Genomic DNA, 72,089 nt, shown 5'->3' on the forward strand with positions numbered 1-72,089 from the left:
TGAGGAATAATGTGTTCATTAGCAACAGTGAGCAAAGCAATAGCGTGCTTTTGGTTAAGTTCCTCTTAGAGGAGGAGGCAGTGGGCTGAAGCAGCTTAAGTGAAAATATCCCATAAATACAGTTAAAAATAGAAACTAATTAGACCATAAACCCACCCAAAATGACACGTTTCTAAACAAAAGGATGGGGCCAAGTTATTTTTGGAAAAATTATTTTAGTATTTATAAACTAACACATAAAAGAATAAAATACAGGGAGGTGTTAGTTCCTCTTGAAAGTTTCTTCATTAACTTACTAAACTCTTCTGCTGAACTAAATGTACCCACAGACAAGAAAAGGCAAAGTTTCTGGAATCTGCTAGTGAGTTTTCCATTTGAATTTAAACATATACATCTTCTCCAGTTTTGCTCAATTGAAAAACAAGAAAAAATCAATCAGCCGTGAAGTGGTTTCTGCTGGGCAGGGATTCAGCAGGAAGCAGTCAGCAGTATTGTATGCACCCACAATCACTATAATGCATGGCTTTTTTAGCATGCAGTAGCATTAAGCTGTTCTGATGGCTTTGACATGCTTTTGCTCAGCAAAAAAATGCTGAAGAGAGCAACAGCTGCCCTTCTTGGTGCTCTCCTGCAGGCAGACTCTAATCCTCTGGGTTTATACAGTTGTTCAAGAACCATTAAAAGGAAAAGCCTTCTGAAACACCAGAGGCACCAAATGGGAAACTGTTTGCACCGAGTTTTACCTATATTAAGAAAAAGTGTAATTTATGCTCGTCATTTTTTTTTTACAGTAGAACCTTCCAAAAACTCAATATTTAAACATGCATTTCACAGAATAGTGTTTCATATTTATTATCACAGAAGGAGGGGTGTGTCTACTGCAGTATAGCCATAAACTGGAAATGAATATTTTCCAGTCAAGACAGCACATGAAAATTATTTGTCTAGCAGCTTCCAAAGTTGTAAACCCAGTTCAACTGGCTACCAGGCTCTGACTGTGCTTGGTAGAAAACAAGTGGTACGTACCAGTGAATCAGACAAAAGATCAAACTAAAAATAGTTTCAAAGTTTATATTTATATACCTTCAGAGTATTAAGAACAGTCTTACTGGATTTCTTCGTGTTGTTTTTTAATTCTTTTTGCCACTGGGAATGCCCTGACAAATTATACTGAGCTTGTTATAAAATTGATGGTAAAAGTTTAAAATTAAGCTTTAAAATGACTTAGAGTAGAGAACAATTGCAAGCCAAGAAACATTACTGTTAGAGTAAAACTTGAAAGAAATCCAAGCTTGTTAAGGCATAGAACCTCATACAGTATACGCAGGCAAAGTTAACTCTTTAGCAATCCTTCAGTTGGAGAATAAATTTCGTGAATATTTTAATAGGAATTTAATCTGGGCTTACAAGATATATGACAATAAATCATGTCAACATTTAGAATTAACAGAGTGTTCCTGGTGTCAGTAACGTTGTGAGATACGTCCTTCTGTCAATAAAGCATAGCATCAATTCACTGAGGCTTCATGGTAGGAAACAGTAGCTATATGTGGTTAATACTGCTAAAAGAATCACAAATAAGAAAGATCCTAAAAGGAAAGGAATGACTGCCAGTAAATGGTACAAGACCAAAGGTTAAGTAACTCTCAGAACATGAGGTTATGGGTCGAAGTAGTTAAAGGGAATATATCCCAGAAATACATTTGAGAAAATGAACTAATTAACCCCTAACATCACCAGAATGGCCAGTCTTTAAATGGAAGGGTGGGAAGAATTTATTTTTGGGAAATCTATTTCAATATAACTGGTCAAAATATGACTCAAAAGTTAAAGTAAAATCACGCAGGATTTAAATTTATTTGTACTGAACATCTTTGCAGTTCTCAGTAGTGGCCCAAACACTATTTTTAGAGAAAAGATTTTCTACTTCTCCCGCTTGAGCTTAGGATGTATTCCTACACCTTCAGCCAACCTAATGCACAATTGCCACAGTCTGACTATCCATCCTCCCTGTAGCTGCTCAGAGATTTGTGCTGATGTGAGCACTGTGCAGGAAATCAGCTCAGGGATCTGAGCCAGTTAAAAGCAGCTCTCCAAAGAAAGCAACTTTTTGTGTCGGTTCTCTGAACTGGCTCATTATTTGGTAGCGTGAATGGCACAGGGGACGAACCTCAGTGAGCTCAGTTTCACACAAGTTTGATGCAAGGGGCTACACACCCCCGGGACCACCAGCTGTCCAACAGCACTGGTAACCATCTTATATGAGCACCACAGTTCGCAGTCTAAATAGTGACTTCAACTATAATTAGCTTTAGAGACCACTAACATGGCAGCTAGTAAATTAAACGGATAAAACTTCACTGAATCTGATACCTCTGAGAAGGGAACAGTAACATCTTTCAGCTGTAAGTCACAAATCACCCAGCATAACCTGTTAGAAGCTGTTGGTAAAAACAGACTAAGTAAAGGAGCAGTAAGTTTGCTGCAGTGGCCCTACACTTCTCTGCCACAGGACGGATGATTTCTGCTCACTTTCCCCACAGTGGCCATCGGACAACTGACTTCACTCACTGAACCAGATGAAAAGGTCTCACTCACTTTTGCTATGTTAATTTTCTGTTTGAGGCAGTACAGGGTGGGAATGCTTTCCCTTGGAAGCAGCAGGTTTTTTCAGCTCAGCTCGGCCTGCCGCCTTCGCCTCTGGGGCTCTGGGTACGTGTCCCACTGGCTGGGTGAGCAGGGTGCCTCTCACAGCCACCTACACAGCTTGCAACACTGCCTTTGCAGCTAAAATCTGCCATGATAGCCCAGACAGCTTAATCAGCAGATCTTTGTTAGCTACCTCTGAACTCATATCTACACTGAAAATCAGGATGGAACCTGTATCGTGGTTATAACTTGTCACTTCAGTTGTCCTCATCAACGACTCACTTGCCTATGCCCCAGAGCCAGCTCTCGGTGGTGGCTTTTGGGTGTGTGCTGGAGCTTTCCTCCTATTTTTCAATGATGCCACAAGAGCTGTGTGGAAGACTTTGCACATAGCTCCTTTCTGTTCCTCTACCTTTCTGTGCCTTCTGCACACCTCCGTTAAAAGAGTAATTTGTTCCAAATTAACATACCTTCTTAAAAAAAAAAAAAAAAAAAAGTGCTAATGAGGAGGAATATGCTGTTTCAATACTGTTTTCTATTGCTTGCCTTGCTCCTCAGCATAAACAGAGGGAAAAGAAAAAGGTTTTAAAACACTGGGGCATCAGCAAGATGGATCAAAGAACAAACCAGGGAGAACGAATGCAAGACAGCAAACACACAATCACAGGTTTCTGATCCACAAGTCTTAGAAGAAAAGCCAGCACAAGTCATACTCAGTGCACAAATCACTGGAATCTGTTCAATTTGACAATGCCAGAGCATACTCTAATCTACAGAACAGAGCCAGACCTGACCCAATGTGCAGGACCTTTGTTGCTGTTTTAAGCATGTATCTTTACTGCACCTGATCAGAAACCAAAAATGATATTAACTTAGCAATTAAATGATAATTAGCAAAAGAGGCAATGCTTTGATCCACGCCAGTTAATCAGGCTGCCAAACTAGTGCCAACTGAGTATATTTGGTATAGATTTTCTAGCAACATTTCAATCAATTTGAATGAATAAATGAATTTAGGCTACACGATAAAGTACAGCATCTAAGTCTCAAAACCTCCTCTAATCACTTAAAATCATCAACCTAGCCATTAGGGTCAACTGCAATTACAAGTACCAGGAAATAATTTTAATAATTATACCTGTTTGTACTTTGAGACTAATCAGAATATGGTGATATGGTGTTAGGCAATTGCAGTTTAATGGTTTCTTCTCCCATGGGATCATGCTATCTGCTCAGCTGTTTTGGCGCAGCCATTTGCGAGACCACCTGTGAGCCAGATTGAGGAACAGGCCCAGCTTCATTCTTTATTTTGGTAGAGAGAGGTTGTTAAGGTTGGATGAGTTCCATGATCTGATCCAAAGTGCGGCCCCACAATGAGCTGTGTCAGCACAGCTGTCCAGGGGTGGTGCAGCGGCTGCAATAAGAAAGGCAGACCAAGGACATCTCCAGTTACTACTGCTGCCAAACACCTCGTGCAATGAAACAGGACCAGGAGCTGCGCCATGCCCTCAAGGGGCAATAGCTCAAGAGAAATGCTCCAATCCACTGCTGATGCATCCACGCTCTTCACCAGTGCCAGTAAAAGACTCTATGAACAAGCTTACAAATGAATTGGTGCTATCTCAAGGTAAATGCTGTGAATACACTCCTACAGAGTGAATTCAGAAAAAAAGGTGATGAGGTTGATCGAACTAGGAGAAAGTAAGTCTGAAAAGCAAGTACTGAGGCTTATTGCAAGTGACAAAGCCAGGGCAATTGAATTACTTGGTACTGGATTTTCTCATGTTAGCCTTAGTTACAGAGGTTTGCATTCAGCAAAGAGAGAGATAATCACTTCAAAGGATCACCATTAGAAATAAGAGATAAGCAATTGTGAATCATGAGGAAAAACAGATTGAAACTTAAGGTTTGTATTCCCTTTTGGAGAGTCTTTAAACCACTTGGACAAAAATTCAGAAATGAACCCCCTCCCCACAATTCATACCAGTAACTGAAAACAAACAATGTGTCCTCTAGGGATAATTGTTGTTTTAAGCCAGGGCTCTGATAGATGTATTTTTTGGTCTCAGATAGAAGTAAATGCTACAGAAGGTTAAAAAATGTGGGTATAGTTCAGATAAACATCTAGGAGTTTGAATATTCATCTGAACGCTCTCAGTTTAAAAAAAAAAAAAAAGTGCTGTAAGTCTCGTGAGAAAGAAGCTTATTTGTGATGCTGCTGGCACTTTTATTTCTGTTCTCAGCTGGAATACAATCAGAGTAGTCAACTTCTTACATAGTGTTTTGTCTTCAGAAGTTGTAAGGGAAAAAATCTGGTCTAAAAATAGAAGATTACAGTGAGACTTATCCTATGTAAACTGACTTTGTCTCCTGTTACTGAAAAAGACAATGGTACAGTAAAGTAAAATTTTGGTGAAAGCTGAAAAGCTGCATGCAGTTCAGAACCTTTACCAGGAATTGTTACTGTTATTAGTTAACAAAGCAGAAGGAATTTATTTTAAAACAGTACGACTTAAATTACAGCTGAGTCACTAATTCTATAATGTTTCCTTTTTGGATATGGCAAAATTGGCAGGAAGCAGCTAAAGAAATCACTGTTTCCATTTTATAGTCAACATGCAATTCAACTTCTGATTTTTAGGTACAAAGTACTAACCCAAATTGCTCCATTTAAATAACCTGAAAAATAACTCAGGTTCCACAAACAACCACGTTCATATAACGTTGTCTTCAAATGAAGCTTCGTGGAAACGTATGAAGCAAAGGTGAGGAATTGAATACTCCAAGCCTAAAGATTGCTATTCCCCATTGACATTCATTGATGCATGCTGAACTTTAATGGAGACCAAACAGTGGATGTGGGCACAGTAAAAGTAGGACTGTGTGGTCAACATTTTCCTAGCAACAACACCATCATTGCAGCTGTGAAACAGTGGTCACCTCTGCTGGTACAGATTTCTTACGAGCTCAGCATGCAGGCTCTTCTTCATCGCTGGCAGAAACACATAGCTAGTGGCAGTGACAGTGTTGAGGAAGTGTTTTATAGCTGAGAATGTGCTCCACCATACATACAGGTATGGTTAATACTTCCTTGGACTAGCAGTCCTCAAGAGAAGCCCAATGTCAGACATCCAAGTCAACTGGCTGCTAAATATCTACAGGACATTATTGGACAAATACCTCTTGTCAGCAGTGTTGACAGATATCTCAGCGCTCAACATTCCCAGTGAAATCTGCTGTTTTTCTGTGCACGAACTACATAATGTTGCCCTTCCAAAAAAACCACAACCCCATCTACCTATAATTCAGACTCCTGTTATGAGTACCAAAGAGATACCCACTTGAAAAGACTCACACACAGCTGAACTCACAATGTAGTAAGTTCTTTCTTTAAGGGGGTCTCCCCTTCTCCCTCCCACCTAGATGGTACTGCAGTTGCGTACAGCAGTTTTATGAACAAGCTTATTGTTACTGACTCTCGCAGTTTATTGGAAAATTAGATATTAAAATATGCAGACTATTTTATAACCGCACATAAATTTCCAGACTTGCAAGACCCAGTATGTTTGCCTATCCCCAAACCAGATTACACAATAGAGGCATTTGTAGGGAAAAAATCATAGGCAGATTTTTAAAGGCTCAGAAAAGGACTGTTAAGCAGCTGCTTATTCCCAGCTTTTATGAATGCTGGGCTGGGTTATTACTCCATATAATACAGTACTTGTTTTGGAATAAGGGAGGAGGTAATCCCCAACTCTTGATCAGTTTACAGGTCATATTCGCTTCCCCAGTGATACTGCCAGACCCTGGTAAATTTTGTGAAGGGCAGTGGGACTAGACTGAGTACCTTTCACATAATGATCAACTTACAAGCTGTCAAAGAGACTCCAAAGAATATGCTTTTGTTTTAGGAAACAGAGGGGCACTTTTGTTTTGCTCCTCCCCACCCAAATCTTTCCCTTTTTAAATGATTCTTGGCAATTCTGCATGCTTATTTTTTTGTGGGTTTTTTCTTTTTTTAAAATTTATTTATTTATTTTTTTAAATTTATTCTCCAGACAAAAATATGGAGCCAGGAGAGAAATGAAAACTAAAACACATAAACCCTTTTAAAGGAACATCTATCTTATCTATGCTTATTTTGATGTGGTAGGAACATGGAAACTGGAGCCAACAGTAGAGTTTGTTTGGTTTTTTTTTTTTTTTTTTTTTTTTTTTTTTTTTTTGCCAATCTGCCCTAGAGCTTTAGACTAAATAATGTCATAAAGCTTATATGCTTTCTCAGATATATGTTAAATGACCCACAAATAACATTAAGTTTATCTATCACCTATCTCATCAGCTCTAAAAAGTACCTGGATTCATTGAGAAGGTACTGTGGAAGATGTCACCGCTTTAGTTCAGAAAATAATAGATCCTCATGTGGAACATCAGAAACGGTTGAAAAGTGGTTACTGTGGATCCTGGCACAAGTTTTCTTTCAATCCTTCTCACTGAACCTTTGCCTTCTCCTTACATTTTTCCATCCTTTGTACTCTTTGGGACCAATTCAGCGTGGAGCCAAATAAAGCAAAGGATCCAGCTTGTTTGCCTGTCTAAAGCAATCAGAACTTCATGTTCATCACTCAGAAATCATATGGACCATAAACAGAATATTTATTTGGCCTCCTTTTTTGAAAGAAGAACTGATATCACAAGTTATCTTGAGATCAGATCTCAAGATTTGAGAGGGAACAGATAAGGAGCGTTGCTGAACTCAGTGTCATGGTCAGACTTGTATGGCTGATCTGTATTAGGATGAAAAGTCCTTCACACACCCAGTAATTGCCAGTCCTCTCAGATCTGCTAGTCTGACTACACATGCAGCCACTCCCTAACCTGGTTCTGTCAAAATAATCTGCTTTTCATGGCAAATGATCAGAGAACCATTGGAAAGGAATGAAAGAGAAGTATTCCTTTTCGTTGGCTCCTGTTACTCCAGAGACTGGACAGAGTGCTCACTGACAGTTACCATGGCTAGTAATTCCCCAAAACAGAGTGAATGAATGCCACGGTTTAGCTAAAGGAGAAAGGATTAGAATCTCACTTAGGAAACCCAAGGAATACCATAGGTGTAAGCAACTGTATAGCAGTCTCTTTAAAGAGAAAAATTGATGACCATTTGGAAAAAAAGACTTCATATTTTAATGATCTGTAAAGTTCTGCCTCCGGCAATTCTGTTTTTAAAATAATCTTTTACAATTAAAACCAGTTAACTCAGAAACTGCTGCAAGAAGAAACAAACCTCATCTCCTATCCAAATTTTGAATTGCTACAGATTTTGTTTGTTACAGGCTAACCCTGCAACAATATTATATGCTGCTACCTCGTGTGTATGTAGAATAGCACAGCATCTGTTACAGTCAAGAAGCAACTCTGACTGCCTTACTACCGGGAAAGAAAACTCACTTTATGCAAGAATGCTATTTGTCTCTTAGCCATGCAAGTATCCACTTAGCTCCCATTACAGCTCATTTATAGTTGCCAATATCTACCCTTTAAATACTTACAGCTGCCACTTCTGTGTTGAAAAAGTATCTATTTTCATCTTTTCATTTGGGAGTGAGACACTGTCCAAAGTATCTGGTAATGTGAACTGTGGGGCCCTGGATAGCCCTGGAACTAGACAGCCTGACTCAAAGTCACCCTGGATGAGAATAAGAGCACTTCTGGCAGCAGTGGCCCTTGGTTATCACAAAAATCTACCCAACAAGAACACTCTATGTTGCTGGTTTGTTTTCAGCCTGCAGCAGCCCCCCAGTCTAGGCAGTCGAACAGCTGTGCACAGATGCACTTGAAGAACTGAGAGGGTAATGTGGAGGCAGGAAGAGGTGCCCAGGCTTACCTATCTAGAACTGACTCTGCAAGACAACAGTAACTGACTGTGCTGTATCTCAGTCACAGACAGAGGACTTCAGCCTGTAGAAGCACTGATGCAAACCTTTCCCAAAGCACTTAATCCCTAAATAAATTCATAGAATGTGTCGTGGATTCAATAACAATTTCAAAATATTCTTCTCAGGAAATGATGGGGAAAGGAAAAGAATCCAACAAATAATTTGTTTTTACATTCTACATTTGTCTAGATAGATAGTTTTTCAGCTGCTGCAATTCCTATTGTGGGCTAACAAGAAGTAATAAAATGCTTTAAATGACACAGTCTTCCCCAAAATCACAATCTATCCTCAGAAATGGAGTTTTCCATCAAACTTAGACTGACATCCATCAAAGCAAATGGATACTCTGTCAGAATTACAGCTATTTTGCTATTAGGTAATGCAGATACTGACCCATCAGTTTCTTCCACTACGACAACATACACACACTGCTGGCATTTTCAAGAGCTGTAGTTCGTGCAGGCATAGCCATGCTGGCTACAAGGCAGCTGTATTAGCTGCTGCTGGCAAAATCCCTGTAGTACATATTTCACCACACTGGCGCACGATGTTCTACAAAACTGAAGAAAGAACTTGAGAAGTTAGTTTGGCTCCGAAGTCTCTTTTGGCCTAGCTCATCTGACAGTAGCCAATCATTCTGGCTGTTATTTTAACAATGCAACTTCAATTACATGGAAATAACATTCATCATAACTGTTCTCAGGAATTTGCAGAGCAAACTGTTTCCCAATGGACAGCGTTCTTGTTTGGGAGGGCTTTTTTTGACACGATTCTCACTATTTGTAGCAATAATTCAATGCAAAAAATTATAACTCTGGTTTGAATAATCACAACACTGCACATAGCTAGGATGCACAAATGCAAAGGTTAGGCCAATGATAGACACTTCTCTGGGCCTGGAAGTAATGAGGCTGTGGTTGTCCTGTCCTTTCCTAGGTGATGACTATTGATTCCAGCAGTCCCTCTTTCCCCTCATAAGGGACTGTCTGCCACTGCACAGCCTTTCTTGCCTAAGTGTCACCCTTGCTGTTGCACCACTTGTGTGGTCCCAAAGTGAATCAGACCACAGGACTGACAGGTTCACCTGAAAAATAAAAGCAACTATTAGCAAGCATCTGTGCTGGCACAGTGGAGGTGGTGAAGACCATAAGAAGTTGCACTAAGAAATTAGAGGCAAGGATAAGATATCTTGGCTTGAACCATAACCTAGCACGTGAGCATTGAAAACATACTGTATCTGGCACCAAGGAATGGAACTGTAAAAGGATGAAACAGTTGGTGAGTCTGAATAACTCAATGAAAGAGCTCAAAACAGATGTCAAGTCAGCTTTTGCAATCCCTTGACTTAGTTATAGCTCCACATTTTTCCTCTTCCTAAAAAAGTGTTTTCTAATTAAATGCTACAGTCACCTGTAGCTTTAAGCTTCTTTGAAAAGTGTGTGTTATTTTTTTCTGGAATAATTAGTCCTAGGAATATACTGGCAATGTAGTTCAGACACAGTGTCATTCTAGAACGCGTGAGATTGGAGGACAGAAGGCAACTTCCTTAAACGATGGTCATTCAATATCCCTTTTTGGCATCCCTCAATCCATCCCTAATCTCAGTAAAGTATGTTTCATAAACAGTCCTATGCAGCCTCCATGAAGTACTGGAAACCAGTTCCTTTCTTTTAAGCACAAAATTCTAGAACTTCTAGCAGAATAAATGCTTAAGGCAAAATTCCAAGCTAAGTAGCTCTTAAGTTTGTAAGAGCTTAGATCCAAAATTACAGAACTGTAGGGGATTGAAGGGACCTCCAGAGATCATTGAGTCCAACCCTCAAAATATCTTACTTTAATCCAACTAATTATACAGCCTTTCAGACTTTGTAAATAATTCAGTCTAAAGCTTTACAGCTAGCAAAAGCCTGAAACAATGCTGACCTCCATTTTAAATCATCTACTGTCAGGAATCACATAAAAGCAATGATGTTGCTATCATCATAGTGGGTAGAACTGAATTCAGAACATTACCAACATCTCAGAACTACGTTTAAATCACCAGTACAAGCATTCAGAGCAACAGTAAATCATTACTCCATTACGCTGATACTGTTTCACGTATCCCCATTTCCAGGTCCCTGACTATTTTAACTTTCTTCTAACTGCTTTATCCAACAATACATTCTTTAAGCAGCCTTATGCATGCTTTTCTTTTTTCCAACATGATATGAACCCACTCTTGAGTGTCACAGCTTTCTCGCTCAGTACCCCATCCAATCTCTGTTTTCACAGGGAAGGCAAAAACACAAACAGATGAACTCCATCTTCTCTTCTACCCTTTTGAAAAACAGATCAGGCACCTTTCTGCTCCTCCCCACTTTCTACCCTCTCTTTATGGTATATCCTGCCTGCTCTGCCTTTCATATTCATTCTCTTAGACAGTGAATTCTTCACAGTGAACGTTCTGTACACTCTTAGCGCTTGGCCTATTTTGGATGTTGCTATTATATAGAAAATAAAACTGTCTTTCACACAGACCTAAACTTTATCTCGCAACAGCAAAAAAACAAACCCTGTGCATAATTGCTAAAGTTTTTAAGCCATAAAGAAAAGCTATTTTTAGATACTGGTATTAAGTTTCACTCACTTTTGATAATCTGCATTTTCCTCCTGTGGAACTATGTTTTGTTTATAGTTTAGAAACTGTGTTAGATCTCACTTGATGACCTTTAAAATAAACCGAGCTTAGTATCTCAATATCCACAATGGTGTGGGAGTTAAAAGATGTGGTTCAAGATAGTTGTTTCTCGTTAGGAGGAAGCTAATGACAGATCATGCAACTTCCTCACTTATCAAGGAAGATCCTCTCGGTGCTAGCTTTGTGTAAAACTACAGCAGTTCAGTATGAACTGTGCATGTGTTTATAACACAAAAGTTGCTGACAGAGCTCAATGTTATGTATTGCTGTTTAATGGAGAAATCTACAGAAATTAACAGAATGAATTTGATAGCTTTTCTCAGCTGTGCTAAAGTTAGGAACTTGACTACAAAACACTGAGCAGTAAATAGAGCGTACTGGGCAGAAATATAAGCTATCTCCCAGTTCCATTTCAAGAATCATACAGAACCTTACCAAACAACTGCACATCCAGTTGGTCTGTACCTTCTCATCTCACTAGTGTCTGCGCTAAGTCACATAAAATTGTCAAAGTATGAACATTATTGAATTCTTTTAGGAGATCAGCTACAGCACAAACTACACAGGGGCCCACATCACCCAATCCTGACTGCTGACCTGGAGATATTGTACCTAAAAGGACTAAAAATTATTTTAATTGCTTTTTTTGTTTTCTGCCACTGATCTTTGTGCAGAGGTTGTCAACAGGATGTTTCATGCTAAGAACTGGACTGTAACCAGCAGCTTATTCCACTTTAATCAAAGCCTCCTTACTGTCTGCATATGTATAAATGGAGGTGTTATAGTAACAGCATCGTGACAACTAGTACCAACATCAATTGAGTGCAGTAGGTGGTACAAGACAAAAATCAAAGATACTTGTACTGTTCCATGATACATAGTACCGAAACAATCACTGCCAAGCAAAGATAGGAAGAAAACAGATTAATTGGTTCATCCCAGCTACAAACCTTCTTGAACAGAAGTCAACACCTGCACAGTACTGCACTGGTAACTCGAGCACGTTATTCATTTTCATTCACCCAGGGATGTAAGAAAGGCTTGCAATGGAAATTTGGGGATTAACATGGTAACTATTTATGTTCAGATAAAAGCATTGCTGAGCTTGACATGCCTTCTCTAAATACTGAAATGGAAAAAAGAATGGTATTTACAAAAGCTAACTTCACCTCAGTGAAGCTAAGAAAACAACTGAGACCAGAAACTATTCTGAATTACCCTTCCAGGACACCCTTTCCCAGTCCCACACCAACTGGAGTGAAGAATAACTTCAGTAAGCCAAGAGCAGCTTTTGTCAGTATCCCAAAATCTGTTAAAAATGTATGAAAGGCTTTTTGTCTAAAGGCTGAGCTGTATTTAGACAGAATCATTTTAAGTCATAGTTACAGAAAAGCCAACCAAATTTACCAATGGAATATGAAATATAGCGAGCTGCTTTCCTGAGCTGGGGTCCAAGACCTGGATGAGGTACTCCAGACGGAGCTTCACAAGGGCAGAGCAGAGGGGGACAAAAACTTCCCTCTCCCTGCTGGCCACCCCTCCTTAGAGGCAGCCCCGAATCTTGTTGTCCTGGGCTGACAATGCACACTGCTGGCTCATGTTAAGTTTTTCATCTATCAGGATCCTCCAGTCCTTCTAAACAGCGCTGCTCAAAAGCGCAGAACCACCTCATACTATGCTGAAGGATATCCCTCCTATTTGATCACAGGTACACTTCGTCATGAACTTGCCCTGGGGAAAACTATTGCAGAGAGAAGAAAAAGAGTAGGCCACATAAACATTAAAGAAGAACATCTCAACCAAGGGTAATAAATTACAGACCTCTGGCTTCAGAAAAGAAGCATTTTCCACTGTCCCCAAGTATCTGCTCTGCAAGGAAGCAAAGGATTGGCACACCCTAGAACAGGACAGCTACTATGTTACCTCTCTAGAGATTTCACAGTTTGAAGATCAGGTTTGACTCCACCCAAAAAAGTGAAATTTGTATAGGAGAGAGTTTGCTTTTTGTACATGCATTCACACAGAAACATCTGTTCTCTGGGCCATATAGGATATCACTACAACAACGGCTTGCGTGTAGTGTTCTAAAACACAGGGGAAGTGAGAACAGTGTGAACTGTGTGGGCGAAATGTTTTCTCTGACCAGGTGATCTGGTGAGTACACAGGCTGGGCTGAGAAAGAAATGGTAAGCATAATGGCAATCTAGCAGCGATAGGTGAAAATGCAAGATTTTTTTTAACAGGATGAGGTTAGCTCTTCCTTTCATGGAAATACATCAACCCTTTGTGGAAAATCTCCTCTTCATCTAAATTACTTTTTTTTTTCCCCCTTAAATTAAGATGTATGAAAAAAAGAACCAAGTAGGGGTGCAGCAAATCCATTGGCCTTCAGTGTGGCTCTCCACAAGAAGAAAAAAGATGCAAAAGATGCAAGCTGTCCTCCATCTTACTTGGAGCTGCATTTGCTTCCACAGAACAGTGACAATCTGAAATGTCAGTCATTGTTTCTAACAAAGAATGGAGAGAATCTTAGTATACTCTGGCTCCATTCCACTGAATATGAGCACAGGAAAATGGTTTTGAAGACAGAATCTACAGGTAAATGCATTCAGCTGTGCGAACTGTGCAGTGAGATGCTTATGACTAGTTCTCTTTTTACTTGCTCTACTCATCTCTTAACTTCTGGTAGCATCACTGCTGTTATAGGATGTGAACACATCTCAGATCACACTGCAATTTTCATATATCACCTATACTGGTGAACAAACCACAACAGATTTTACAGTCTGTATTGTAACATTTGGCCTACTCATAAAAATTAACAAGAGAAAAGATAGTTTATTAAATCTGTATTGATTTAGTATTCACAATGCAGTATTTATATAGCCTAAGAAGTATAAACACTAAGTACTACTACAATTGTTTTCCACGCTCAGGCAGTGCAAAATAAGCAAGCTGGTGTTAGCTGTAATAAGATAATGTCACAGGGCACACTAAACAAGTCACTGATATGACAGGTAGGCATCGCAGTCTAACAGTGATTTACTTGCTTACTCCTGAATTTTCTGAAATCTTACAATTCTTATGGCAGTACAAAAGACTTGATCTGCATTTCCCTCCCACCTAATGATTGTAATGCTTAGTGTTTGATTAACCCCTGAAAAATTACAAAAAAAAGCATTGTGTGCCATGCAGGGGAGAGAAATGTATGCTACTGCTGAAGTGAAACTGTCCCACATTGTTTTTAACACCCTTAAGATCTCATGGGTTTTGTGGTTCGTATAGGTACATCTACCCAGACATGTTTACTTGTGTTCTGTCTGGCGTCCAGGATTTGCTCTATTTCAGCACAGCAAGAAGAAAACGATTATGGTTTCAACTTCTGTTTGCTGCCTGGGACTCATACGCATATGTAACTAGAGCAGATACACAGATGCCAAGATATTTGCTTTAAATTTTATAATTATTCAGAGAGCTACTGAGACAGTAAAGTACGAAGTGGTATTCCAATCTTTGCTACATGAGAAATTTGAAAACCACAACAGTTAATTTCTTAAGAGATAACCACACACTGAATCAAGTAATGCGAGTCACTGAGAAACTTCTTAATGAACCTTGATCAGAGTCCTTTTGTTCCCTAACTCCAAAAAAGACTATTTTCCAACACTGAAAAAGATGAAGAAGTATTAACTTTCAGTTTAATATCTTTGTAACTCTGGCTTTTCTCCAGTGTCAAAGAGGGAAGACATTGTATCAGTTTAAGAAGTTTCACTTACAGACCTATGACAATATGCCAACAGCTCTAACAGCTGTGCACAGCATACACTGGTGAGTACACAGACGTGCGGCACATGCAGCATCCCAGCATCACAGAGATAACTTTACAAACCAACAAAAAACTTCATAGGAAAGGTAAAGTGTTTAAATAATATTAAAACAGTTTAACAGGATAGATTGAAGACCTGCACTCAAATTCAGCTGTGAGCTCAAGCCCACAAAACACTAATCGAAAAATCTATTTTTACAACTGTGAATAAATTAAAACTATTTCAGTCACAATCACTGACCAAACACTTAAGCAAGAAGCCCACTGTATATATCAAACAAAATTTCAAACTAAAGTACTAACATAGAGACCATCAAGGAAAATTAAGTCAGTATGAGTAAAATGTCAGACTCTAACTCCAGTGCTTTGCATCCTCCTGCAAGAGGATATCTGTCAGACAACAGCTCTCTAAAAAAGGAACACAGACTCTCCCACCATACCAGAGAAAGGGAAAAGCATTTATTTATTTACCTAATGGATATTTAATGGGCAGATTCACATTAACTCCTGCAACAGAATTTCAATTGGAAGCCAAGTGAACACCACAAATGTGTATATTTTTTAAGCCTCCTCTCATAAAAACAGAAGTTAATACTCCTTTGAGTAAGGATGACTAGACTAGGCTCCCTCTGGAGCTCATCAGTTCTTCTCCTTAATTGACCTAGGCAACTGCTGTTTAACAATACACAAGGCACTCCCTCCTCACCAAAGGGCTTGCATGTTGCTCTTAATGCTTCTCATCAGCTTCACCATCATAGCCTCAGAAAAAAAGTCTGAACACTGGCCTCTTGCACTGCTGTACAGATGGAATCCAGCCTTGTAGGCCATCTCAGAAACAATTTCAAATACAGGCAGACTTCTTAATAAGGCAAGAGCTTACAGTACGCGGGTTTAAAGAAGTGTTGATAAAACACTTTTGTGAATAAAGGCTTCTTTCAACTTCGCACCTGTTTGGGACCTCCTGCAACCTTGCCAGTTAACGTCTGAAAAGCATGCTCTTGTGCAGGTCATAACGGGTAAGTAAAAACCACACCAAAACAAAAAACATCCTACCTCCTCCTCTTCCCCCAGCAACCCAAGGCATGCTTACTCTTTGAATCAGAGAGCAGCTGAGCTGACATGTGGTTCACTTGCCAGCTTTCTGAAATTGCAGCGCTGGAGAACTCTAGGATTTCAATATTCAAACTCTGTATTTGTACCGCCAACATTTAACCTCACATTCCAGGGCGGGGTTGGGCTCGGAGCCTGGGACATTCCAAAAAGCATTCCAACCAGCAAGGCCTCAGAGGTAGCCCAGCAAGCACATCCATGTTAAAAGGCTAGTAAAAGTATCTTTGCGTTCCCACTCATGATTCTAATAAGCAGTGTACAAATAGGCCTCAGGAAGGGCAGATACAGTACTCCCTGTACACATGGATCACACCTCAGCAGATACCATGAACAGTTACTGAAACATCAGTACCAAGACTCAAACCCAACTGCTTTCCTGTTTACTTGCCTTGTGATGGGAAAGAAAGGCTGCCCGACTGAATTCCTTATGATTAAGAGGTGCTTTTTTTTTTTTTTTTTTTTTTTTTTTAATTAAATATTGAAAAAAAAAATTCTGAAGAGTAAGGCTAAATACCCTCCAACCCAACGGCAGTCTCCATTGCCATTCTATGTAAGAATGCCAAAGCACAATGGCTGAATCATTAAACACTGCAGAAGTCAGCATATTTTCCAGAACAAAAATGAAATATCTGCCACCTTCTGTTTATAAAAGGTACAGCAGAAAACAGAAGCTGTCCTACAAACAACTCACTAGTGCAGTTTGCCTTTGAACAGAGCAAGTCCTAGAAGGAAAGCACCGTGCTAACAGAATTACTTTAAAACCGGAATTTAGGAAGGAATATTTATAGTAAATACAAATTGTCCTAACTGTGGAACTGATTAAGATGAATGATGGACGTGGGGCAGGAAGCCACACATTAGCTGTAAAATAATTAAGAGAAATGAAGGCATGCGACAGAAAACAAACATTAAGCAGAAAATACTTTCATACGCAGGTACACACAAACAACTGCAGCTTCCCCTTTTGACACTGGTCAAGGGTATCCAACATATGTTCTGCTTTCTCACCATTTGCCAGAATATACAGCACTTCTATATTTAGCACTGAATGCTCATTCCAACAGAGTGACTCTCACTCTCGTTTTCACATGCTCCAACCGTTTGGCCTAGTTGTGCCCATCCAGAACAACAGCACAGACCATTTCATCAGTGTATTACAACAAATTAAGACAAATAAATTGTAAGCCTTGGTGACCACGTAATAATTTAAATAACAATTTGAATACATGTTCTTATTAGAAAAGAAAAATATGAGAAACAAGACTTTTTCCCCACTGTAAGGTTGATTGAACAGGCTGCCAAGAAAGGCTGCAGACTCACCGACATTGGAGATGCTCAAAACCCAGCTACACACAGTCCTCAGCAACCTGCTCCTATTGACCCTGCTTTGAGCAGGGGGGAGTTAGAATCATGTAACGTTTGATCTTGGAAAGGACATCTGATCTATGATACTGAGAACTTGCAAGCCACCGCAGTGCTAGCATGACCTAAAAATTACTTTTTCTTCAGTTATTCTATGATGGCACCAAACTATAAATAAACACAGGCCACCAGACAACATTCAGTAGGAAAATGGCTACTTCTTTTATTTCTGCTTAATATTGCAAATTATTTTGCAGCTTTGGAATAAAATTCTAATACAAAAGTTGTATCAATTTCAAGTATGCTGAACTGTGTTTAGAGCAGCATACAAAGTGAATGACTGGATAGATTTGCTAGGAATTACTCTGTGATCTGAAGAGCAGACATTTTAAAAATGAATGTATATCTATATTTAATACCTCTGGTGAGATATTGTTCTTCCATTACAGAACAATGGCTTCATACTGGCACCATCGTTTAAGAAAAGATGGTAAATTTTAAATAGGAAGACTTGATGAATATCCTGAACATCCAAGCACACTGTATTTTGCCTTCTTACACAGTACTCCAGAAATCATGGCATGGTATCCCTGTAATTTTGCTCTCAGACCAGAATTGATGATTTGAAGATGATGATAAGTTGATTTTAAGACCACCAGCACCGCCAAGTGAGGCAAATCAAGTCAAGTTTCAAGAACTCACACAGCCATACTTCATGGGCGTCCAACCCTTTGGCTTACCTGGGTCACTCTGGGTGAAGAACAACTGTCTGGGGCTGCATGTATATAAGTTGCTTCAAAAATAATGCCACCTGTTGATTTCCATGGGAACTACAACAGATACAATGAGCAAGTAACACTTTGATAGAATAAATTCTCAGCTACAAAACACAGTTTTTCAACACAGTCACCACAATTAGCTCTGCATTATCATCAGTGAGAATATCATCAGGACCCTGCACACCATTCCCATAAAAGCCTATATCAGCAGAAGTGACCCACTGTTGCTATGTTGTGAAACATAGCATTCACTGCCTCACTGCACTCACACCCACTTGTTGGTCTACATAAATATTCAGCAAGCATTGATGAATCTCAATGGGTGCCATTTTTTCTGCACAGAAAAATTCAGAACACACCTTTGTTTCATACACACTTCCATGTCAGATGCCATTCCATCAGAACGACCCTCTGCTGCCATCTGTCAGACAGCAACAAAACATTAAGGGAATACTGGCAGGAAGATTCAACCTCTACTACCACACCACCAACCTTCACACCATCAACCTCTGACATCATGAGACAGTTTTTGGAGCTGCCCTCATAAAATATGTAATTTAGTTAACATGAATAACAAAACATTTTAATGTTTAATAGTTTGTTAAAACAAAGGATATCAACAAAACCAAACAACTGGTGGGATATTTGACCTTGTTTTTGTGAAGCCTCAATCTGGTTCAATGGCAGTGGTTTCAACTCTGTGTGAGGTCTCAAGGTGTTGGTCAGATTTCTGATGAAATTTCATTTTTCCCATGCTGCATCCTTGAAAAGTTATTCACAAATATACATACTGCCAAAACCAATCACATAAGGCACGACTGTGAGGTAAGGGACATTTCTCTGTTAACACAGGGCTTGTGAGTCCAGTAAAGAGACGTGATCAGATTTCTTAGTTGAATGTCTGATAACTCTATCCATTCCATTTGAAATGTGCAGGTCATGTATTTATGCTGACTGAAAATGGAGTTGCAAATACACAAAAAAAATTGAAACTTTTTCTCCACTGTGATTAAGGAATTTGAAAGTAAAACTGTATATTTTTTTGCTGTTCAGAGGACTGTTTATCCAATGCAGCAAAACAAAGTTCCTAACTTGTGTTGGAACTGCACTGTTCCCTTCCCTTGTCCTGGCTTCAGCCCATGTAGGGTTAACAGTGCACTGATATATTTGGTTGATGCTGAACAGTGAACCACGATGGCACGGGGCAGAGGGCAGCTGCACTGCAAGCTGAGACAGGCTGCATGCAGCCAATGGGCTGCAGGTTGGATGTGCCTGCCATACTTTAATGCCTATATTGCTAGTAATATACATGTAGACATTTACTAGTATTTCCAAGCTTAAAAGTACAAAACAGCTCAAAGCTTAATTTGTTCAAATTATTCACAGCTACCAAGCTCAGCTCCAATTCCTTAGGTATTACACTAGATAATTTCCAATAAGACCAGGAAAGCATGATTAATTCTGTTGTCACATTTCTGGAGAGTAGAATGTAGAAGTTAATCAAGAAGAGTTATTTTCATGCTTAGCATTATTATTTTCAAGTTCTCCTCTCTGCAAAATCCTTTCTGTCAATATGATGGAAGAAATAAAGCCTCAAGTCATACATGAAACTCATTTGATAAAACCATGTCTACTTGCAACTAAAATTTTTGTACATTAGTTCCATAATGTCTCCATCTGCTTACTGCTACTACTCAGATCTCTTACCAGCATATCATAAATACCTTAAAAGAAACAATAAAGTCAATGACAAAGTAGCCTAGAGAATCTGATATTAAAAGAATTTATTTTTTGAGATAATATTCTCGATGTTTTCTAAAATCAAATTGCTAATTCACCCTGTCTGAAAGGCACCATGGGGATAGCAAGTGGTAAACAGTAAATCTTAGTGGCATTTTTCCACAGCTAGGGAATTTAGCCATCTCAGAATCCAGACAAAGTGTGAACAGCAAGATATACAAAAGGAGCTAATTTCTAGCTTCTGTGTAATTGTATGAAGCCTGTGACCTCCATGCTACCGTTGCATCTTAGGCACATTCACGTCAGAACTTTCTTCAGCAAAATTAGCTTTTTTATGGGAAGGCTCAGCAAGTTCTTTTCCATGATCTCTGTTGTTCAAGCACTCCTGGTCTTCCCTCTTGCGTTTGTTAATCAGGTGGTTTTCTCCCTCACACAGCTTTCCCTCTGGGACACCCAGTGTTCTCAGACAGACAATAGCTGCAGCCTGTTCTGCTAGTTTCTTTGACTTGTCCCTAAAGAGCAAACAGACAGAGCATAGGTAAAAGTAGAAACTGAGGTCTCTACACTGCCAAAACAATTACTTTCCTGTCTCTGACGTAACACGGTGAAATAAACAGCATCAGTAGTCATTTCACAGTAGAAAACAGCAGTTCCAAAGTGATTTGAATCTTGCTAGGCGTCAATGTGGATTTGCCTCCGCTGATAGGAACAGTTGCATCTCAAACTCTTCATTTCAAAGGTATGTTTGGGACAAGAAGCTGCAATCCTCATATAAGCTGACTTTTGCAAATATGATCATTAAACAACATTGAGTTTTAAATTATCACTGTCTGAAAAAATACCTCAGGCCCAAATATGATCTCTTGTAGGTGTACATGTTCACTGACATAAGCAGGAGCTGTTCCATAGTAATAAAAATTCTGTCAATTTCAGATTAAATGTTTGTGAAATTCAATATTTGAAAACGTTTTCTTAAAATTTCATACCAGCTGAGCTTTGCTTCCTGAAGTCTCTGAGCAGTAGTCCCAGAAATACCAGTAACTGTTGTCTGCGTTTATCCACTTTAAAGTGTCCAATACTGAGGTTTAACTCTGCAGTTATATCAGGCTCAACTTAGGTGCAAATGCCTGAAGCCAATCCCAGTATTAACAGATGATAAAAAAGAAAACTGTCACGAAACTGTAGAGCAGCACCAGATGTAACTGTTGATCAACTGTGAAGTCTGACTAGCCACTGAACTGTGTCTTCTACTTCACTATAGTCACCTAATCCCGACTTGGTATTGAGATCTGCTATAGTGGCTGAAGACATTACCCCCTCCAAAATGTCTCCTCTGTCTCCCCTGGTTTGTTACTGGACTCTTTGCAGGCACAACTGAACCAGGTCACCTATGTGCTCCCCTCCCACTAAAATTGTGGACCATCACATTAGGTGAATTCAGATATAGAATAATAGTTCACTTGTACTTAATCTCTCGTTACATTCAATTCTCAGAAAGTTTTAATCCTTTCTTTCTCCCAGAGGTAGCTTTAGGAGGTATCTTTTTATTAAAGTCACACAACTTTTAAGCAACGCATCAGAAATAACTACAGTACAACTACAAAAGCATTAACTTACCACAGAGCTGATCTGTATTTTTGGTCAGCTACTGTTACCACTGAACAGAATAGTCTATCTAGTGGTCTTTGAATCTGGAGAGAAAAAAAAGAATTAAAGAGGTAGACGGGTCAAAAATAGCAAAGACTGTCAAGGTTCCTTATTATTCTTGTCTTTACTCCCCATTAAATAATACCCTTACAACTACAGTAATTAATTCTAAAGCTTTAACCTCGCATAATCAGGATTAGAAGAGAAGATTTCTCCAAACTACAAATACTTCTGCATTATAAGAATGAACCCACAACAGTAACAACCTCAACCCAAACAAGCAGTTGCTCCTGTCCAGTTTAGTTCATACTTTCAACAGTGTCCAGCAACAGAAGAAAACATTCTGAAACCAAATTCTAACATCACAGAAGTCACTCAGTCATGGACTTCTGTGTAATGACCTGTAATTACTTCTTTCACCTTTACAGAAACTGAAGACCTCACTTTCACATAATAAAATAAGCTGCCATTTTATATATTTACACGCACATATATATAAAATAATTTCTGAACCATCTTACTGCAGAGCAATACTGCACTGGGAAACTGAACTCACTACACCAAGCCTCAGAATGGCAATTTTACAACAGGAAGAGGTTTGAAAAGGTTTTTTGATTGACTCACAGTTTCATAAACGGGCTGAGGATGCTTTTCTTTCCTACACCATTCCAGAAGATACATTTTTGGAGTAATCTGTGGTGGATATTCTCGCCTAGACAAAAACATTTGTGGTCAGTAACTGTGCTTAGAGTTTACTTAATAAGCAGAACTACTTTAAATCAGGTCAATAACTCAATAAAATAAGTGCTGCTCATTCGATCTCTGCTACCTGTTACTCTTTGTGGTTTGCTTTTACAGCTCAAATTGAGAAAAATGCCACTTTCTTCTCAGACAATTCAAGTAACATCTAAAAACTCAATACCTTTTGTATATTTGTATTTGTCTATCTACAGATACTTGATTTTTTTAATTGCTTAGCACTTTTAATAGATTACTGAGTCTCCGAATGCCTGAAACTGAAGATGTAAATACCATAACATCTAAACAGCACAGGAAAAGTGATACTAGTGATTACTTAATTACATGCACAAATTGCTTCATAGAAAGAAAAATCACTCTGCACATGCTGCTATGCAAATCATTACTCTAAAAACTATAAAATATTGTTAAATTCATTTTACAAATGCGAGCCACTGAAATAAAATGAATTTGCATGCTTACTTGTCAAATCTAACAGCCATTTTTATTATATCTGGATCTTCCATCTGGTCATCTTCATCTTGCTGCTTAGTTTCCAAAGATGTTTTCTTAGCTTCAAAAACAGCTGTTGTTTCTTTGTAGAACTCAGACATTTCAAAAGCTTCACTATTCAAATGGAATTTCTTTGGATTAGAGATCAGACTGTGGTTTTTGTAACCAATTATGATAAAATAAATAAAATAACCAATTGTTTTGAGATAGAGTATCTATGTGCAGAGAATCACATGAAAGTACAGCTATATTCTATAGGTGACATTATATTGTTTCGCCTTCATTTCTCAGACACACTTGAAATGCAAGCAGAAGTTCTTATTTCCATCACTATATATTTAAATTGCAATATGAAACTCCAGGCAGAATCAGAAATACACATCTTGCAGTGTTCATTCAAGTTATTAGCTCAATTTGAGCATTATCTGCAAGCTCCAGTACACAGCAGGAAACTGAGATTTGGATCACTGTCAAGTGCTTCAAATCATTTAAATTCCAGACCTTTCCACTGCATCTGCTCTGAAATATTGAGACTACTAATTTTCTATAGGTAACAGTAAAGCCTGTAGCACTGGAAAACTTATTTGCTGAATAAGATCAGAATACTCAATGATACCAGGCTGTTCAACAATAAAATGCACTTCTGCCACAGCATTATTTCCAATGCAGTAAGTGGAAAAGTGTTGAAGCTGAATGTGCTGTTACATAAATTCTTTCATCTGAAATGCAGCAGCCCTTGTCTTGCACTCAGTACTGAGGCTAAAATCCCACAGGGCTGCAACACACCATCATCACCACAAGGCAGCAGCATTAACATTTTTGTCTGACTATAGGCTCATCTTACATAACTCTAAGTTATTTCTTCATCTGGATATTAACCAGCCAGTTCAGAAAAATGGTTAGAAGGCTTTGCATTTGTTGATGAAAACTGATAAAATGAATTTCTAAGATCCCCTATGCATGCACAGTGCTTAAGCCAATTTTGCAATTGTTATTGCATCACAAACATAAAACCCACTGGTGTTCAATGCAGAAAGGCCCTAAAGAATCACTACACAGCACAGAAGTATCATAGTTTTACCCCAGACCTTCACCCAGTACAGATGTGCATACACTGCACCCCCCCAATGGCCTCTTTAAAGGCTTGAACCTTACTTAACAGTTCCTTTCCTTTGCATAATATACCTTACTATTAATTCACTAGCAAACACCACCATCCACTTGGCTATATTTATTTGAAGTTGTAAAAGACTGTTTCAATTTTGGTCTACACTGCAGATCTCCTAACCAAATTAGAAAACTATACACAAAAAAGAGCAAGTTACTACAGTAAAAATTTGTTCAACACTGCAGAAATGAAACTAACTTGCAAAATGTAAGTATATTTTCCAAGTTCCACTGCTCCTTACGATTAATGGAGTCTGGCTCCTTTTATACATAAAACACAAGTCCCCTCTCTGGCTGTTGTAACATAATGGTGGGTGGTGGTGTTTACAGAGAGAAAGTGTTGGTAAGTCACAGTGAACAGATAAAAGAATTGCAGGCACTTACATTCGTTTTCAAATACGAACAGAATGTTGATCAAGTGCTGCCAGAAAGCAGTAATTTCATTTGCAGAATATTTCAAGTTTAACATTTCTTTTATTTTCACATAAACAAACTGTTTCAGATTGCAAACTGAAGTTTTTCCTTCCAAGAACTTACCTCATTTTAGAGGTCTGGGACTAAGAGACAGCAATGCTACTACGGTTCATGAACCATACAATGCCTTGGGTGGGAAGGCACCTTCAACATCATCCAGTTCCAACCCAACTGTGGGCAGGGTTGCCACCCACCCGCTCAGGCTGCCCAAAGCCCCATCCAGTCTGGCCTTGAATTTCCTCAGGGATGGGGCACCCACAATGTCTCTGGGCAACCTGTGCCAGTGCCCCACCACCCTTTAAGTAGAAAACTCCCTCCAAACAACTAATCCAGATCTCCCATCTTTTAGTTTTAAAATACTTCAATTATCATCTGCCTATGCAACTTCCTTGTTGGTTTTTTTGTTTGTTTGTTTGTTTTTAAGTGCAGCAGTTCAAGTACTAATCTGCAATTTCCTCAAAAAAGTTGTCACAAATGTTTAGATATGAAGAATGGCACAAGAGATGTGCATGCAAGTATCATACAGACTATCTTCATACATTGTTTTCAGTTCATCTCTACATGCTCATTTAAAACAAGCATTATGTCATAAAAATCCCAGGAACACGAAGAACCCACAGGCACATAGAAAGCTTTCCTTTAAAAAACAAAAAAAAAAAACAAAAAAAAAAAACAAAAGCCCCACAACAACCCACAGCTCTGAAAAGACAAGCATCTAGATTACCTTTGTAGAATAATAAAGGCATTTTTTAATTGAATAAGTTAATGCAAATAGTAGATAAACTCCTGTCTGAGCACCTCTCAAATTAGCTGAAGGCTATATAAATATCTTTAAGGTTAAACCATTTTAACTTATGAACATGGAGGAAGCTTGAAAATGGTCAGTGTATTGCATATCTCAGCAAGTACACTTTTTTTCTTCCAATTTCTGAACGCTGGAAGTGCCAGGCAGTGCTACAGAAAGAACTGGTTTGCAAGTCTGATACAGAACACCATTTCTGTTTCTGAAGCTCACACTTACCAGATCTCCTGTGTGGACTGTGCTGCATGCAGCTTCTTACCCTGAGCAGTTTCCAACTGCTCCCTTAACATCTGACACAAACAATATTTTGTGTTGGTATAGTGATTATCATATCTCACTGCCTGAGAAAGACAAAGCATATAAAAACATATCATGTAAGTTTTTATTAGGTAATCTGCATGTCTCTTGATGAATTTCAAAATCATTTTTGAGATGCAAAATACAGTGTACAGTTTTCTCAATATATTCAAGATTACTCACCTAACCTTGGCTTCCTGGCTGCTAAAAACCTATTTGTGATAGGCAGTTAACTTCTAACAACAAAGCTGACAGCAACCGAGTAATCAATATTCCTTCACTTATCTGTTCAACATTAATTGCACTAACAACATCAAGAGAATTGCCCTACTCATCACAGACTTTCCAAATTCCTAGATGGATAGCCTTGGATGGAAAGCCTTTTGGATAGCCTTGTAAGCCTCACAAATGTTGCCAAGAAACCAGGACTAAAGAAACAGCATGTAAGAAAAGAATCATCGGAAGAAAAGTCATTTCCTGAATGATTTCTATAAATTATTTACTGAACACAATATAAAACAGAAGCAGGGATGATTTACTCACAAGACTCTCATAATACGCTGTAGAGTTTAAGTCTCTGAAAGTAACAGGAACTAAGACACTGTATTAAGATTTGGACTAAATTCTAAATATTGTTAACCACAAGGAAAATCTTCCAAGAAATACATACATATTTGATGTAATCTTGCATGACTTCTTTCAAGGGGAAAGGACCTTCTTTTCTGAAGATAGATGGGTTCCACATAGCAGCACGAGCTATCATCACAGATGAGGCAGCTGTTGCTTTCTGGAAGGTCTCAATGTCTGTATACTCTTTGATGAAGTCATGAGATCCTCCACTACAGATGAACATCACTGTTATGATCCAGGAAGTTTTATTTGCTCTTCTATAAGCTTTAATACAGCCTTGTATTTTCAAATGTGATATTACATTATTAACGATGATACTGGGTTCAGGATATTATCTCAAAACCAAGAGGAAAAATGGGTCTGAGTTATGTTAGCAATAGACCATTGAAATGTTGATTACATTTCACGTTTTTTCCATTACCTGCACATTTTCTTTTTTTTTTTTAAACAGAATGAAGACAGTTTGTTTTAAACAAACTGCATAGTTCCAAAAATCTTTAATGGACAGGGCACACAAAAAACCACACTGACATTGTTTGAAAATGATACTTTGTAATTATTGCCCATCCCGTCTTATAAGATTTGCCCCCACATGAAAAATCTCCTTTCTTCTGCACTAGTACATCTTAAGCTAGGTACAGGTATATTACAATAACCAGCTGATTATCCAACCTACTTTGCTATTACTGGAATGGAGACTGCTTCAGATATGGCTTTGATCACATCACAGTGGACAGGGTGCTGAGGCCTCTCCTCCTTCTTCCTTTCCAACAAAGGAAAAAGACCAAAATTCCTAAGAAACTTTTACATATTTAGATCACAGCAGAACCTCATAAATTTTAAATACTTGTTTTTGTTGATTTCATTTATATATTTCATTTTTTTCAAGCATGAATCTTTGAAATCAAATACATTTAAAGTTGTTGCTACTATAACTCCATATCCAGATTAGCAGGGATTTTTAGACACCATGTGCAAGATAGTTTTGTTTTTTGTTGAGCCTAAATCTAGAAAAATAGCAGTAAATGTTTCATTAGCACTAAAAAGACCAATTCCCTAATGACTAGCTTGATTTTTAAGAATACTTATTTAGGTAGCAGTTGAAATGAGAATTACATATTATATGCAGAATATATTCTAATCATATCTTACTGTGCAACATTTGCCAGCAAAGCGTAGCAAGGATGTAAAACTCTTGCCTGGAACAGATTTACCTTCCATGGACTGCAATGGCAGCAATACCAGTTTTTTCTATTCTCTTTACCAAATTCACAGTATCCTCAACCTGAGTGGTAGGAGAGAATGACAGCCTTAGTTCAAAGATAGAAAACAAATGCCAGAACTCTTGTCTTTCAGTAAGAGACATAAGAAACATGACGCCCATAATCCAACAGCATGTACCTACTTAACACATACTTCATTGAAAGAACAAGAATCCATTTTCAATAGTTCCTCAAAACCATGGATTGCAAACTTTCTTGAACCAGATAACAGAATACCCTCCTGAAGAGTATTTTCCATCAGTACTTTGTGGGCTCAATTGAAATACCAAACAGCAAGTTCTCTTTAACCATTTAACCTATTTAACCATAGCTCACTCTGTGAGCTGTAACTAAAACACACATTAGACGGATGATTAAGAGAAAGCCTTCCGAAATCAATCTAAAATGCAATCATGTTTATAAATATTCCTATCAGAAACGTCTCAGAGTTACCTAGTAACTAAAATACAAATGGCATTCACACATGACTAGTGAATCAAAGAAGCAGTGAAGAACAAGAAGCTCCCAATATTTATTTAAAAAGGAAAGATGCTGTTAAAAGGCAGAAAGAAATTTGGTATAGTGCTAGTTAGCCTGCCTTATACAGGTCTGCAGCTTCAGGGCCAAGGAGATTTTTTTTTACAGTTTTCTTTTCAAAAGCTGGAAGGCAATCGATGGCTCATCACTAAATAGCACAGTCTCCAAAAAATGCAACACCTACCAGGTAGCACAAACACAGAGATAGAAGCCCACCTGCTACTCTGACAGTGGACATGCTATGTAAAACCAGCTTGAAAAAATTGGAAGAGGCTCTAAGATAGTCATAGAAATCAAAAGCAGAAGTGCCAGCTTTTGTTACTGTTAAACAATATTAGATAGCACTCCTGAAACAGAATAGTGATTCTTATCAGAGACTTCATCTGTTTGTATAATCATTTAAGGGCACATGCAAATGACACGTGAACAACAGCTAGCTTAGCTACAATTCAACCACCTACAGAAGTGCCTACCCAGTTATTTGCAATCACAGCAACTAAACACGTAATCAAACAGATTTTCAACATCACTCACTAGAGGAGCAGGCACATCACCTGGAGATTTAAAAATACGTATTTTCACAATATTCTTAGTAGTCATACTTTAGAAAAGACACTGACAAATAAAATGCAGCAGTTCTATCAAAATAACTCCTATCACAATTCCCTTGAAATGAATTACTTTACCCAAGAATCTATCTATAACAAGTCATTCTAAAGATGTGACGGAAGTTTTGCTTCTGCAGAAGATTATGAATCTCCTCATATAAACTAGCAATTTTAGTGTTCAATCTATCAAACAATTTCTGCAGCCTTTTGTATCATCTGTAATTATTGCTGCGTTTGTACATACATTTAATCAGGAGAAACACAAAGCTCCTTGCTGCACAGAATATGAGTAGTTTCTAGAGCACAAGCAGTTACAACTGTAAACACAATTTCAGTAGTGAAATCTTCACTGCTAACACAAATGTTGGGAGATGGAGAAGTAACACCACCTCTTCAGCTTCGCCTTTCATTTAAGTCTCATGCAGACTGCCACTGCATTCAAAGGCCAGCACTCTGTGCCTACACACACGCATTACTCTCTATCAGTTCCATATGCAGCAGCCTTCAACAATAACTGCCCCCTCTTATTTTTCAGTCAGCACGTACCCATCAGCAAAGCCTTTAAGATTAACTCAGTGGGTTACAATAAACAAGACTGCAAGCCATGATTACTGAAATATCCACATTCAGAATTCAATAGAATAAGGCCATGTGAAAACATCTTATGTTTAGTACTTCGAGTTTTTGCATTACAGGAGAATAGTTCGGCACTCCCAACAAATTACAATTCCAAATGCTACTTCACAAGAGCAGGTCTAAAATGTCAATTTATAAGAACTCCATGTACTAGAACTGATTTTAAATCACAGGATTAAACTAAAATAAACAAGTATAACAATTCATGTCCTTACTGAGGGCAAAATGCGGATTTTGCAGGTTACTGGCTTACAAATTCCTTTAACAAGAGTAGTCAGTATCTGGAGATGGAAAAAGACAAGAAATGTGATAACAGAAGTGACCTGAACAAAACTTTCTTTACTTCAAGATGCAATTAAATTAGAACAGTTTAACATTTGGTTATTGTATCTCTATAGAGAATCTTACATACTTAAGGAACACAATCACTAATGGAGTCTACCATTTTATCTGATAGACAAAAGACCCAATGCTGCTTGTAAAACAAATGATAAACACAGATCATACTTACAGACTCTATTTTGTCAGGGTCAGATAGAAGTGCTGCCCCCATACCTCCCTGAGAAAACACATAAAAACTGTGACATTAGGAACATGAAAAACATTTTTCAACTTGATTATTTAATCTAACAGCTGATTATAGCAAAAGTACTGCAGTGCTTATTAAAGCAAGAAAGTAGAAAATGGAGAAATCTGTAATGCAGGAGCATTAGTGAACAGCTTGGTGAAAAACTTCCTGGAATAGTATCAGAATAATGAAGCAGTAATTCATGGCACCAACTCGCTCCCATTACATCAAGGAGAAAGCAGATTTCAAAAAGCCACTTTTTGTAACTGTAATCATCTATTCCTACTCATTAAGTGACAGCAAAGCATTTGGGACATATTGTTTGAGCATTACACATCATGTTTGCAGGATTTCACTATAAGTAGTTCCTGCCTACGCAATGTAAACTTAGTTAACCTGCTTTTTTAAGTGGCTATTTTAAACACATCGTGAACACTTTGAATTCAATATTTTGACTGTTCTTTCAGCACCATCTCACCTACATGCATAGATCTAGAGACCAATAGGCAGATATAACAAATTAAAAATTGTATGAACTTCTTTTGATCCAATATTACTAGAGGAAACTAATCATTCACAAACATATGAATTTTTGAGCTTCCATCCTACTAAAGGATGGGCATTTCATTCTAAATTATGATTCTATGGAAGAATAAAGTCATCTTTTATGTAATTAGTTTTAATACAAAAAAAAAAAAGTAGCAAAGGCTAAATAAGACAGCAATAGGAATATTACCAGATATTATGAATTTAATGGTATGTTCTCAACATGACAACTACATCTCCTTGGTGTAGCTACGGGACAGATCAATACAACAGGAAAGGCATTACAACAAAGACATCATAACGAAAGGACAAGCACAGTAGAAAAGTTTTTCCTTGTATGTTCTGACCACTCTTCAATAGAAAAAGTTTTTCCTTATATGTAATCTAAAACTCCCTTAGCACAACTTACGGCTATTTCCTCAGGTCCTGTGTGTTGCCTGGGAAAAGAGACTGACCCCCTCCTCAGCAAAACCTCTCTTCAGGAAGCTGTAGTGCAGGATGAGGTCTCCCTTGAGCCTCCTCTTCTCGAGGCTAAGCAATCCTAGCTCCCTCAGCTACTCCTCATAAGACTAATGCCCCAGATTCTTTGCCAATTTTGTTGCCTTTCTCTGGACATATTCCAGGACCTCAATACCTTCTTGTGAGAAGGACCCAAAACTGAACATGGTACTCAAGGTGTGGCCTCATCAGAGCTGAGTACAGGAGAGATAATTGCCTCCTGCTCCTGCTAACCACGTTATAAATGCAGGCCAGAATGGCATTAGCCCTCTTGACCACCAAGGTCCAGGGCCAACCCTAGGGAGCTCAGGTGCAAGCAATGTACCTAAGTAAGTAGAAGGGGAGGAGCCAGGATCCACCCCTTCCCAGACCTCATTTAAGGGTTAGCACTGGGGGTGAGGGTATCTCTTACTGGATATTCCTGTCTACATGAGGCTTTTCAAAGGTAAGTAGCTCTTTTCCTTCATTTCTATGTCTATAGTTGCTATGTTTATGTTTGTTCTCATTTGCTGTAGCCAGACTTTACCGTTCTGCTGTTATCATGGTGCTTTTTATTCTGTTATTGTATTATGCTCCCTACATTGTTTTCAGAGATGATTATTAAAGCAACAAAAATGATAATGGGACTAAAACAGGAATGACCCAAGAAATCTACCTAGACAAACCATCTCTAATTAAATATTAGAAAAATAAAAATATTTCTTCTTTCTACTATAAGCTAATCTACAAAGCTAAACATAACAGAAGAGAAAATCTACCTAAGAATTGATTAATTTTATTATTTCTCTTTTATCATTTCCTGGGATGCTAAACATTGACTACTGGAAGACAGATGCTAGAACATTACAAACTACTTAAGTGAAGGTACTAAATACCTGAAAGATGCCTTACTCTGTTCTTAAGCTCATTACATACTACAAAGGAAAAAATATTCCTTGTGAGGGCAAAATCCATCAGTCATCTCTTAAACACTCTACATACAATCGTTAAGGCTCTTCGGTTCTTCTGTTCCAAAACTTCATGTAGTCTCTCTCTCCTTAAGACCTAGAATAAACCCTTCTCCTATTCAAGTAACTTAATTGAGAAATGTATTCTATTTCTGGAAAATACAATTCACTTAAACAAAATGTTTATTTCTCTTGGCTTAAAAACAGGAAAAGGAGAATGAGAGATCTGTATAATGTCACAGCATCATGCAAGGTATGGGCATATTTGGTAGCATCAGGTTTGGCCATTACTATTCCTTGTTTTAAGAACACTGCATTTAACAACCAGATATCTCATTTCAATTGGCTATGTCTATTTGTGAGCCAGATGCAGTAAACTAGCACGGGGTTCTATTTTGGGGATGGAAAGAATAGCGTACTTGATCTGCATGCAACTTGGTTTAACAGTAGGCAATATCCAAGTTCTATAAATGCTTAGACTGGTAATAGGAGGCAGGAAAGACTTCAAGCTCTCATTTGCCTTTTGCCTTAATAGAAGGATGGTAAAAGCTTCCAGATGGAAAGAAGTGATAACATAAAATTAGGAAGAGAAAGTATTAATAATGTGAATATACTGTCATCTCTGCTTAAAGGACAAAGCATTATAGTTCCATATGACAGTTCCAAATACTAAAAATGCCAGTAATACAAAGATCAGAAGACAAAGTTTACATGCAACAGCCAGGCTTATTCCCTAGAATGAAGCTTTGAGTCTTCTGAACTGGAAGCCTTTTCTATAGAAGGTATCAACGAGAGAAAGAATCCAGTATAATCAAAATTCACTTGCCTTAGTAGAATATTCTTTTGGACAGCCCATATTGATATCAATACCAGCTACATCACTCTCTCTGAAATAGAAGAAATAAGAAAAATGTTTCAGCATACTAGAACAAGAACTAGGAAATAGATACCTTACCAGGATGTATGTTTCATCGTTATAAGGCTTAAATGTAAATTCAAGGTTAAGCTTTTATTTGAACTTCTGAATTTTCAGCTTCTTGCTTATATATGTACTTAAACAGCAGTCTGAAAACCAGACTAAGTGTTTTGATGAACAGTGTGCAGAAGCTGCAAATACTCATCTGTGTTTATCTAGAATTAAGTGATGTAAACCACATCCACCACCAAATTCACCAGTGTCAACAAGTCTTATGGAAACTCCATCTATTTAAAATGGAGACTTAAAAACACCTTTCAAAGTGTTTGAGATTCAGTTCTCATTTCTGCACAATATTTTACTAGAGGTTTCAAACCATACACACTTGCTAATAAGGCCACAGAATTTCACATTGGAAAGAACAAGGACACACCCACTGCACTGGAAAAGTGCCATTCAAACCCTGCATAGAAATCATGCAGCTACTATTTTGAGTATGAATTGTTTTAAATAGAAGTTGCAGTCTGCATTGTTCTACTGTACTGATTCACATCTTGGTGATCAACTACCCTATACTGTTCAGTCCTCAAAAAAGAAAACCAACATTTTTCTTGAACCTATCAGGACCTACCTTCAACCTTTCAATCACTACAATTTGTCTTCTCTAAAATAACCCCCTCCCAAAAAAGCCAACAGAAAAAAAAGCCACAAAAGCCACAACCACCACTACCAATAATAAAACTATGAAGCCAGAGTGGGAATGGTGTGAGAGTAGATGACTTACACAAGCTTAGCTACTGCCAAGGCTCTTTCAGCATCTGCTGAACCCTGATGATAAAATAAAGAGTATATAATTACAAAATAGCATCAAGTGAATAAAAAAAGTACACTTCCATATATGGAAAACTATATTTGCTCTAAGCATTTAGTACAATGTAAAAGAGACCCTTTCACAGCACAGGATAGCAAAAACATTTAGCTTAAGCATGTTAACCAGTGAATGACAATAAGTGATGCAAAAAGAAATTAAGAGATCAACCCTCTTTCCTAACCTACAACAGTACCAAATGTTCTCAGTCTATCACAATTAGATGTCCTGTTTTTAAGTATTTCTATCTCTAAGGAGTCAATAGCCCCTATGCACAGCTTATTCCAGCACTATCATTACCCCTGAAAAAGTCTTTCATTGTCTAATGCAGCCTCCCTCCTCCATCAATTTTAGCAACATTAATGCACATCCTAATGCCCTCTTAGACAGACAAACAATATTGTTTAGTCTTTCCAGTGAGGCTTGCAGTGCAAGATTGAAGCATGTGATCAAGTGTCGCTGTAATTCATTGCTGGTATGTGTATGTTTTGAAAATACAATAAAGAAACCGATTACAAAAACAAGATCTCTTCAGAGAGCACAGAATTCACCTTAATCACTTTTTCTGAAAACACTCATATGGAAAACTTACACAGCAGCATGTTAACTGCATGTGTACCAACAGCTTAAAAATTCTGTAACAAATGTTATGCGAAATCTTATCTCTATCTGAAGCATCAAAGAATAGAGAATCTGTAATACAGAGTTCTTTCGGTCTTGGATTAAGACTGTAACTAGCACTTTCTTGTTTAGGAGAGTACCTGCTTTTGCTTTCTTACCATTTGAAAGATGACTCGGTGCCTCTCCCTCTCACAGGTTCTGAAAACAACTCTGTCATTTGGTGCAACAAAGTCTACTGTTTCAAGAACTTCTATATGCAGTGAGGAACATAAAACAGACAAATAGTATACAAATGCAATCATAAAGGAAGTAGTGACTATACAATTTGTATATAAACTAAATGTTACCAAGCAAAATTTCCACGAACAACAAGTGACACCTGATCTTCCCTAAACCTTTGCAGTACGTTTCTTGCAAACTGCGAGTTCCATTACTTGTTACTCCCAACTTGTTTGCTGGGGGAGCAACAGCACTGAAACAAGCCAGAATGAATGTAACACTACAGTTATCAGAAAGGCAAGAATGGAATATAGACTTATGGTTGACTTCTGTTCCTTGACAGGGATACTACAAAAAGCTGTTTCTCATCTCACCCAGCTGTTGTGAAACTTACAAAGGTCTTTTAAGAACTTGGCTGTGAAAATCATGTTATGCCAAATCTAGGCCCCAGACCTGAAGTTAAGGAAAGAATGACAGTAAGACCTCAAATTCATTGCTTCCTTAATAATGCTACCAACAGGTAATACTTAAACGGACTCTTGATCATAAGCCGTCCCTACTAAAGTCTGAATGAATGTGTTTCTTGGCCACTGTAGTGGGCTAACAAGGTTTTGGTAGCAGATGGAGCTGCAGGGGTGGCCGTGAGCTGGGCCCAGCACTGTCCCCTTCACCTACACGCCCAGTGACCTAAGATCTGTCAAAAAATTTAACAGAAGATTCATTGAATCCCAGCAGCAGCTTAAGTCAATGGTGAGGTCTCTCCTCCTATTCCCCAAAGGGTAGGGAAGAACTGTAGGTTAGTATTTTCTTTTTCAATATCCTACAGTGTTACTAACTGGTCAGTCCTCTAAAAAGACTTGTGGTTTCCCTGGCTGAAGAACTGAAGTGCCTGGAGAAGTAGAAGTGAAAGTCTGAAACCGTACAGAAACATACAGGTGTAAGAATGGAACTTCAAAAGCTTATTTAGGTTTCTATGAGCTGTTCAGAAGGATTATAGGTACCTACATCTCATGGTGATCACTGTAAGATGACTTCAGCAAAGTAATTTTTTTCTCTTGAATAAAAAAAAAGAATGCTTACAGATATTAACAAAAGAAATACCATGCTTACCATTTACTACTCTCTTACACTGCATCATCTTTATGTCAATCAGCTCCTGAGAACAAAGGGGGAAAAATCTTAATGAGTAAAAGCATACAAACCTTCCAGCTGTAGGGAATTATCTGTTTTATTAAATAATAAAAAAAACTACCAAAAGCAGAACAAAATAAACAAACTGAAGCACTGCACTCAAAGTTTCAAACTATGAAAGATGACTGTAGGGGAACTGTTAGGTCATGGCTTGAGCTGGCGATCAAGCACCTGGTGAAGGATTGTGGCTGGCCTAAGGAGCACAGGCAAATTGTTGGCACCTCTGTTCTCTATGCCACCAGAACATGTGGACCTAGAGTAGAGCCATCCTGGGCTAACTTAAGGGCCAGCCACCAAAACCTACCTGTGAATGCTTTGCCTGTTATTGTCAAGAACCTGGCAGAAGCAATTTCACTTCTTTATGAGCAGAACAATGGTGTGCTGAAGCACTTCCGTAAGATGTATTTTGCTCACTTATCTACCATGCTAGAAACAAAAGTAAGCTACTGCTGTAAAATATAAATAAATTTATAGTGAGTGCTTTGTCTAAAGTAATTGAAGTAATTAAGCAGCCTTATGGCTGGGTCTTCCATGACTTGATGACAGCTCAAAGCATTCTGCTGAGCTACTCTATCCATTTCTTTAATGGAAAGAATATGGAAAACGAAAGTCCTTGAGTAAGCCAAGTCTGTTCCTGTACTCAGTTCTCTGCAACCATGTCCCCAGATTTCCTATCCACCCGCGTTCCTTTACTGTTGGCAATAACAACGTCCCCAGCCATCCCGCTCGTACCTCGCAGTACACGATGTCAGCGCCATAGTCCAGCGCGAGGAGCCGCATTGGCAGCGTTCCCACACGCACCATGGGGGCCAGGATGTTTTTTCCCCTGAAGCAGAGAGGTGTGTTCACCGTCATTCCCGTTGCGGTGCTGTTTAAAACAGAGAAAGCAAGGCGGGGGGGGGGGGGGAAGGTGTTAGCAAACAGCAACCCCTACTAGTAAGCGCCCCAAGCTTCCCTTCGTGGGTGCTGAGGCTGCCAACCTGACAGGCTCCACGCAGGCCGCCGCGACCCCGGAGCCAGCTGCACGGGGAACGGGCTCTGACCTGAGGGGCGCGGGGCTGTGCCAGCTCGCAGTGGCCCGCCAAGGCGCTGCGGCGGGATGAGGCCGGCACCCGAGGTACGGCCACACGCGCTCACCTTCCTCGCGCGGCGCCGGCTGGGCGAGGCGCTGCGTCGTGACGCCATCAGATCGCGCCGCCGATATCACGCGGGATAGGCCATGGTTCTAAGGCACGGTGGGGTGGCCGCGGCCCGGGCGGCGGGCGCGCAGCCCCCCGAGAACGTGGTGCGCATCCCCTGGGCGCTGCGGCTGCGCCTGCAGCGGGGCGAGCGGGGCTGCCGGCGCGGGCGGGGACAGACGGCGGCAGTGCGGCCCGGTAAGCTGCTGCTGCGGAGCCGGCGGCCGGAGCTGAGCCAGCCCCGCTGGCAGACGGTGGGGCGCTGGGACTGTCCGCAGCTGGTGTCGGCGGGCTGGAAGCACAGGAAGGCGCGTGGGGACTACTTTCAGCTAGAGGCCGTCCAGCAAGCGGCCCCCGCCCTGCTGGCGCCGGAGCCCCAAGCGGGGCAGGGCCCGCTTTTCGCGGAGATGGGGCTGCAGCCAGCCCTTCTGACCGCCCTGCGGGACCTTTCAATCGGCCGCCCCACGGCGGTGCAGCGCCTCGCCATACCCGCCCTGCGCCGCGGTCGTAGCGCCCTGTGCGCCGCCGAGACAGGCAGCGGCAAGACGCTGGCCTACCTGCTGCCGCTGCTGGACCGGCTGCTGGCCCGCCCTGCCGGTCTGGAGCCTGCCGTGGAGAAGCCCGAGGGGTCGGGGCCGCGATCGGCGTCGCCCCGCGGGTTGGTGGTGCTGCCGTCGCGGGAGCTGGTGGCCCAGGTGGGCGCGGTGGCGGCGGCGTTGTGCCGCCCGGCGGGGCTGCTGGTGCGCGGGCTGACCGGCGGCGGCGCCGCGGGAGGGCTGAGGCGGCAGCTGCGGGCGCCACCACCGGGAGCCGCTGTGCTGCTGGGCACCCCGGGGGCGCTGCGGACCGCGTTGCGGCGGCGCTTTCTGGTCCTTGGGCGGCTGCGCTGGCTGGTGCTGGACGAGGCGGACGCGCTGATAGACGACGAGTCCTTCGCCGCGCCGCTGCAGGAGGTCCTGGCGCACGCCCCGCTTGCCGCGGGTGCCCCCGCGCCGGCTGGCCCCGGGGAGGAGAGGACCCAGGTGGTGGTGGTAGGAGCCACTTTCCCTGCGGGGCTCAGCCAGATGCTTGCAAGGTTTGTCGACGTGGACTGCTTTGTCAACATCAGCACCCAGAGCTTGCATCGCCTGCCTTCGCATGTCCAGCAGAAATTTGTCCGTCTCAAAGGCCAGGACAAGCTGCTTGAACTGCTGCAGCTCCTGAAGGAGCGCTCAGCGTCCAGTGGGGCTGTCCTCATCTTCTGCAACAGTGCCAGCACCGTCAACTGGCTGGGCTATATCTTGGACGATCACAAAATCAAGCACCTGAGGTTACAGGGACAGATGTTGGCAGCTGCTAGAGCTGGCATCTTTGCTTCCTTTCAGAAGGGAGATGTGTCTGTCCTCATCTGCACTGACCTTGCCTCACGGGGGTTGGACACTAGCAGTGTGCAGCTTGTGGTCAACTATGACTTCCCAAACACCCTGCAGGATTACCTACACCGTGTGGGGCGTGTTGGGCGGGTCGGAAGCAAGATGCCTGGAGTTGTGGTTAGCTTTGTAACCCATCGATGGGATGTGGACCTGGTGCGGAAAATAGAGACTGCTGCTCGAAAAAGGACAGGTCTCCCAGGCATGGATGCTTCTCTTAATGAACCTCCTCCTAAAGCAGCTTGATTTGAGTTGGTAATAAATGGCCTGGTAGGGACTAAATTGAATCAATTAAGATACAACAAGTAAGTGTGTAAGGTAGGCTGAAATGATAGAGAATTGAGTTTCAGAACAAGATGATCTGGTTAACTCTGCACTGTTTCGGAAACTCTGAAAATCATTTCCAGAGACATCACAACTCATGAATGTGCCTCTGTGATGTGCGGTTCTGTTACATTTCAATGTCCCTTATCACTAGCTAAACATTTTTTAAAGTGTCTACTGGCAGGAAAAAAGAAATTATCTTCCCAACCTTGTTACAGCTTTGGCCCAATTTAGTTACATGGTGGAAACGCAAAATGACAAATTATGTTGGATTTTTTTATGGCAGCTTATTCAGAGGATTGTAGACCAGATGCCTCTAAAGATGGGTGGGAGAAAAATTGTGTAATAAAACTGAAGGCTTTTTCAGGCTTTGATGTCTTTCACTGAGAATAAACATTGGTGCTGCTTTATTGTATTAAAAAAGGCATTATGTGTTTGCTGATTGTTCTCCATATGACATGTCTGTTGAAGTGATTAAAAAAAAAAAAAAAAAAAAAAAAGGCTGGAAATGTCTCCAGTGGCAGGAAAGAAAGTGTTTTGACTCAAATTCTATTCTAATGGAACAGATGCAGAAAGTTTCTTTTGGGTATGGTGTCACTGTTCTCTTAAACTGAGAAGATTAAAGTGAGGCTGAGGTTATTTTGTATCTAGCTGCTCATTTGCGTCCATGGGAAATAATCACTTTAAAAAAAAAAAGTGATTTAACTATGATTTATACTGGGGGGCCTTATTGCAGCTCTTCCTTTTAGTGGCTCTTTCTTCTGTACCATCCATCTCTTTGCCTTTGCTAAAATTCAGTATGTAGAAATCCGTTAACTGAAAAGAACATGGCAGTGTCTCTGTATCTGGTTTCCAACCAAATAAGGTTCTGGAGCTTAGTATGAGTGAAAGCTGGAGAAACAGAAACCTTCAACAGCCACTTCAGCATAAGGCTATAACCTTTGCTGGATACTGAAGCTGTGTATTCTGTTCAGTTGCAGTTACAGGATTCTTAGGGTAAAGTTATTTTCTTCAATAGAAGGCTTTCAACTTTGTGAATGAAGCGACAGGGCAACCCGTTAGTTGTGTAGAGCACTCCAAGGTTCATTCCATGGCAAATCATGCAATTCATGTGTCTGCAGGCAGATGTGTGCTTTCCTGGAGAGTAAATACTTAAATTTGGGGGCAATCTGTAGGATTATAATTCACAGAAAACCCTCTTTGTTGAAACACATCTTGTGTTGTGTCAGGTCCTGCAAGTGGCTTTAACATGAATACACTGATTATCTTAGATGAATTAGTTTTATTAAACTCCAAGGAAAAAAAAAAAAAAAAGCTAATATTTTCTTGCCTGCTTTCAGGCTGACCACCTCAGGTGTCACATAGTTTCAATCTAACAGGAGGCAGTTTTCAAAGCTGCAGTGCTTCCCCATGTTACATGAATGTGGAGTTACTGTGTTTTAGTGTCCTCCTGAGTGAGTGAGCTGGTGATAATGGCTTTCCCAGTTTCATGTATATTTGCCCTTTTAGATGATTTTTTTTTTCTTCTTTTTTCGCTTGGGATCCCAACTGCTGTTGCAGGTACGCGCTGTAGTATTTTGCTCTGCTACCTACAGTTCCCAGCTAAATAATGTGACTGATTTCTACAACACTGCCTCCTCTCAGGTAACGTTTGATTCCGGGGAGAAAATAGCTCTGAAAAGTTAAATAATGTCACATAAACATCGGCTTCTGACTGGAGATCCGCAGCCAAAACAACCCGGCAACGATCATAATGCATCGGCTTGGTTTCTATCGGCAACTAAGCGACACTGGTGATAACAGAGCCGTTCTTTTTTCCTGAGGCGGCCGGGCGGCGTGTCCCCTCACGAGGCGCGCGGGCTCCCGCCGGCGCTGAGGGGCTGTGGCGGGAAGGGGCCGCCCCGCGTGCCCGCCCTCGCGCCGCGCCGGCTGATGGCGGCGCAGGGGCGATTGCTGGTCAGTTGAGCACAGCAGTGGGCTTGAGGCCGGGGTGTAAAACGTACACGTTAATAAAAAATATGAACGTTTGGTGCATGGAGTACATCTCACAGAAATTGGCATATACGTTTTGAAGGCAGTCGTGAAAGATACTGAAGGCGATCGAGACCGTATTTGGGTATTGTGGTTATGGTTCTTAGTTAAACCTCAAGTTATAGTTAAACCTCAAGTTAAACTTCTATAATGCACTTTTAAAAGCTCCTTAAGAGTCTGTGAATCCAGAATAACGCTGGATCAGTCAGGACTGAAGCACACAGTGATGACATCAGACCATATGGTGACTGTAATAGCCTTCTGGCCATATGCTTCTTAAATCTGAAGTAACACGTGCTTTATATATTCACAAATCATAACTTTAAACTTAAACATTTAATCAAAAGAAGGCATTTTAACATTTGTATAAGAACACGTCCAATAAAAAGCTTTGGGTAGATATGCCCAGAGAACAGCACATGCACCAATAAAGCCTTGTGTAAATATCACATTCAGACAAAAACAGTTCTTTTAGGCGTATTTTGAGAAATCTCACATAATTATTAGTTAGGCAGTTATTACAGCCGGTCATTAACAGCCATAATTACATCCAGGAGTATGCAGACATTGAGACCCTGGGGAATGCAAGCCTCTACAGAGCCATCAAACGCAGACATGAGCATCAGTGAGACCTCATGTTATACTACACAGTAAGTAAATACTATGGCAAAGACTTGCAGGAGATTTAGAGATTCCATCACAGCTAAAAACGTACACAGCTCACATGTGGTAAAATGATTGCTTAAGAAATGGACACATTCGTTGATATGTTAGCTAGATTACCAAACTGCTTCTCAGCACCCTTGGTAAATGTCACATCACTCATTGCTCACATCCTAATAACAGCCCACACGCAGAATTGTTAACTTGCTCATTTCATGTCTGTCCATAATTACACCTTCTGTTTAAACACATCTTATCCTTTATGGACATAACTACAGCTGTTTCCTCTTAGAGAAACCACAAGGGCATTCAGACACTTCTGATGGTGCCTAGCAGCAAGGTACCTAAAATGCCCCTGTATAGCTGTTCTGTCAGACACCGCCCTCCTTTCTTCTCCTGAAAGGTATTTCTGAGCCCCGCTTACACATTAGTAGTTGAGTGTGTGGTAGAGAAGTTCTCCATGCGTATTCTGACCAGCTTCTCAGTGGGGACTGGCTGCAGGAAGCACTTGCAGTTGAAGGCCTGCTGACAGGCCTTGCGGAAGTTCTCTGAGAGGAAAGCGTAAATGATGGGGTTGATGCAGGAGTTCCCATAGGCCAAGCAATGGGAGATGATGCGGAAGGTGAAGGAGATGTTGTTGAGGGGAAAGTGCCCAAACTCTGCCCACATTGTGATGATGTGGTGAGGCAGCCAGGAGAGCAGGAACACAGCAACCACAAGAAGCACTGTCTGTGCTGTCTGAAAAAGATGAGATGAGGCATTAAATGGTTACAGTGCTCCAATAAGTCTGTGATATGAGTTTGAGCTCTACAGCCAAGGCCACATGATACAGGCAACACTTCTGCTAAGTGAGCAAACTATGACTGTAAGAATGCTGAAAACCAAGCTTCTTCCCTGCAAAAACAGAATTTCTTGGTTTTAGCTTATGTAATAGCTTAAGATGTTGGCCACAGCTGTGATGGCCTCTAATAGCTGTGGCTGGGGAAGAAGAAGAAGGTCTGTGCCTCAGGAGGGCTGAGCAAGGTGGTGAAGTAATCTGATGGGCTTGGCTGCCAGAGTGGGAAGGGTGTGATGAGAGGCAGCCTAGAGAAAAGGAAGATGGTGTGAGCTGCTGGAGTTATATTTGTGTGATACTTAACAGGTTGTTTCTTAGGGTTTCATTCCACCTATTGAGAGGAAATGGTAATTTGGGGATTGAATCTTTGGCTGTAGGGAACCCAGATGGAGAGGGGGTTGGATGCAAAGACCAGGGTGTCAGTGTTTTGGGGCTGGGAGCTAAATCACTCTGCTAACCACAGAAAAGAGATCCCCATCAATGTAGGTAAAATCTCTTGCCCTCTGAATGTTGCTGTGAAACTTATTTTGAGAGCACCTGCAGGATGCACAACAAGAAATAACTCAGCATTTATTGAAAAGCTTTATTTCCTTTCTAGAAGAAAAACTGCTTGGCCCAGTATACTTTAGAGTCTGTCTGACATTAAAAATTACTTCTGAGGAAAAAAAAAAAAAAGTACAGAAAGAAGTTGTTGAAGATGATTTCTTTCATTGACTAAGTTACTAGTAGAAGCAAGCTATAACTGGCTGTAGCTTCCTTTCTGCAGTGGGGATTCTATGTGGTCACAATCCCTCTTCTCAAGTTTAAGCAGCCTCAGAGTGTTGCTTTTATCTCACTTTCTACATGTAGTGCAGGCAGGGGATACATGAGCAAAGCTCAGATGTTACTGACTTGGGCCCCAGAGAGTCCTTCCTACTGTTTTTGCAGGGCCATTTCCATCTCTTTTCAGAAATACTAAAGGTACCAAAAGGTGAGGGGTTTTTTGTTTGATTTTGTTTTTCTGTAACCTATTCAATCCATCCTTGAAACATTGTAATAGAAGTTTATCAGGTAACTTTTCTTCCTCCTTACTGATTCTCAGCAAAATGTGTGCTTTAGAGGTTATCACTTCTATTTTGTCGCTTGGATAAATGTAACAATTTGTGAATATGCAGGTCTTATCTTTCTCCTAAGGAAAATGTGAGTTGTTGTATAAGTAGCAGGAAAAAAAAGAAAAAGAGAAATGAGAATGTGGGCTTCATTTCAGTTTAAGGATTACAGTCTTGGTAGTCTAGGTCAATGCTTCGGTCACTACCTCTCTGCCATAATTTCAAGCAAACAGCAAGCAATTACTTTGCTAGAACAGAGATAATTTCCTAGTGAACAAAAAACTCATTTAATCGCTGGTTATAGAGACTGCATCTAGCAGTTGTTTGCTGGAGAAACACCTGCAGGTTTTCAAATGTCATTTAAAATTACTGTAGCACTCTGTCACCTTACCTGTTATGCTAGAATGTATAAACAGAGGTTATAAAGAGTCAGAGTTATGTTTATCCAACGACAGAGCGCCTAAGCTTTTCTAGGAGAAAGCAAATCTATCCCTGACTTGCAATATGTCAAGTGAAAAAGCTGCTGAAAATCCTCTGTACGTGCTCCAACTTTTCATCAGCACTCCACAGTTGGTATGACTTGCCAAAATAAGCAGATCACCATGGCAGTATTTCACTGGTGGCTAAAGAGGTTGAGTAGAGTTGAGCTGAGCAGGAAGATTTTTGGATTCCCAGTAAAATGGGAAAATGTTTCAAGAGTCATTTACTCCTCCCTTGATACTCTTTGTGTTTCTGGTGAGATAGAAACTGCAGCTTGTTTTCCTAAGTCTTCATGCTTAGTGCTGTATAAAGAATAATATGAGGAAAACAGGGGAATTGAATGAGCAACAAAACTGAAGCTGGATTTCCAAAGGGATCACGTCTTTGATGATTTCTCTGGTGTCTTAAAATACTATTTGATTCTCAGAGCATTTGCAGTATTTCCCTTGTCAGTGGTGCTTCAATAAAAATGCAATAAACTTCACTCATCTGGAGCTTACTTCATTGAGGGCTTTTTCTTTCTTCCTGTATCAGTAAAGGAGGTTATAATGTACATGAATGCATATAGGCTGACAGGGGGCTTTTGTATTGCAGACCAACTATGAAGATCATGTTCTGGAGGTGATGACAGCAATGGGGGAAACATGACAGCATGCTCCAGGGAAGAGTAGGATGGCATTTCTTTTCAAGAAGAAAGTAAGAAAGATGCTTAGGTATTGCTGTGTAAAGTCACTGGTCCTAAATAGTGACCGCAGTCCCATGCATAAGAACTTATGGGAGCCGCTGCAGAAATATTTATAAACAAGTGTTAAATATTTATAAACCATCTTTTTGCAAGAGGTCAAAGATATGGGGCAAAATTTCAGGAAATCCACTTGTCTTTCAGATTCTTCTGTTTCACTTTAGTAACAGCCCTATGATGCTCTTGAAGTTTCAAAATCCTTCGGGGTTGACTTCATTTTTAAAACACAAACAAAAAAAAACAACCATGCATTTCTCAGAAACTGCTATGCTCATGTGTTCAGGTTCATTTCTTCATTAAATCTATTGCTGGAACTTATTTATCTAGTCAGATGGAGTTAGTTCAGGACTTTCATGTTGGGCTGACCTTTCTAAAACCTGCATTAAAATCTGAAGAACACGTGGGTGTGCTACAACTTAATTACTGCTTATAACATATATTCATTCTGGCTTTATATGTGAATGAATCATGCTGATATGTTTTAAGTAAATTCTGTTTACGCTAACAGTAGTAATGTGGGTGAAGCCTAACGGTGATTTCTTGGGAACTGTTTTTTTCTCCTGTTTGTTTAACCCTGCAGAAAAGTCAACTGCATGATGAGATGTGGGGATGTTCTCTGTATTGGACAGGCAATATTTTTGTTGTGTTTACATAGGGCCTGCAGCAATGATCTCCTGCAATAAAAACAGATGATCATTGAAACAGAAAAATATGTTTGGATGAGAGACAACAGTGCTATCTTCACTTGTTCTTAACTGCATTTGCAAGTCAATCAAATCTGTTGAAGTCTAGGAAGAACTTATTTCATCAGATCAAGGTTTTTGTGCAGATTAGAGAAAATAAATTTAAAAAATACAGGGAGGAGAAAGATTTAACTGAAATAAATGCATCAAGTAGGTTTGTGTTCATTTTGAAAGGCCTTTAGATTCATCTTACCTCCAGCATATCTCAGGTGCTTCCTTATTTCACACACCAGAATGCTATCTGACATACATGGTGACAAAGCATATTCCTATGTGAATAAATGACCTCTGCTTGCAAACTCTTGGAAATGACCACATGGGGAACCAGAAGCTGTCCTTAATAAGGTACTGATATGACAGGAAGTTGATGGAACTGAAAGACACAGAAGAAGCAGTCTTGTTGGGTCTAGCTTGCCTACTGTGGTATGATAGGTGCTAATGAAATTATTAATGACTTGTAGCTCTCTTAACTCTCACCAGCAATAATGGTGCTACTTTTTTTTGCCCTGTATCAATGATAAGTAGCTCAGGCTTGTTACCAAGACTATCTTTGATAGCATCCCTGTGCTTGAATTAGGAGGCTGCAAGCACTGAAAAATTCTTCTTAATAGGGGCTACCAATCTAGATTATCTTTTCTTCTTACCGGGAAATGACAAACCATGCATTCAGCATAGGGTTAGTTATTAAAAACGAAGCTGCAGTTGCTGTGTATTAGCACAAAGCTGTTTCTGAGATCCAACTTCTTGGGATTTTGCAGATGTAAATATAGACAATAGCAGAGCAATTATATACATAATTCATAACTCAAGGAGCATGTTTTGGAAATTGAATTTTCATCTTTTTTTTTTTTCTTTTTTGAATTATGGGGTATATGGTTAAGAGGGGAAACTAAAACAATGTGTTGTTTTACTTTTAACATGACACTAACCAAAAATAGTGTTAATACAGACTGTAAACAGCTGCAGAAGACTGATCCAAATAACTTCTGTACTGTTTGAGTTTGTTCAGTGAGTTCAGATAATTCTGAACTGTTAATGCTGGTCTAGCTGTGCCCATGTTAACCCTATGATTCATTTCTGAAGCCTCATTGGTCCATGTTAGGCATGTACAGTGGCCAATATTGGATCATTTAACTGTTGCTTAGTAATATCTCACACTCACTTTCAAGCTTCACAAAACAACCTTGCAGTTCATTTGGAACTAAAGTACAAAGGAAGTGTACTAAGCTACACAGAGGATCGATGGCAGGCTGGGAAGTAGAGACCAGGGGAAATCATAAATATGTTTGTTAAATAAACAAATTTTTTCCTTGGGTGCTCCATCTCCCCTTATTCTGCTATTTTTATAGCTGATCTCTAAGGTCCCTTCCAACCCAAGTGACTTATGATTTGAACCTTATTTATAGCTTTCCTGCTTTTCTTTTCTTTCCCTTTGATTTTTTTTTTTTTATTTTCCTTAGCCCTGAACAAGCTATGTCTTGCTTTTGGTTGTCCTCTGCCCTTCAAAAAGCAATAGGAAACATGTTTAAAGACCTATTTTTGAGGGAGATGGCTCATTCTGCAGGGCGATGAAGTCTTCAGCATTTTACTGTGGCTTTGGAGCTGTTATTCTTGATGAAATTATAATGAAAATGCTTCAACTTGTCAAGGGCAAAATTAGGATTGCACTGTAATGAATCAAATGCTTCAAGTATTCCATGGGCTTATCTATATTTTGTGTAACTACCTGATGCATTAGATTAACAAACCATATTGAGATTAAAATATGCACTGGGTTGAGCAGTCTAAAAGCAGAGACTTTGGAAAGAAGGCCTGTCACGTTCCTGATCTACTTTAGCCAGATTTTTAGCTGATCAGACTGTCCATCTGTATGAGGTACCTCAGCCACACAGAAATGGGAAAGAACATTCAATGAGGCTTTCATTGAACAATATATTCTTGCTTGCAGGGAAACTGCTGTTTCCAGAATAGGATGGAGGTTTTTTTCTCCCCATTCCATGGTTACAAAGGAAGAAGCACAAAGAAACCTATGCCTGTTCTTCTGCACTTTCTCATTAACCACAAATGACTCATCCTTTTTTTTTTTTTAACTGCTATGTGGGAGGACAGTGTATATAATGAATTTGTTCCATGCTTGGGGTCTTCTTTCCCCCCACTCACCGAAACTAGTTTCAATTAATGATGTACTGCTGTGAGTCCAAAGGCAGCTTTATAGCCTTTATAGCTAGGGCTGATTCTTCACACCATGCCGTACTTCCTCAGCCTCTGTATGGAGGCCAGTACTTTTCTCTTGTCTTCTAATACAAAGTTAATGTGTTTTCTCTGATAAATACTTTTCTCCTGTTCTGCTGTCTCTAAAGTACATCTCCTTTTCCCTAATGTTTTAGAGACAGTTTGTACAAGTTTTGATCACCTCATGTTGGATTTGGGTAAGCTACAAAGTGCCAGCTTTGGCTATAAGTTGTAAATCTCCTATGGTGGGTGTTCTGCAAAAAATGTAGTGATCCACAGTGCTCTAAGCTTCTGCTTTTAGATAGTGCACTGCGTCAGTGCCCGGAAAGGATATGTGGCTCAGCACATCTATTACTGTATTGCTGGACGTACGTACCAACTTCGCCCTCAATTCCAGCATGCTCTGTTTTCTGAAGACAGAAATGATTCAGACATTTCTTTGCTCAGAATCCAGTCCCTCTTTAAGCCAATGTGCAGAAGTGAAAACTGTCAAGTTTTCTCTTTTCCTCGTGTCAAGTTCTTTTCTTCTGTGTTCGCAAATCTGAATCCCACTGATGCATTTGTAAGCCTGACTTTCCGTGAAGTTCAAACACCAGGAAGGTCCCAAAGCACAACTTGAACTACAGAAATCACTATGGCTCAGTGATAAGCACATAATGTTTCAAAACAGATGTTTCAAAAAAGTCTGTATCTGTTTTCAACCAGCTTAAATGTTGGGTAGAAGATTCTGCTTCAGAGAAAACTCATCTGTTACTTGATTATGAAGCGCTTCTCACTGCCCTCTAGTCTTTTATTACTCTCTGGTGTAACTGATCTAAATTGGTCTAAAACTGCACTGAAAATGCTTTTGTTTTTTTTCTCCATTATTCTGTTTTTTGTTTCTTGCAATCAGAAATGGCAGTTAGCTACCAAGAAGAGGAAGGATTGAAATGAACTTTGATTCATCGAATCCATCCATCTTGGCTGTTTGCACAGCAAGATGAGAGGTGAACTCTTCATTTCCCCTAGAAGCTTGATCACTCTGGTCTGGCTGCTCCCCTGCACATCTCTGATTCTGTGATTTTGCTACTAATCCCCTCTGATGCTCTTAATACTGGCTCACTTTGTATTCATAAATGCTTATGAGCATTATGATATTCCATTATCTACTAATTGGCAATGAAGCTCTCTATTTCTGCTACTCCAGGTTCTTATTAGCAAGAAAACTTGTAGGATTTTACTTCTGATTAGTATTTTTTTGCTGCTATTGAATTGATCCCAAGATCTTCCATGCCACTTTGATGTACTTAGAGGCGGTTGTGCTTAAACCTCAAACATCGTAATCATTAAGACTACACGAAAACCCTCTGGCTGTGTGAACAGTAGTCAAATAAAGGATTCAGCATACAAGAAAGCAGTTTTTGACCAAAATGCTTTTGACCAGAATACCTTGAAGAATTTATGAATGTTTTACCTCAAACTGTAATTTGACTTTCAAAAAGAGCTGCTCCAAGGAGCATCCCAAATCAACTCTGTGTATCTGTGCTCACATAGCTCTGGGAGAGGTGAACTTTATATGTAGGTAAATGTAGGATTATGAGTATACAAGTTGAGAAAGAAAACAATCTTAGCTTCATAAAGGAGGTTGTGCTTTAAATTGACTAGTGTAATTTTGGAGCATGATCTTTGGTTTGTGTGCTTTGTAAACACATTAGCCTTGTTCTCAAACAGTGGTAAGAAGAAAACATTAGGGGGGAAATGTTAGGAATTACTAGGAAAAGAATATGGAACAAACAAGGATATGTTTTCCCATCTTTTCACCTTCTTATTGTAGCTAAAATAAGAGGGAAGAACTGTACTTATTTTTTAGATCCAGATGTTTCAACTGGTCTGTTAATTGGAGCCTTTGACCACTGTTACCTCTAAAAATTCCACAGCTCTTCCTTCGTTATAAGGGTGCTTTCAAAATAGCTGTGAAATTCATAACCCTAATACCCTTTTTAAACCTGAAAAAAAATTCAGGTTATTCAGTTTGCAACTTGTTTGTTCTTTAAAGATGTACAGGACAAAACCAAGTAAACATTTAGGAACCCTGTTGTGCTTCAGAGGCTAGTAAGGCACCACAGGGCCAGTTCATGATCAGAATAAATCTTGCTTTGCATTCATTTCCATTATTAAAATATCTGATTTACTGCAAATGTATGTTCAGAGTTCCTAGAGCTGGGCTATTAGGAAACACTTTTTCAGCACTGTTAAGTGGGGAGTTGTTAACTTTCCTTGGAGATAAATTGTAGTTTTACTATGCATAATACTCAACAAATAGCAGATCTGAAATACATTTTGTGATTGAGAAGTGCACAGGATTTCTTAGCGCATAGTCCTGCTGGTCTGCCTCAGTAAATGATTATCCAAAACTGCAAAGGGGAAGCCTGTAGCATCTCACTATGTCAGCTGTAAGGTTGGTGAGTATGTTCAGCTAGCAAGAAATTAAATATGGAAGCTGGCATTCATGCATTTTTTGCATGCACAGTCTGGCTTAGTTCAGTACGCAGAATTTCAGCACCAACTAGCAGAAATTACTGGATTTATCCCCTGATCTGTACAAATGTTACATATAAATGGAAAAGCACATCAAATTGAGCTGTTCCAACATTGACATGTAGCTGATAAGCCTACATAAAAAAATGTGCGAGGTTGGAATGTGAATTAAAGGTCAGTCTCTTGATAATGATGTATGAATTCAGAATGCATCAACCTTTGAGCATTTGAAATTCTTACAGCTTCAAATGTGCATAAATTGAAAAAAAAAAAACAAAAACCAACAACTGTAGTAGTTTGAACAATTAGCACATTGTTACTAAGAGCTTACAATTGCAACCCAAGCACAAATGTTTTTAATTCCTTTGTGATAGATGTACCTGGAGCATTTTATATCATCCTTGGATTCTATTAAAGCAAACTTTTTACTTTCAGCAATTTTTTGAATGCTGACTTTTGGCATGAGGGTAGGAAGGGTGGGCAGACTGTCTGAGCTCTCTTGGTCATTCATAAACTGAGCTCACTCAGACCAAACTTGCTGTAATTTTAAAAGTCATGTATCTAAACATTTCCCACTAGTATGTTGGCCTCAGAAAACAGGGCCTTCCTGTCTGTCCTTCTAGCTCCCACATATCCTCAAATAATGTAAACTTTTAGTACAATACTGTGGCAAATGGGACAGTGGTAGAAAGATAGGAAATAACTGGAGAGAAAGAAAAATGGCTGCCTGTGCAGCTCTGCTCTGTCTCTAGGCAGCTGGTGCTTTTCTGCTGGGTGTGTTGGTAGCACACTGCGTAGGTCTCAGGGAAAGGCTGAGAGCACTGCTGCAGGGGTGGGCACAGGAAATCATGCTGTGCATCTAAACTGCAGAAGAAGTTGATGGAAGACACAAGGAAATGACTTCTTAGAATAAAAAATTAGCAGTATATTTCATTAAGTTGTTCAGTTGTTAGTTGTTTTTTTAATTGAAGTTACAGTATGATCTTTAAAGGATGAGGTTGATGTACATTTCCAATTATCTGGATTGTATACTATAGTCCATGTGCTCAGATGGAATTAAATACAGTTTTATGTTGCCTTCTTTGTTGCAGCTCTGCAACTAAGAAAGTCAGGAATATACAACTACAACACTGGAATTGTTCACTTGGCCATGTGATCATTATGGTTTTAGAAATTTCCCTAGATTTGCATCTAGCAATCTCTCTCACATGTTCTGTAAATACTGGCCTTATCTTTCACGTGTTGATTTGAGGTTCAGAGGATGTACCTATGGCAGATCAAATATGCTTCCTTTCTAACCATTCAAGTGGCTTAAATTTGATTTGTCCCTATAATGCTTCCCTACTGCATTCATCAGTTTCTCTATTCAGTGGCTTAAATCGTGTGAATTAGGATGAGGCCTTTTCTGTATATTATTACTTATTATTACTTTCTGTATATTATTACAACGCTACATTATTATTTGGAGTTGGATAGAATAAGAATAGTAAAACTCCAATGAGGTTACCAAATGCTTTAGATCCTGAAACAAGCTGTTTAAAAATAAAAAATCTTACCCAATCATAAGGCTTTTTGTTTGTTTTGAGAGGATCCTATAGTACTATAATAGCAGTGTGTTTTCAGCTAGCCTCTGGAGTGCTGTCCATGAGAAGTCCCTTCCCTGAACTCTATGGCATGCAGTTTATTTCTAAACCATGTTTTATTTGAACTTACTCTATCTTCAGGAGCCCATACAGTGCAAAGAAAGTTTCTGGGGTTCTGAATAGCAAACCCACGGGAGCTCATGGCAGAACAATTTGCTTGTAGTGGTAATGCAGACAACATTTCACTAGAAACTCTTGTTCAACAAGGTTCTATGTCTGCAATTTGTTTGTTTGTTTGTTTGTTTTGAGACCTTTGCTTGCATAAACAGCATAGATGTAGGTAATGAAATATGTATGAATAGCTGTTTACAAAATTCACAGCTCATCTGTTAAAAACAAAAGCAACACAGACAGGCCATACGCTAAAACCCTTCTCCTAGAGGTGGGAGGAGGATATCAGCTCAATTGCCTGTTTTCTTCAATTTGTAGGAATGAAGTAAGAATGGCCATAGATCCAAACTGAATTCTTTTTTTTTATATCAGTATCTGATTTTTTTTCTGTCAGCATGATCAAATGCATGCCAAAAAACAGCAGATAAGAACCAAGTAATTTTATCACCTCATGTTGTAAGATCTTGCTTTTATGTTACACTTGGTTTTGATGGATCCAAGGTGGTAAGGGTCTCTCCACTGAAATTACACGCGTATTTCATAAAGCTAGATGTTTTGTATAGGCTAAATTAACTTTCCAAATGTGGAGCAAGATTCACTTGTCAAAATTCTGAGCAAAATAAGCAAAAGATGCTCATTTAATCTCTGATGAAGTTTTTGAATTAAAACCAAGTGCAGCTGCTTGTCCTTAATGGACCAATTAGATACATATGAAAGAAGCTAATTTAACAGAACTGACATGTACATATGAATTTCCTATTAGGCTCTAATGTGAAGTGTTCTTAGGAAGATCTGCTTTAAATGATTGACATTCAGTGTGTTTCAAGGATACTCTGAAAGCACACATGGGAACGGAGTTAGTGTGCACACTGTGCAAGGAGGATGCCTTATAAAGTTCTAAGAGAAGTAGTTAGAACAAAAAGTAGTTGCATTAGGGATGCCAAAGATGCTGTTCGGTCTGCAAAAAAAAAAAGCTAGATGAAAAGGAGATTTCTCAGCAGAAAATGCTGTAAGGAGACAAATTTTGGAAGATAGTTTGCATGTGTGTGGTGTGATGTCTGATTTTATTTTATTTTTTTAATCTTTGGATCAACAGTTTAACTAGGTCTAAGTGCCAGAATTAACAATAGCTTCTAGGCATTTCAGAGCTATGACTAGGGAAGTACTTAACAGGAGAGAGAGAAAGCGCTCTATCATTGACACGTTTGAGAAGGCAGTCGAAGGTATATTTTAAGATTAGTCCTCTCAGTTGTGTAATCAGGAAACAAACAGTTGGAGAAATTGTGGAACTGTTTTCCATTTGATGCTACAGGTCAAATGTGGAAACAGTGCAGAACGATGCATTTGAAGACATGAGTGTCATTTAAGAAAAAATATTTTGTAACTTCAGTGCACTGCAGGAAGATGACGCTAGTAATCTTTGACTGTTGGTAGCATTCTTTTCAAATATATGAAATAAGCTTGTATTGGGACATAAATACACAGGCAAGGAAGGAACAGGAGTGAAATCTAAACCATACAAATTGTTTAGGGATTTGTTCGAGATTTTTTACACCTAAAGCAACTGGGTAAACTTGTGAAGTCGTGAAGTTATTCTATGCAAAAGAACTGCATTTTTTATCACTTCATTTCTATTTTTGAAATAAATTCATCAACAGATCTTCACTGCCTTTTGTCATGGTAGCTGCTGGGCTGGCAAATCAAAGCATTTCCCAGTCATCTCCTCTGAGTGTCACATCTAGTTGGTGGCACGCTTACTGATCATTTGGGTTGTATGGTTGCTGTGCTGCAGGCAGAAACTGTGACCTGATTGTCCTACCAGCACCTAGTGATAGTTCCTCCCTACAACTTGCCTTTAACCAGGCAGATTACCTACAGTTTTTCTTATCACTGCACACACAATGATTTTATCACTGCACACACAATGATTTTAACATTTCTGAGTGAAATAGAGTTTTTCTTTTTCGTGTCCTGTAAATCTCATGTTTCATCACTGCTGTTGGTGAGTTTTGTTATCTGAACACTGTTATTAATTATGGCTTATCCACTCAAAGATCCTTAGTGAGAAAATTCCATCTTTAGTATTTTCCTTGGTAAATTCTTGCAAATCTGCGTATTTCATACAGCTTGAATGAAATAACCCTGATGTTTGCCTCACAAAGGGATCAAAGTGCCAACCGAGGTCTAAATCCACCAAATAATAGTTGCAAACATTAAAGAACTGCAATGCAAACAGCTGCAAAACTGAGGTACTTCATTTTCAGGGTCCTTTCCTTTTAACTTACTGAAGTGTACTCTAATACCTAGATCTTCTTATATATGAGTATCTTTCTGCTGTCAGTGTAAAAATACTGTATTTGTAGGACTTCTGTTATAGCACAAAAAATCAAAAGACAGTCAAGCAGGCATGTATGTGGAGATCAATAGAGCAATTCAATAATGGCCTCATTTTGTGCTGTCTATAAAGATACAACTGACAACATGAATCTGAACTTCAGCTGAAAGACATGGATGATATTTGTAACTGAATGAAACTTGAAAAGGATACTAGTTATTTAAAAAACATGACATATCAATTACATTAGTGTACAAATTAAATCAAAGATATTTACCTTCTTCTTTGATCTTTCTGACTTCTTAGAAATATTCTTTACTTTTGTGTGGAGATGATACAAAACCTTGAAAGAAGGAACAATAAATTGAACAGCAAATTGAATTATATTAGTATTTGAACTTCATACACAAGCACTAAAAGTTAAAAGAATTGCTCTAGAGTAACTTCAAAGTTGAATGTGATGCTTTCTGACTTTTAATTTTAAGCACTCCCCAGTTTTCTTCTCAAAGCTTGTTTCTTGAAGGTGAAAACACTAAGCTTTCGGAAGATGTAGCATTATGTAAGAGCTCAACTGGCTGTGTGCTGAAATTGACAGGAATCTTGACGTGGATTTGAAATTTTAGACTGTACTTAAATCATCTACATTTACTCTCTAGGCTGTTTACATATAAAGGCAGAGACCTGGCTGCCAGCACTGTATGACTGCCTTGGCACTCCTGAGTGCAACACTGAGAAATGGAGCAGTTGCGTGGGTTCCCCTTTCGGAGAGGGTCATAAGAAATGTTAGAGCACTGTCAGGAAAATCTCAGTTAATGACATTTAAATCAATCTTTATGCCCCTGGTTATAGCACAACTGTGACCTGACAGCATTTATACTTCAGCTTTTGGAGGTAAAAGATTGAATTTTCCAAAGCAGTTAATGGACAAAATAAAGCCTCTGTCAAATGCACCTTACTTCTCATTTGCTGCTGTGCTCACCAAGGGCAGTGAGGGGAAAAAACAGCTGGAGTACAGTGACAGAATATATAAACTAGTGGCTTTTTCTTGTTGTGACAGGCAGGGCCTGAGAGGCAGATAGCTTAAATCTAAGAGCCTTCCCTTTTTCATAGCACTGATGATATTAAAATAAAGTAGCATTGAAAGTATCGTAACTTTTGATTAAACAGACATGTACTAAAATTCCAAGACTTTTTTTTTTCAAGAGAGCTGACCTGCAACTGACTAGAGATAAGGAAGTCCACTTCCTGGCAGTCACAAGCTGCTGCACAATAAGAGATTAATTAAAAGTCACAGAAAAATTATTCTGGAAGTTTGGCACAACTCATAGGTTTACCATCTGTCTCAGACATTCTAAAGATCAATCAGGGGAGATAAAAAATCAGTAACAATCTACAAGAAGTAAGAAAGAGATGCCTTGCTGAATAAGACTTGAATCCTAAAATGCTTTTTCAAGTCTTTGCAAGACACAAAGTCAGGACTTCGTGTTCAGTAAAATAAAGAAATGGCAGAAATGATTTTCTCTGACACTTTTTCTGTAACTTTCTGCATGGTTGCTTCCTCTATAATTTTCTTTTCTTCCTAGGAGTAATCAATTTTTATTAAGAGAGGACAAACTAAAAACTGCAAAAAACAGCAAAAGTTTTTAACAAATTTGGGTGTCAGCTGAGAGTGAACTTGTAGCAGTTCCTCACTTTGTACCTGAACAGAAATGTTTTTCAGTCCTTTGTGAGCTGGTGATTTCATTCTATTCTACAACACCCCTCGTATCCTCCCAACACCAGAGAAGCATCCTACCCTCGCAAGGAGTACAATTAAATTGGATCTATTTGATTTGTTGGCTGAGTAGTTTGCATGTGTGAATCCAAGCCAACAAAAGGCTGGAAATGATCCTTTCCTCTTTTTGAATGTTACTCTCATCCCTCTTACCCACCTTGGCATAGCAGCAGGTGATGAGCACCAGAGGCAGGAGGTATCCCACTAGCAGGATCATAACCTTGTACGTCTGCTTGGCTGTTGAGCCCTCTGCCCAATTCTCCCAGCAGAAGGAGCTGTTGGGTGCTTGTTGATGACCACTCATAAGGGCCTGGTGCTGGGCCACAGGGATGGCAATGAGTAGAGACAGCAACCAGATGACACCCACGCCGAGGGCAGCGTTGCGCTTGCTGCGGATGCTGGACGAACGCTTGGCGTGAACCACAGCAATGTATCTGTCCACAGACATGGCCACCAGAGTAAAGATGCTGACCAGCATTGTTGCCATGGCCAAGTAGTGAACCCACTTGCAAAAGAAGGCACCAAAGATCCATTCTGGCAGGGAGTAGATAGTGGCCTGGAAGGGGACACAGAAGAGTAAAAAGGAGAAGTCTGCAATGCTCAAGTTCAGGATGAAGATGTTGGTGGCACTGCGTGATGGGCGTCTCCCAGGCCGGAGACGACCCAAAACAACAAACACCAGTGTGTTCCCCACCATTCCCAGGAGAAAAATCAAACCAAAAAGCACCGGTACGATCACCACCTCAGGACCTCCCTTGGCAGGCCCTGACCAGCATGGTGGGGCTCCTGTTTGGTTAGTCTCAAGGCTGCACTTGCTGGTGTTGGCCCCAAAGAAAAGCATAAAGTTGTCTTCCTCCTCCTCCATGGATCTAGGCTGCTTGCAGACCAGGGAGCAGTTGCTGCAGCCCTGACTGCTGTGGGGAAGATCTGTGTTTGTTAATGGTGGCCAGAGGCTGAATGCTTGAGTTTTCCAATGCCCTGTGCCTTTGCTTTAGGAAGCAATTTTCTTCAGATGATTCTTCCAGATTCTGTATCTTCCAGGAAGTCAGACAAAGGGTTCTGAGGAACTGGTCTCATCTAAGAGGTTTGGTAGCTGCTGATGGAGGAGATCTTGTGACAGAGGATAAGTCTGTGCCAGGAGGACTGAGGATGAAGCAATGGTAAAGCAGTGGCAGCCTGGGTTCCTCACGCTCCTCCTATTCAGCTTCCCTCCCACACCACTCCCTGGAGCTGCGCCTGTCGTACCTGCTTTCCAGCTCTGCTTGGAGCTGTGGTAGCAAAAAAAGTGCTGTGCAAGACCTGAGCCTTTCAGAGATTAATCTTTATCAGCTCAGTCTTCATATGATATTAGACGTGAGGGGAAAAAAAGCAAAAACAAGTTTCTATCCAAAGGGATAGATGGAGCAGCAGATGCTAAATGATTCTGTGTGCAGTACTATAAGGAGCAGCATTGGAACTGTCTACATGAAAAGAAAAAAAAGCTATATAGATATATTTTTAATCAACAAAATAGTGTTTGTTATTTGTCTCAGTTTTTAATGTGCACATGTTAGAGCATGAAGCAATCTGGATTGTGGTGTTGTCAGCATAAAAACCTAGAGAAGCCTTAGATTCAGCATCTTGCTCCTGCGTCTGTTTGGTTCTTTCCAAATCCCTTAGTGCCTCAATATTCGTGATTCTTGTAGATTCATCTGCGCTCAGCCCAACAGTACCAAGAGTATTTGCTCTGGAGAAAGAAAGGTTCAGTCTCAGTAGCTGTGAGCAGCTGTAATATTCACTGCTAGTGAAGAGATGGATTTTTTTTAAAAGGCGTTTCATTAAGGATTAATGGCGTAGTTTCTATGTTTTTGATACTTGCATATACAAAAAGTATGCATGTTCTAAGAGGCACTAAGCAACTCGTTTTTGATAGTCTGTTTCCTTTTATTTCTGAAGACATTCTGTGAACCCTACAGGTAGGAAGGAGGGAACAAAGTTCAGGCAAATATTAAGCAGTACTTGCGCAGTGATTTATGCTTGCACTGTAGCCCCTTGCATAGAAGCATACATGTTTCTGTTTTCAGTGGTTCCAAGTTTAGGGACTAGATCAAAGTGCAACCTCTCTAGCTCTTATTCATAAGGAGATGAGGGCGGAGGGAGTCCCCTATTTTTTGAAACAAATTGCAGAAACTGAGAGCTACTGTGACTTGTCTCTTGTTGAGAGAAGAGGTAGCGTTGCCTTATTTAGCCTGCTCGCATAGTCTTGTTTAAAACCTGTTGCAAAGCCAGGCTCTGTATTCCTCCCACACCCACATGCACCCACGGTTTTGAGGCTGGCTCTAGAGTGAGATGGGAAGCAGACAGTGAGAGATGTTTGAATTGCAATGGAAGATGTATCTACCTTTGCTGCGTGCCAGTGAGCGGATCGCTATGGCTGAACCAGCCGCCTCCAGACAACGTCCTCTCTCCGCAACCAGTTGTGGTTTCCATCTGCACCTCCCTGGGTCTTCTGCACTCCAGCAGCTCTGCTTGCTGAGGCATAGCAACTCAGACACTGTTAAATATTGCAGTCTCACAAATCTGTTTAGCTGCTAGGATCTGTGCTCTCAGCTCGCAAACAGCTGCTTCAACGTACAGGTTTCAGGGACCCCCAAGCCCAGCGTTATGCCGATGATTTGAGTGCCATCTACCGGCATTTCACCTCCTTCACTACTCGCAGGTCACTCCTGTGCCACTCTGTGCTCTTCCTCCCTTTCCAACATTCTCTCCGTCCGGTCGTTCAGTAGCTAACTTTATCTGCTGATTTTGTTTGTTTAGTGCAGTCGTGCCAGAAACTATTATTTAAGAAGAACCCACAGTAATAAGAGTAAATGCATGCTTTTTTTTTTTCTTATATAGGATTTAAGCAGAATAACAAGCAAGTATAACACAAGTAATTTCTCCTACAAGGGGGTTGAGACAATAGGTGGAGGAATTTGCATATAACCTGCAGAACAAACACACCTTGCAGATCTAAAAGCTTGCATGATGCACTACTCACAAGATAGGAATAAGAAAGCACAATTCTGCTAACAAGGAGGAAGGGATTTTAGATTTCGTCAGATTTAAATGCAGAATTTTTCAAAAACCTCCAAAATGCTTATGTATGGTAACTGTTGAGTCACGGCCTGAACCACTGATGGAGCACCTGGGGAAAGGACCCGGTCAGCCCTGGGAGCACAGGTGAAGGCAATTCAGCTGTGTGACAGGAAGGGATGGAGCCTGGCTGCACCTCTCCTAGACCTCACTTAATGGCTGACTGCCACTGGGGAAGGATCTCTTCTTGCAGATCCTTCCTTGGTAAAGCTTCCTCCTCTGAACCTGGAATCTTCTGATGCGAGTGAGTCATCTTCTTCCTTTACAGTACTTTTCTGTTGTGCTGGTCCTTCTGTCATTGCATGTTTGTTGTTGTACTTTTCTTGTTGTACCAATCTGCCCCATTGCTACACCTTGCAAAATGGGTGTTCCTGGCTTTTCTATCCCTCTTTGGAATACAATTCAGATAATTTAAAAAAAGAAAGTAACGAAAGCACAAAAAAGCTCCACTCTGTGCTACTCTAGCATTTGTAGAATTCAGTGAGAGATTTGACTGGGGAAGGAAGTGAAAAGGAGTGTGAATGTTCTGGATGGAAAGCATTATTGACCTGCTATGCAAATCAGGTGGAAAAGCTCAGCTTGTTTTCAGTGGTGATCTGATATACTGCAAGTTTGATTTCAGGTGGATCGTGGCTGCTGAGAGAGTATTCCTGGCTGGTTTTACTTGAAAGGAAATAATTTCCATTTGTTATTTACACATTTTTCAAAAACTTATCCTAAAACTGTGGTTACTGTGACATTTAAAAGTTCCAAAAAAGGCAAAGACTTCTGATTTGCTCTTTCTGCTATTTCTAAACTACTTCAAGTGGTCTGGTTTTGACCGTGTGATTTTCCCCATCCATGAGAATTCGCAGCCCAAATGCTGTTAGGGAGCTAACCCTACTAACACATAAGCCATATCTATTAGTCCAGCTAAATGGAAGAAATCAAGAAACTTTAAGTGCTAGAGCACAAATAACAAGGGAAGATGTAATGTCTGACTTGCTAGCACCATTCATGTGCTGTGTGGTATTGTAAAATCCTAAGCACTTTTACTTCAAATACAGAAACCATAAAATCAATGTGAACCAAGCAGTGTGAAATAGCTCTACAAATTCTGCTGTTCTTTAAAAGATTTGACAGATGTCGCCTAGATCAAGACTGAAATGGATTCCAGATACAGTTACCTTCATATGAGTTGATTTCAGGCTAAATGAGAGCATTGGCCTCACATGAAGAATCACTCACTAAAGAGGTATTAGAGGTCTTGTAGAAGTATGACAACACTGGAGCTCTCTTAACAAATTAGCACTCCCACAGTTAGGAGAACAGAGGGAGAAGTCAGCATTGGAAATGAGGGTAGGAGTCAAAAAACAAAACATTAGATGGTAATATTGAAATGGTAACATTTTTAGCCTACATAGGTACAAACCAATTTGTCCATTTTCTGATTGCTAATGGGTGCTTCAGCTCCTAATTATGCTGAATGCCGTGTTGCAAATCACTCTTACTGGCTTCATAATTGTGCTCAGCTTTTTGATACCTCTGCATTAGCTCTCTAATGGTCTTAATTTTTGAGTGAAAGGAGGCCACTCAAGCCTCACATGAAGCAGAAGTCTTACTGTCATGCTCCTCTCTCTTTCTCTGAAGAAAGTGGATTGCATCTCAGACCCAGATTCATTTAAAAGAGAACAATTGGCATCCAGCCTCAAAGGTCCAGTTCATAGCCTAGAGTTTAGCATCTGTCTTCATATGCTGTGCTCTTCAGTAAGATGACTGGGGCCAAAAAGTACATTAGGCTGAGGGATGAGCTATTTAGATGTAGCTCCTAGGAAACAGGCAGTGGTGAATCTGAAGAACCTGCGCTTGGACTGTGGCAGTCCAGAAGTCCACTCTTGTGCTCTCAAGCCTGGTTGTACCCTGGTAAGAGAACGTGCAGTGTCTGTTCCTCTTGAAGAATGACCTTGAGACAGGCAGGAGGTCCTGCTGCCTGCTCTGTATACACTGGCCCAGAAAACGAGAGTCCAGATTCAATTCCTTTCCAACCCATATAATCCTTTCATGAAAGAACTGAAACATCCCCTAGATGCGTATCCTACTCAGACTGTGAAAATGCCAAAAACAGTGTGATAGGAAAAGATAGAAACATGAAAACCTCAAAATTGTTACTGTACTATGTCATAGTGTCTGAAATAAACTGGAACATTTGGGGTAATAAAGAGTCATTCTTTCTCACTTTTTAGTCTTGGATAGCTGGACAGGAGTTTGGTCAATAGTTGCCTGGTTGTCATGAGGCTGCATTTGTGCATGAAGGGGAGCCTTCGGTGAACAGAAAGGATTTGGTCATACAGCTAGCTGAAAGGCTACTATGCTGCACATAGGCAAGTGAAGTCTCAATTGTGATGATGGATCTTGCTCTCTTTAGAGGAGTATCAACTAGACATGAGCATGTTATTGAGCTGTAAAAATCTTTTCTGGTAAAAAGGATTTAGATTTTAAGCAATTGAGAAGATAGCTCTTTCATTTTAATTGATGACAGTTTCCAGCACAGCTGCTGAGCCCTGTGATATTGCAACTGAGACAGTACAATTAAGTCTTACAACAAAGTGAGGTTTATTGATTTTTCTTTTTTGATAGATCAGTTTGTATTATTTTTCCCTTTAGTAAGATTTAATAATAGGGTTATAGGCTGTTTTTTTGGCTATACATTGTGTTACTTATGTGTTGGCTGAATTTTGAGCTTGTCGAATATACAGTCAAGCAACAATAGCAAATCAAAGCACTTTCTTTGATGTTAATATAGGCTAAACACTGAAATTGTGGCAAACAGAAGGAGAGTGTTCTGTGCTCTCCATTTCCAGCCCCACAAAGAAGAGGAGAGTTGCAATATATCCATAATTAATATAAATAACATTTACCTCAACAACATACTTCTGACCAGAGACTGCTAATTATCCTTTGTTCTTGTGGCTTGTTTCACTTCACTCTCCAAGCTGTCTTCTGCTGGCTTTCAGTACTTAGCAAAGACTGAGTAAATACTAAATACCGTGAACAAAACACTGAAAATATTCTGATCTGGCAGATGTTCTTGCTACATTTTATTCTAAAATTTGCAAGGAACAGGTGTGAAGTATCATTTCTTCATCTGACTTAACGGGCTGCCCAGGGAGGTTGTGGATGCCCCGTCCTTGGATGTGTTTAAGGCCAGGTTGGACAGGGTCCTGGGCAACCTGATCTGAATGTGTGTGTTTGGTGGCCCTGCTAGGCAGGGGGGTTGGAACTACATGATCCTTGAGGTCCCTTCCAACCCGGGTGATTCTGTGATTCTGTGTGATTCTGTGATCAGGCTGTTGATTTGTTTCCCAGGTTAAATAATTGTATGTAAAATTCTACCTGATTTTTTTTCTTATAATTATTAAAATAATGGCTGATTTAATGAAAGGTACTTGGAACTATAAATAACTTGTTTCGAGTTGAAGTCCTTCAGTGCTGTAACTGCACTGATCTCATGATATATTGTCCTTCCCGATGTGTCAATCTCGTGAGTTTCAGGTTTCTCTCATTCATTTTTTTGGGTTGTGAGATGGAGCTGAAGCGTACGGCCAATTTGCTTTCCTATAGATTTATGGAACAGCCTTAGTCTAGAAACCAAAATAAACAAACAAAAAAAAACCCTATTTTGTTTTGCCCTGACTTGAGGGTATTGGTGAACGGTTTCCTATTCTTCATTTCATGGCACATCCAGATTATTCACTAGAAATAACTTAGTTGTATTTTATGTAAGTAGTTTATCTGTTTTGCAGGTATATTTCAACATGAATTATACCATGGAGCTCAGTCTTTCTTCCTTGAGGGTAATAAGGATAGAAAGTATCTCTAAAAACTTCAAAGGAGAGCCGTTAGGACATTCAGGCCACAGAACGAAATAGTCTGCATGCTTACTGCCCAACTTGCTTAGATGCAATCGCAGAGTGCAGGCAGTGTATTCCAGAGTAAAGACAAACTGCTGCTTGGATAATGTAGGCTGTGTGAACGTATGTTCCTGTAGTGGGGAGGGGACAATTCCAGTGCAAAAGAATATTCTCGGATATATAACAAAAACAAAGGTAGGTGTTCAGAAACTCATGGGACAGATTAAAAATAATAATAATAAATAAAAGCTAACTTTTACATAATTACTACTTTAGGTGGCCAAATTATGTACACACTGATCTGTGGATGTACTTGCTCACATTCAGACAGTTGTCTAAGACTGTGCCTGCAGAAAGCTTCGAAAGCTTTGCCTTTCCTCATTCTTGGAGAGCTGTTTTATAATGACTTTTAAAGTCAGTCTCCAAGGTAGAAAATGATGGTGGTAATAAACAGATCATACTCAACCTGATGCAGATCAAGGAAGCAGAAACATTTTTGTCCAATCTTCCTCTGAGCAGCCTGCCATATAGTAACTAAAACAACTGATAATAATCTTTGCCTTTTTTATCTCTTGAGGTGCTCTTTAATATTGTGTGCTTAGATAAAGACTTTTTTTTAAATGCTAGAACATACAATGTGCTAAAGAAAGGAAATTATATATGTATATGATAAAAAGCTAAAGGGTCTCAATAATGCTTGCATGCTGCATATGCTGTGTTAAATACCTTATCTGCTGTTTTTTCTTTCTTTAAAGCTGAACTGCATGCTGGGCATATAATGCAGACACTACTTTTAAAAAAAAGAATTCTTTTACTCCATGTTTTTTGTGACTTCAATGTTTGGTGTTCAAAACTGTATTTTTCATAGAATAGCTTGGAAGAGACATTAAAAATTGTTTAGTTCCAACCCCCTATCGCAGGCAGGGTTGCCAACCACTAACTTGGGCACTAGATCAATTTTCCCAGGGCCCCATCCAACCTGGCCTTGTGCGCTTTCAAGGATGGGGCATCTACAGCCTCTCTGTACAGCTGTGTCAATGTCAAAGATTTCCTCATAATGTCTAATCTAAATCTCCCCTCTTTTAGTTTAAAATCATTCCCACTTGTCCTATCACTTTTTGCCTGTGGAAATAGTTGGTCTCCCTCCTGATTATAAGCTGTCTTTAAGTAGTGTAAGGCACAATCGATCTCCCTGGAGCCTTCTTCAGGCTGAATAAGCCCAGCTCCCTCAGCCCTTCTTTGTAGGAGGGGAGCTCCAGCCCTCTGCCCATCTTTGTGGCCCTTCTCTGAACCCTTCCAGTTTCTCCATAACTTTCTTGTGCTGGGGGCCCCACACCTGGATGCAGTGCTCCAGATGGGGCCTTGTGAGGGCAGAGAGGAGGGGAACAATCACCTCTCTTGTCCTGCTGCCACCCTTCTTTTGATGCTACCCTGGATATAATTGGCCTTTTCTTGTTCTGCATCAAGTTTTTAATCCAAGTCCTTCTCTGTAGTTGAACTTCATGCTGTTTGTTTTTTTACTTCAGGTTTTTCACTAGCAAGAAAGGCAGGCAAAATTTACTCTGATTTGCAGTGAAGATTTTAAATTCAATGGGCAATATATGCTCACATTAGGGGAAGTTGAGTAATAATAGTAGTACATCTCAGCTGACTGAGTCATCTGTAGTTGGATATTCTGTAAGGTTACAAGGGGGAGTGTTTTTATGTAAGTTCCATGTTGTGTAAGCATGTAAGCAATCATGTTATTCCCCGGTAGGTTTGAATTACATACATTTGCATTCTTCTCTTTACATTTCAGGAGATCTATGAAACACGGAAAGCAATTTCTCAAAAATCAGTTTTACCTTATGCTATTTGACATCTTGTAACTACCACAATGTATGACCCAGTAACCCAAAATCTGGTTTTAACAGTTAACTCTCAGATTATCTATGTTAACTATATCCCTGTGACCTGAACTCTGGGAATGTTTTTTCTGTAACTTCTGGAGAGTGCTAGCAGAAATATATCCAAGCCGAATAGCAAACTAGGAAGATGAATTGCTCAGCTAAAGTTGATTTATTAACTGCAGCCTTCAGTAATTCCTCCTTCTTGGTCAAGAATCAGTAACAGTATTTTTCAATTACTTGAGGTTATGATGATGCTCCAAATATCCATGAAAAACTTTTGCTATGCTGATGATTTAGATGAGAAATGAAATGAATGCTCCAGTAAAAAAAAAAAAAAAAAATTAAAAAAAAAAAAATCAGCTTTAGCTAGATACTTGGCAAACAAAGTACCATGGGCTCTACACTTTAGGCAACGGAAACTTAAAAACTGCAACAGTTCATAATTCAGACAGTGACCCTTTTTTAGGGGACACAATGGTTGCAGCAGTTACACAGTTGACTATAAGCAGTAGTATGGAGATAATTGGCTCTCTGTAAATTGAAGCATATGATGCCTTTAACTTTACGCTAAGCACTTCAGTAACCTTCTTTGAAACAGTTATCTGGAGTAGATACTGATGATTTCAAGTCTCCTAAGTATGCTCAAAGATGGGAATGATAAGGCAAGTTGGACTGAACACACACTCCTTTGTGTGCTGCTAAATCCTTCACATGACTTTTCCATGTCTTCCTTGCTGGAGAGATAAATGTGTGGAAGATGGAGTATTTACAATCAGCACTAAGTTACTACTGCCTCACCTAGAATTTACAAGTCAGACTACTTCATTTGAACAGTCAAAAGCAGTATGTCTGTGCTTTGCTTGCAGCCTTTCCCATGCAGCTTAATTTTTTGATGAAGCAGGTAGATTTGTTTGACTAAGCTTGCTATTTGTTCATGACCAAGCAAGTGAGTAACAGATTATGATCTTGGCTTTAAAAGAAATCAGATTGGAATAAAGTTACAGAAAATCATCGTGCATACACTATTGGCAGATATGTTAAACTAGATCAGAAGTACCAAGCCTTTGAAACAGGATGTTCATTGATACTTCTTACTTTTTTGTAAAGAATAATAAATGTGTTCTGGCTTGTTGTCTTGACCCCAATGACATGTCTCTTCCTATGTGTTCCTGTGGTTTTGTACACAGCTCTTTCACAAACTAAGCGTGGTCGAAGTGGTGTGGGTGATATCTCTCATTCTGTCCTTGCAAGGAAGAAAAGAGGTCTTGATTTGGATTCTCTTATGTGATTATTTGTAAATGCATCATTGATTCTGTGCAAAGTGCAATCACACACCCAGCAGGGTGCGAGGATCTGTTCTTGTGTTGTGAAAGCTAGAACGAGAAATTCACAGTGGACAAGAGATGCTTCCCCTGTTAAATGCCAGATTTATTAGTGTTTAGATGAACGAAGGTGAGAAGCTATTACAATTCCAATGTAGTTTGATTTTGAAAAGTAGATTTTCCTGTGAATATCCTCAGATAGCTTCCCACGGTGATAACTTACACTAAGGTCAGTTCATGAACCTGTTTTTCGTGTGTATGTGTTTACTTGTCTTACCTGGTTAGTTGTTAGTTCAGATCACTTGCTTGATCCATCTCCTAACACTCCTCTTTCTGTAACAAGATACACTGTCAATTAGCCAGCCCTGGAGCATGACAAAGATTCTCCAGTAATTGTCCTGAGTAAGACCTGGTCTCTTGCTGTGCAAATAACAGTCACTCCTGGCCGTATCACTAAATGTTGCTTATTACAAAAAGAGAAATATAAGCGTCCATGCTGCGTTTTAATGTCACCTTAGCAAATAGGTTTCCATGGCAACTTTATCTCACTGCTGCAAGGAAGCTCTTTTTCCAGTAGAACCAAATAAATTTCCTAATCTACAGCCTTATTAATACTACTGACACTGTCCTCAATTAAAGAAACATGTTCTTAAGCATCACAGTATGGTGTATAGATTAAAAAGTATCTCAGAAATAGTGAATCTCCAGAGGGCAAATTTTCTAATCTAACAAAGAGGCCCTAATACAAATGTGCTTTGAGGTTTCTTAGGAATACTTTGAATGTATATGTACACGTGTATGTGTTTTCATTTTTACATAAGCTATGAATGCTTAAGAGCACAGTTATGCTTCACATCAGATTACTTTTGGAGCATCCTACATGTATTTCAGTGAAAGCGCAGTAGGAATCTACTATTTAACAAGTGTTTGTGGTATTCGTAGCTGTACTGGAGTATAATGAGGTATAGCAATCTTTGTTAGACCTTCTGTAGCCCTATTCTAATTTAGTTCACTGCTCTCCTTTGTCCTGCAACTTCCGTGCTTAGCTGAGTGACATGGTAGGTAAGTAGGTCACTCTGAAAGTATTGCCTCCTATGTCACTGCTAAAAAAGCACCACCCGCAGCCTCGCTATGTTCACATCCACCATTTTGGTCTCCATGAATTTTCAGCAAGTGTTGATGAATATCAATGGATGTCATTTTCTCTGCATGGAGGAATTTAATTCTACACCTTTGTTTACTACACACTTCCACATCAGACTCCGCTTTGTCAGACTGCCCTCTGCTGCCATCTGTCACGCAGCAACAACGTGTAACGCTGTTGGTGGGATTGTTCAGTCCCTACTGCTGTACCACCAACATCCAGCCTTGATGTTGTGGGCCAAGGTAATAAACTAGGAGGTGTTACTTTCAGAGTGACCCACAGATGTTGTGGTAGGATCCAAATACTGTTTGTCTTTACTCTCTGTGTTTGCATGTGTGTGTGTAAATACAAAAGGTTTTGTCAAGAATGAAAATGTCAGAGTTAACTCTTGAAACTGGGAAGATGCTTAGAAAACCTTAGCTGCCTCAATTTGTTCTGTGTAAGTGAGAGGAAAAAAAAACCTGCAAATTCTTGACATACTGTCATACTCACCAGCGTCTTATAGAATAAATGGCTTGGCTTTCTCCCTGGAATTAATATTTGCACATAAAGTTAATGGAACATAAACAGTGTTGTATTAAACAGTAGAAATAAAACTAAAATTAAAGAAATCTACAACCTAGATTCTTCCAATATTCTGAAGTGTGCTGACAAACTTGCAGTTAAAGATGTCTGTACAAGAGAGCTGTTCTTGTAGTAGTTTTCTGGTAGAACTGCCTGATTCTCAAAAGAGATTTTTTTTTTTTCCTGAAAGTACTTGGCTGGTTCTTACACACACAAAGAGGGTGAGAAGGACGATATGTTCAGCTCTAGCTTAAAATTGGGTTTGCTAAGAGCTGAATATAATTTTTCTTGTTAAAGTAACATAATCTACAATTAATACTTCATACAACTTCAATTATGTTTATGCAGAAATGTATTTGTTATAGTATATTTTGTTATGTCTTGGTAGCACACTTTATAATAACTACAACTTAGAAGAACAAGTAGCACACAATGAGCTTGAAAATGTAAGAAAAAATGTCAAATCGTTCTTAGACTGAATGCTTGAAATGTTTATCTTACTATTCTACTATATTTTGTTTATTAATTGATTTATTTTAAAAACACTGTCCTTCCTACCACCACAATCCACCTGTGGTTCTGTGACAATAGGTGTGAGAGTACTCTGTGGGAACAGTCTTAAGCACCAGCACACGCTTCAACTCAAAGTCACCCCGACTAATGTCCTTGCTGCTGATTGCATGACCTGAGCTGCTTCAGCTGATGTAACACTTCTCCCCTTCCTGAGCAGTCTGATCTTTCCTTTCCCTAGAATCATCCTGGAGTAAGTAGAAGTAACATATATATTTCAGAATACAAACATTGCTTGGGCCAAGGCACAGAAAGAATTTTCAGTGCTCTACCCAAAAATATAGTTTAGTTTTCAACATATGAAGCTTCAGACCAAATCTGTACTTCAGAATTATACCAGCAGGGTGCCAAAAACAAAATAACTGCTTCCTGTCAGGGAAGGATAGGAAGGAGTAAGAAAGACTCAGACTTCTGTGAAGATCAACCTGGACATATTCTGCAGGTTAGAGACAGCAGTGATGACTTACAGGAATCCCCAGAAAACTCAAAGCAAAATGTCAAACTCAATTTAAAAAACACTTTTTATTAGGTGGTAGAAATGAAGATAAGTAAACTCTCACTCTATTTTGGGTTTTCTTACTGATGCCACAAAGATTGGCTTTTCTCAGAATTCTGTGCTCAGATGCATGCATGGCAGTGGAGCTTGTTGCCCTGCACAGCTGTGGGTGCCTAAATGTCACAAGGAGTTGCTGCTAATTTAAATAGATATGAATGGATTTTGCCCCTAATAAAAAAAATTGGAGTGGGAAGTGAAAGAAATAGAGCTTTCTGAATTCTGCTTTTGAGCAGGAATATGTGTATAGAAATCAATCCAGAATAGAAAATGATTTTTCTAAGTACTTTTCTTTTTTAGACTGTGATCGAAGAAGTCTTTGGTTATAGTTTGACTAAAAGATTAGATGTCACCAACAGCTTCTGTTGTCCACAAACGTTTTGTGACCTTCATAGAAATGACATACAGTCTTGGCAACCACCTATCTGTCCTCAGTTGAAAGATCAGATTAGTTTTCCATTGGGAAGCGCCTGCCACCTTGTGGCAAGAACTTTTCCTTTTCAAAACGCATAAAACTGAAAACAAATAAAACAGAAACGTGCAGCTAAAGAAACAGAGAAAGCAGATTAGTGCTTTCCTTTGCTAATTGGGTATTGACTCATAATATTAGCAGTATTTTAAAATAAAAATTTAAATGAGTTTGTCACAACGTTTTTTTCCCTTCAGCTGCTTGTTTCATCTTTCTAATACACTGCAAAAACTAACTCTGAATTACAATATTTACTTAGGAGAACCTCCAACAATTTTGGTTTTCGTACAAAATGTTGCTGAAAGTCATTGAGTGTCAAAGAAGTACACATTTGTGTCCATCCTGTAAAGTAACTGACCTCATTGCTCTATTTACTTTCAGCTATGGGAAACATTGAGCTTTCCTATAACTACAAAACTCTGTGTGCTTCATGAAGCCTTTTCTCTGTTCCAAACACAAGAAAATAAAACAAGCCTCTCTGGTTTAAAAAACAAACAAACAAAACACACACAAAACAAAAACCACAACATTCATCTTTGTACTCCTTCCTTTTTCTTTTGCACTTGGCAATAACTGTCAGACACTGTGGCTCTTTAAATTCATAAACAGATGGCATAATTTAACTGTTTTCGTTGATGATGGTTGAACTGGGGTCATGAAACTGTAGCAGCTTCAGCCATCCCCAAAACCGAGACAGAGGAACATAGGGGGAAAAAAGTAAAAACAACTTTACTGATGTGGCTCATAACCTGTTTGGTTCTCAAGTTTAGATGACTTTTTTCTTGTGAGGTTTTAACTGAGAAATATATTGCAACTGATTTCAACAGATTAGATGATTTCAACAGATTAGAACAAATAGTGAACTTCCCAAGTCTGAGTACAAACTCATTCCATTTTAGGACCTGAAAGTAATACTGGGATCAGTAGAAGAAACAACTGGAATTTCATTTGCAATAGTTAAAACTGCCAATATTGCCATTTTTATGCAAACAGAAATCTTGATACGTAGGATTTCCTGTTCCCAACATGTTTTAGCATTTTGTGTTTAAAATATTGATGTCTGTGCTCAAGAGCTGTCAAAGTGATGTTCTAGGAGATTGCAATCTTTTCTTGGAAGACACCATGTTCAAGTACTTGGTAAGCTGCATTTGTAATATTAAGTTAGTGTGGCTCATCCTTAAGCCATTGTGCAATGGTGAAGTTCAAAAGCTGATTCATACACAGATTCCGTGCCATATGCTTAGATTGCTAGCATGCAAGACAGATGTTGCTGTGAGTTTGTAGAGTACAAGTATTCTAGAGAAACCCAAGTTCACTTTAAATTGGCTGCTGCCATACACATCTGCATATGCAAAAAAACAAAAACAACCAACTCAAAAACCTTGCTTTCTGAGTAGCAGTAATCTGTAGTTTAATCTGTGTGGGTAGTGAAAAAGCTAGCATTTTGAGCTCTGCTCTGTATGGAACAAGCCTTTCTATTGTGAAAAAAAGCTCCAACGCATTATGTTCTCCCTTTGTGTCTTGACAGCAGCTGTTCTGAGTGTAGGTGCTGCTGTTAGTTTATAGCTTCTCAGCTTGCTCCAAAATGTATCTGAGATGGATAAAACATGATATAAACATAGGGATAGCTATTATCAGAAGCAGCTGTGTAACTACATTCTGGACAATAAAAAACAGCTTTCTGGCTATCTATTAAGAGAACAGTCCTGCCAGATGGACTCTGCAGGAAAGACGTAGATCCCAAATGCTATGTTATAAGAACTATCAAAAACAAACAGCCATTAAGGCTCATCTAGTGCCACTGAAATAAAATGATAGAAAAAATGACTGTGAGCCAAATAAGTTGCTTCGTAGCAGCTTTAAAAATCTATTTATGCTTTGAATCTACGGAGTTAAGCCATTAAAAGTTATAACAGGAGCTTAGTGGCTCAGGAAAAGTTGTTCTTGAACAAGGGGTTGTTGTTAAGCATGATTTTCCTGGAGGCATGTGGAAATAGTTTTAGATAGAAATCATTTCAGAGATTAAACTTGGCTTTGCTAGGAGAAGAAATTGAGAAGATAGGAGGAAAAATTGTAGGCAATTATAGTTATGTGATACTAATTAATTTTTGTAGGAAGGGGATGAGAACTAAAAAAGAAACATGAGGTAGAACTAGAACACAAGTAGGAAAGTGAATGTGAGCCTGTTTTAATCTGTTATTTGCAACTCTAAATTATATTTGGGAGAGGGTTTCCTGTCACGTGTATACAAATGGATCTGGTCTAGATAAGGCAGCAGTTACTTCATAGAGAAAATATTTGTTTCACTTAGTGTGCTTTGGTCCACTCAAGTTGATGGCGAAAATTTTTAAGTGAAGTCCATCAAATTAACATTCTTAGTAATGTAGATGTTTTTGTTTCTGTTTAAATTTCCACGTACTGGGGATGAGTGGACTGATGAAATACATATGCTCCAGTCAGAATGTGCCTTGTGCAACAGCCTGGTGAATGTTTTGGGACTTGGTTATTTCTTTGCAGTGCATAACCAGAATTATGGTGATGCTTTGCTTTTTCTGTAGAAAGCGTAAAGTAGAATAAAAATGATTATTAGCAAACAATATTTCTTGTGAACCTCTAGGATCATGCTGTTGCATGTACTTCTTTTGTATTTCCAAACTGACAGCTCCAAGACAGGGAATATAAAAGTTTGGAGAGGGAAATAT

The 72,089-nt window shown here is 39.6% G+C and overlaps 3 protein-coding genes across 6 annotated transcripts; 1 reads left to right on the forward strand and 2 right to left on the reverse strand.

Moving 5' to 3' along the window:
• Positions 1-20,109: 20,109 nt before the first annotated feature.
• DUS2 (dihydrouridine synthase 2) lies at positions 20,110-37,541 on the reverse strand. 4 transcript variants are annotated; one of them, XM_042821553.1, is made up of 16 exons: positions 37,503-37,541; positions 36,500-36,635; positions 35,687-35,732; positions 34,516-34,607; positions 33,653-33,696; positions 32,779-32,839; positions 29,905-29,952; positions 29,609-29,674; positions 27,565-27,635; positions 27,027-27,113; positions 26,391-26,559; positions 25,643-25,764; positions 22,951-23,094; positions 22,354-22,441; positions 21,700-21,773; positions 20,110-20,594 (listed from the first exon to the last, which is right to left on the reverse strand). In XM_042821553.1, exons 2-16 carry the CDS (start codon positions 36,620-36,622, stop codon positions 20,357-20,359), a joined length of 1,473 nt encoding a protein of 490 aa, XP_042677487.1. In that variant the 5' UTR covers positions 36,623-36,635; positions 37,503-37,541; the 3' UTR covers positions 20,110-20,356. The 4 variants fall into 4 exon arrangements, with proteins under 4 accessions (XP_042677487.1, XP_042677486.1, XP_042677488.1 ...); XM_042821552.1 differs by lacking the exon at positions 37,503-37,541 and adding an exon at positions 36,905-36,967; XM_042821554.1 differs by lacking the exon at positions 37,503-37,541 and adding an exon at positions 36,811-36,860.
• Positions 36,987-39,317, forward strand: DDX28 (DEAD-box helicase 28). The gene has a single exon (XM_042821753.1). The coding sequence runs from the start codon at positions 36,987-36,989 to the stop codon at positions 38,598-38,600; it is 1,614 nt and encodes a 537-aa protein (XP_042677687.1). The 3' UTR covers positions 38,601-39,317.
• Positions 39,318-41,064: 1,747 nt separating this feature from the next.
• On the reverse strand, positions 41,065-56,802 carry LOC122161860 (galanin receptor type 1-like). The gene is made up of 3 exons (XM_042821566.1): positions 56,030-56,802; positions 54,376-54,441; positions 41,065-42,110 (listed from the first exon to the last, which is right to left on the reverse strand). Exons 1-3 carry the CDS (start codon positions 56,735-56,737, stop codon positions 41,793-41,795), a joined length of 1,092 nt encoding a protein of 363 aa, XP_042677500.1. The 5' UTR covers positions 56,738-56,802; the 3' UTR covers positions 41,065-41,792.
• Between the last annotated feature and the right edge of the window lie 15,287 nt (positions 56,803-72,089).

The sequence above is a fragment of the Centrocercus urophasianus genome, unplaced genomic scaffold, assembly GCF_019232065.1.
Source record: "Centrocercus urophasianus isolate 14NV4802_14NV808 unplaced genomic scaffold, USGS_Curo_1.0 seq_2, whole genome shotgun sequence".
NCBI classification, from domain to species: domain Eukaryota; kingdom Metazoa; phylum Chordata; class Aves; order Galliformes; family Phasianidae; genus Centrocercus; species Centrocercus urophasianus.

Coding starts and splice junctions, on each gene's coding strand:
- DUS2 (XM_042821553.1), bottom strand. CDS start 36,622: ATGACGGTGAACACACCTCTCTGCTTCAGGGGAAAAAACATCCTGGCC. Junction 35,733..36,499: donor CTGACATCGTGTACTGCGAG/GTACGAGCGGGA, acceptor CTTTGTTCTCAG/GAGCTGATTGACATAAAGAT. Junction 26,560..27,026: donor TCCATTCCAGTAATAGCAAA/GTAGGTTGGATA, acceptor GTTCATCTGTAG/TGGAGGATCTCATGACTTCA.
- DDX28 (XM_042821753.1), top strand. CDS start 36,987: ATGGTTCTAAGGCACGGTGGGGTGGCCGCGGCCCGGGCGGCGGGCGCG.
- LOC122161860 (XM_042821566.1), bottom strand. CDS start 56,737: ATGGAGGAGGAGGAAGACAACTTTATGCTTTTCTTTGGGGCCAACACC. Junction 54,442..56,029: donor TCACCTGCTGCTATGCCAAG/GTGGGTAAGAGG, acceptor CCTTCTTTCAAG/GTTTTGTATCATCTCCACAC. Junction 42,111..54,375: donor CAGAAAGATCAAAGAAGAAG/GTAAATATCTTT, acceptor CATCTTTTTCAG/ACAGCACAGACAGTGCTTCT.